General features: G+C 47.3%; 1 protein-coding gene across 3 annotated transcripts; it reads left to right on the forward strand.

Annotated features, from left to right (window-relative positions):
• The first annotated feature begins 9,031 nt into the window (after positions 1-9,031).
• LOC140455142 (uncharacterized) lies at positions 9,032-57,456 on the forward strand. 3 transcript variants are annotated; one of them, XM_072549817.1, is made up of 10 exons: positions 9,032-9,401; positions 16,581-16,886; positions 23,968-24,237; positions 25,057-25,173; positions 25,337-25,474; positions 29,796-29,891; positions 35,636-35,731; positions 42,593-42,693; positions 53,714-53,830; positions 54,431-57,456. In XM_072549817.1, the coding sequence occupies exons 1-10, from the start codon at positions 9,311-9,313 to the stop codon at positions 54,461-54,463; spliced, it is 1,365 nt and encodes a 454-aa protein (XP_072405918.1). In that variant the 5' UTR covers positions 9,032-9,310; the 3' UTR covers positions 54,464-57,456. The 3 variants fall into 3 exon arrangements, with proteins under 3 accessions (XP_072405918.1, XP_072405919.1, XP_072405917.1); XM_072549816.1 differs by having other exon boundaries at positions 9,034-9,401; positions 54,425-57,456; XM_072549818.1 differs by lacking the exon at positions 16,581-16,886 and having other exon boundaries at positions 9,033-9,401; positions 54,425-57,456.
• The last annotated feature ends 12,107 nt before the right edge of the window (positions 57,457-69,563 follow it).

Raw genomic sequence — 69,563 nt, forward strand, 5'->3', positions numbered from 1 at the left:
TACCTCACTGTACCACTCAGTTAGATCATCACTGATCACCTGTGTCAGTGCCACTTGGCTGCATTATCTTTATATCCTTGATGCTATTAGCCTCCAGAGGTTCATCAGCTTCTGTCCTGAGCACGCTCAATGATCAATCTTCCACAGGGGTTAGACAATTGCAAAGATTCTCCAGCCTTAGAATGAAGAGGTTTCTCCTCATCTAAGTCTCAAACAGATTATCCCATTGTTATGATCTCCTTTGCTATTGTGATGACCAGTCAGGGAAAACATCTGTCGAGTACGATGAGAATTCTGTAAGTTTTATTGAGATTGCCTTTTATTGTCTGAAACCCGATGGAATACCAAGTCCAATTTCTTGTCTCAAAAGACAATCCCATTTTCTCGGGATTGGTTTGGTCAGCCTCCGTTGCGCCCCTGTTCCTCTTTGACTTTAATATCCTTCCTTCGATAAGGAGACCCATACTGTAAGGAATAGTCCAGATGCATTCTCATTAAGGCTATCCTTTATTCTGAGGGGAATGAAACTTAAAGGTAAGGATGAGGGTAGAGAGGAAGAGCGAGTGGAACAGAGATGGTAAAGATATGCAAAACCTTTAGAACATAGAACAGTACAGCACAGAACAGGCCCTTCAGCCCACGATGTTGTGCTGACCACTGATCCTCATGTATGCACCCTCCAATTTCTGTGACCATATGCATGTTGAGGAGTCTCTTAAATGTCCCCAATGACCCTGCCTCCACCACTGCTGCTGGCAACGCATTCCATGCTCTCACAGCTCTCTGTGTAAAGAACCTGCCTCTGACATCCCCTCTATACTTTCCTCCAACCAGCTTAAAACTATGACCCCTTGTGTTAGTCATTTCTGCCCTGGGAAATAGTCTCTGGCTATCGACTCTATCTATGCCTCTCATTATCTTGTATACCTCAATTAGGTCCCCTCTTCTCCGGATAGTTGGTCACTGCCTGTCAGGTAGTCACCAGTCAAGAAGGAGTGGCTATGTTACCAATCTCACACCTACACCACGTGGCAAACACATGTCGCATAATTCCACCAAATGCTCACCGGGGCTCAAAGTCAGATGGGAGTGGCCCTCAGTGATGTCAAGGGAGACATCCTTTAGTCAGAGGGCCCCAAAACATCAAGCAAGTCAAGGGTGGCCTGTGATATCAATCCAGAGGATTGGGGATGGTCAGACACCTGTTCTGGTGGTCAGAGCAACAATCCTCTCCATTCCAGTCTCAAGGAGGCAAATCTCAGTGTGGAAGAATTGACCAACATGGACACAAAACTGCCATTTTGTCACAAAGCGATTTTTGCAGTAAGATGTCTAGCCTGTTGGTCATAGTGCCGTCTGAGACCTGGCTGAGGCATTCTGCTTTGATCAGCCTGACCCTGCAGCTGCAGGCTGTCTTGGCTCCTCAGTGCTATTAAGTTGTTGCTGTCTGTCCCTTATTGGTTATTCGAGCCCAGCTAAACCTGGAGTGTAAGGTAACGTTCAGTTTTGAAGACGTTAAGACACGTAGGTCTGGACAATGTATGGGAACCTTATAAGTGTCCCGAGGTTGCGTGGGCTTATATTGTACTATATAACTTGTGAATGCTCTGTATTTCATTGGAATTGTGTTATTCTTTGCTCTGAACGAAGATGGCCATGGAATAAAAGCTCAAGGTCTCCTCTCCTGACTATTTTGTTTTAAAGGATTCGGCACAAGATTTATTTTTCCCCAAAGTTCAGGCAGCTCACCATGCGTCTCAACTGTTTCTAACCTGTTCTGGGCTGCTTTCTCTTGGAATGAGAGAAAGGGAGGGAACGAGTTAAGTAAGTGTGGGAGGCACAGGTGTTGGTGCTGGTGCGGGTTGGGGAAAGGTGGTGAGTGTCTGGGTGGACCGCATTCAGGGTCAGTGGTGGAGCAGGGTCGGGGTGAGTGAGGGAAGATCCTCTGTGTAATGGTGAGAGGGGTACAGCATGGGGCAAGGTGGAAGGCTTGTGCAGTGGTAGGTACAGAGTGAGTGAGGGGTAGCAGAGAGAATATGGGGACACTTAGCCTGGCAGAGTGGGGATAGTAACCTCAGAGCAGACAGCAAATGTCTGATGTTGTGGCCTTCACAAGTGCCCCGGGGGTGGAGGAAATCCCTCCCGTGCACATTCCATCTCCCAGCACCTCCAGGTCACTGCCTGCAAAGTGGAACAGTAAACCCCCACCCCCTTAACCAGTCTTGTCCAGGGCAAATATTACAAGTACAGTTCTAGACTGACTGTGCTTGACCTGGGTGCACAATGGCCCTTTTTATTTGCACGCGTGCCAGGGATCCCAGGGTATTCAGAGATATCCCAGAGACGCTGAGTAGTTCCAGTTATGTGGAGTGGAAGAATCAGGCTACATTGGACAAGAGAGAGTTGCCTAAGCTGTGGGATCGGTTGTTCATGAGGTGAGTTCGGGATGAAAATAAACCCTGTCAGGCGAAAATGAGGACACAGATGCTGGAGTTTAGAGTGGTGCTGGAAATGCACAGCATCCAAGAGGCAGGAAAATCGATGTTTCGGGCAGGAGTCCTACATCAGGAATGAGGCTGGAAGCCTCAGGGGTGCAGAGATAAATCGGAGGGTGTGTGGGAGAAGGGAGCTGGGAGTGCAGTAGATGGATGGAGGTGGGGGGGTGAAGGTGATAGGTCAGAGAGGAGGGTGGAGTAGATCGGTGGGAAGGGAGATTGGCAGGTCGGACAGGTCATGAGGACAGTGCTGAGCTGGAAGGTTGGAACTGGGGTAAGGCGGGGGGAGGGGAAATGAAGAAACTGGTGAAGTCCACATTGATGCCCTGGGGCTGAAGGGTTCCGAGGCGGAAGATGAGGCGTTCTCCCTCCAGGCGTCAGGTGGTGAGGTAATATCTCCAGGACACCCGCACCAATCAACACCACCACACCGTGGCTGAAAATTTCAACTCCCCCTCCCACTCTGCCGAGGACATGCAGGTCCTTGGCCTCCTCCATCGCCACTCCCTCACCACCCTACGCCACTCTGAAAAAGAATCTTTTATCCCAACTCTCTGCCTTCTGTTAGACAGCCAATCCTCAATCCATGCCAGTAGCTCACCTCAAACACCATGGGCCCTCACCTTACTCAGCAGCCTCCCGTGAGGCACCTTATCAAAGGCCTTTTGGAAGTCTAGATAGATACCATCCACTGGGTTTCCCTGGTCTGATCTACTTATTACCTCTTCAAAGAATTCCAACAGGTTTGTCAGGCACGACCTCCCTTTACTAAATCCATGCTGACTTGTTCTAATCTGACCCTGCACTTCCAAGAATTTAGAAATCTCATCCTTAATGATGGATTTTAGAACACAACTGAGGTTAGGCTAATTGGCCTATAATTTTCTATGTTTTGTCTTGATCCTTTCTTGAACAAGAGGGTTACAATAGTGATTTTCCAATCATCTGGGACTTTCCCTGACTCCACTGATTTTTGAAAGATCACAAACAACGCCTCCGCTATTTCCTCAGCCCCCTCCCTCAGTACTCTCAGATGTAGCTCATTGGGGCCAGGAGATTTGCCGATTTTTAGACCTTTTAGCTTTTCTAGCACTTTCTCTTTTGTAATGGCTACCATACTCAACTCTGCCCCTTGAATCTCCTTAATTGTTGGGATGTTACTCATGTCTTCCACTGTGAAGATTGACACAAAGTATTTATTAAGTTATTCAGCCATTTCCTTATCTCCCAGCACTAGTCTTCCTGCATTAATTTGGAGCGACCCAATTTCTACTTTTGCCTCTCATTTGTTTTTTACATATTGAAAGCAACTTTTACTATCATTTCTAATATTACTGGCTAGCTTACCTTAATATTTGATCCTCTCCTTCCTTATTTCTCTCTTTGTTATCTTCTGTTTGTTTTTGTAGTCTTCCCAATCTTCTGATTTTCCACTGCTCTTGGCCATTTTGTAGGCTCTCTCTTAGTCTGTGTTACATTTCCTGAGTTCCTTTGTCAGTCATGGTTGTCTAATTCCCCCCCCCCCCCGGATAATCTTTCTTTTCCTTGGGATGAACTTCTGTACTATGTCCTCAATTACATCCAGAAACTCCTATCATTGTTGCTCTACTGTCTTCCCCACTAGGCTCTGCTTCCAGTCGATTTTCGTCAGTTCCTCTCTCATGCCCTCGTTTAACTGTAACACCATTACATCTGATTTTGCCTTCTCTCTTTCAAACTGCAGACTAAACTCTACCATATTATGATCACTACCTCCTCAGTGGTCCCTTACTTTAAGATCCTTTATAAAGTCTGGCTCATTACATAGAACTTAGTCCAGAATAGCCTGCTCCCTTATGGGCTCCAACACAAGCTGTTCCAAAAAGCCATCCTGTAAGCATTCCATTAATTCCCTTTCTTTGGATCCATCGGCACCATTATTCACCCAGTCCACCTGCATATTGAAGTCCCCTATGGTCACCATGACCTTGGCTTTCTGACGTGCCCTATCTATTTCCCGGTACATCTTGCACCCCGGTCCTGACCACTGCCGGGAGGTCTGTACATAACTCCCATGATGGTTTTTTTGCCTTTGTGGTTCCTCGACTCCACCCACAAAGACTCCACATCATTTGACCCTATGTTATTCAGTGCCATAGATTTAATTTCATTCTTAACTAATAAGGCTGCCCCACCCCCTCTGTCCACCTCCCTGTCTTTTCGATAAGTTTTCAATCCTTGGATGTTTAACTGCCAACCCTGAACCCCTACAATTAAGTCTCTGTGATGCCTACCACATTATCATCATTCACGATGGTTTGTGCCGTTAACTCATCTACTTTGTTACGAATACTACGAGCATTCAGGCAAAGCACCTTAATGCTAATGTTTTTATCCTCATGACTTCCATCACCTCTAGTAGTATGTCCTAAGTCACCTGAGGCTGGAATCGAACTCGGCTCCCTGGCACTGTGAGGCAGCAGTACTAACCACTGAGCCACTGTGCCACCGGTGAACTATGAGGAGGCTGTGAGATTTGAGGGAGGATGGAAGATATGGACTTGGTTTGGGGAGGGTTAATGGAAATGAGGCCTGAGATTTGGAGGATATGAAGAAGTATATGCATCCTGCGATGTGGAAATTGTGGCGGGGGTAATGGGATATCCTCAGGGGAGTAGGAGATATGACAGGGACGGGTAGAAACTTTTTAAAAAATAGTCAAATATCATGAATCTGCACTCTGGTTTCCTTGCGGGGGTGGGGTCATGAACCATGACTCATGCAGAACCTTGGCATGCAACAGATTGAGCTAATGCAGAGGCATGTGACTGTTGACTAGAATCAGTGGTGTGTATCAGGAATGAGCTGCTGTCCCCATTCCTAAAACAAAAGGAGCAGAGGCGAGCAGCAAAACTGATTCCAAGAAAATCTATGCTGCGTGACATTTCAGGGACAATGGCTCTTTACTGGAATTGCTGTGCACACTCTGATCTGAGGACTATGCTTATAGAGCTCAGAGCTGCACTGAAATGCAAAGATACCATTCTCAAATAGACACGTGCCTCCTCTGGCCAGAGCTGAGAGCAGATTGTCCCCAAGGGGAAGAAACAATCCAGAGGGCTTCTTAAGCGTGTTGCAAGTAGGATCAGGGATTATAGTCAAACTATGACAGGAAGTGAAAGATCATGTTGCGGTTTTGCAAGATCTTTTAGAATTAGAATCCCTACTGTGAGAAACAAAGCTCACTCACTTCAATAACCTCAGTCCAAGACAAGATCTGAATCAGTAGTGTCATTTATTTCACACTTGCAAGAGGGTGTGATGTTTAGTGCCGATAAGGCAGAGGACATACACAACCCAAATTCAATTCATACACAATATTTAAGTAATTTGATTTCTTTTGTTTTACATTGCTCCTCTCCTGTTTACATTCTCCACTTCCCTAAGACTTGCCCCATTACTCCTGTTTATTTCTTGCCTTATCCAGCCTTGTCTGTGACAAAATGCTTATTTCTGGCCTCACAAGGCCGTTTGACCTCATCCCGCTGTAGGTCAATGTTAGGCATATTCTTTCTTCACCATTATTTACTCCCTCCATCTGTACCTTCCCCTGATCCTTATGACCCTTTTAATTGAGGTTTGTTCCTGTGTCTCTGTAAAAGTGGGAAACAGATGTTTATACCTACTGTTTGGACAGGCATATCGAGCTTAACTTCATCCCCTCACAACATCTTATCTATTCGCCCGTAACATCTACCATTGTTTTGCTGATACGTTTCATTCTGCCATACAATTTTAGCTAATACAAAAAAAATTATGTATTTCCTCCACATCGTTTCCATTCTTGTTGACTCAGCTCTTGGCTAAAGCAACTACACACTGGTGTGAGTTCATTTACTTTGTAAAATGGAAGTGCAGAAGAAACAATATTTCTCCCACATCCCACACTACAGTGTGGAAACTGTAGGCCCTTCGGCCCAACAAGTCCACTTTTGGAATACTGTGTACACCTCTGGGTAATATTAAATTGGAAAGGATGCAGAAAGAATTGACAAAGACGTTGCCAGGGTGGGACTAGATTGGGTTGGGATATCTGGTTGGCATGGATAAGTTGGACCGAAGGGTCTGTTTCCATGCTGTACATCTCTATGACTCTATGACTGTTTGAGTTTGAAAGAGAGGCTGAAAAGCCTGGGTCTTTTTTTCACTGGAGCCTAGGAGGTTAGGGGCTGACCTTACAGAGGTTTATAAAATCGTGAGGGGTGGAGATAAGGTGAATAGCGAAGATCTTTTCCCCAGAGTGGGAGACAGCACAATTTTAAGGTTAGAGAAGAACATTTTCACACAGAGGGTGGATCTCATGTGGAATGAACTGCCAGAGGAAGTGGTAGTTGGAGGTAAAGTTACAATAATTAAAAGACATTTGGACAGGAACATGAATAGGAAAGGTTTAGAAGGATATGGACTAAACACAGGAAAATGGAACTAATTTAGTTTGGGAAACGGTAATTTCCAAAGGGTCTGTGTGACGGTGTAAATAGAAACATTACTCAGCAATAAAAAGCAGGAAATGCTGCAAATTCATCATGTGGGGACAGCAACATTATTAACCTTTTAACCTTTAATTCTCCTTTCTGACCATTTGTGTTTTTAATTTCGGTTTCCAGCACTTGATGTGTTTTGAATTTTATGCTTTACTAAAAAATAATTCAGCTCTCCAGGCTGGGAAAGGAAAATTATGTTACTACTTGCTTTCAAGAGTTCTAAACGTTTCAGAGTTGAAAGAACAGCCTGTGAAGAACAGTCATAACTTTTCAACCCACTGTGCTGTTGATGGCTGTTGGGCATCTCGCCTTTTGCAGAAAGGAAATACCAAGGATTTTCAACTGCCAAGTTTTGCTACAAACCAAGGGATCTCTATTGTATAGTAGTGTGTGTGTGTGTGTGTGAGAGAGAGAGACAGCGTGTGAGAGAGAGTGTATCTTTGTGTGTGTGTGTGCGCAAGCGTGTGTGTCTGTGTGTGTGAGAGACAGAGCACAGAGCGTTTCTGTGTGAGAGAGAGAGAGAGAGTGTGTGTGTGTGTGTGAGAGAGAGAGCATGTTTGTGTGTCTGTCTGTGTCTGTGTGTGCCCGTGTCTGTGTGTGTAGGGGGTTGGAATCAGATATTATTCAGGTGCAGGCAGAGGGTTAGAGTTGGAAGAGGTGAGGGACAGGGGAATTCAGTCTCTTCCAGTGCACCCTAGCATTACAGATGCCAATCTTCAGCCAAATCGCTTGACTCCATGTGATATCAAAACTGGTTGGAAACACGGAATATTGCAAGGGATATGAGCCATGACTTGTCACACCCCTACCCAAGCTGCTCCAGTACATCTTACAGCACTAGCATCTGCCCAACAATTGTAAAAATCCAACTTGGCCAATCATGGCCCCATCAGTCTACTCCAGGAGCATGCATAGCAGGGAGTTAAATGAAACGCTCACACGTGTACACGGATGTCAATGAGAGTGGTCAAAACTGGTACAATTTTAAGGTTTTGCAGATCTCTATAGTTGGGAAATCTACACCCCATCAGCAGGAATATTTTAACAGTTACAAACACAAGACGTCAGGGTGATCTGCTGAGGTATGGGAAGCAATAGCTGCTGTATGTATAAAGCTGGGAGCACAAGACCATAGGGTGACACAGGGCACAGTAGAATGGAGATAAGATCTTACATAGGACTTTCAACGATGAAAGGGGGAGGTTCAATTAGATTAGATTAGATTACCTACAGTGTGGAAACAGGCCCTTCGGCCCAACAAGTCCACACCGACCCGCAATCCACCCATACCCCTACACTTACCCCTTCACCTAACACTACGGGCAATTTAGCATGGCCAATTCACCTCATCTGCACATTTTTGGACTGTGGGAGGAAACCGGAGCACCCGGAGGAAACCCACGCAGACACGGGGAGAATGTGCAAACTCCACACAGGCAGTGCTAAAAGAAAAAGGAGAGTGGAGGTGCAGCATAATAAAGAGGCCACTCAAATCGTTCTCACCCACTGGAATGTCAGACCATGAACACACGAAGCTCACGGCTAAAGCTCCCTGTTTTTCATCCCTTCCCTGGGGGGAGAAATCACAAATCCACTTGTAGGAGTACAGCTCCGCTGAGGAGGAGGCTTGGATAACTTCATGGCGCAGAGATACACAGCATGGAACCAGACCTTTCAGATATCAGGAACCAGATATCCAAACCTACTCTAGTCTCATTTGCCAGCACCTGGCCCATATCCCTCCAAACCCTTCCCCTTCATATACCCATCCGGCTGCCTTTTCACTGTTGCAATTGTACCAGAGTCCATCACTTCCTCGGGCAGCTCATTCCATACATCTCGTACTTTTCAGTCCTTTTACTTTTGAGGTTATGCAATCATAGACAGGGAGAATGTGCAAACTCCACGCAAACAGTCGCCCAAGATTGGGAATCGAACCGGGGTCCCTGGCTCTGTGAGGCAGCAGCGCTAACCACTAGACCACCACAGGCTCCCTCAATCAGACTTCAAGTCAAGCACCAACTATGCCAGTGGGTTACGAGAACTAATGAGGGCAACTCCAGGTTGTGCCCAATTTGACAGACAATATTAGAAAATAAAGCTTTCCCTGACTTCCGCTTTTTGTGCTCGAACGATCCAAAGCGACATCTTCCGCTTTTGCAACAACTTTCAATTGGCCCACAGTCCAAGTTTTGGGAGGGCGGATCTTGAGACTGGCGGAGGGAGGAATCTCCAAATCCAACCTCGCCTTGACATTACAATTGGCCGGCTCTGGGAGCTTTCGGGTGGGGGATGGCGGTGTCCCTCCGGATGAACGCCCGATGGGTGCTGCCGGTTGCTCTCCTCTTCTCGGGATTCCTTCTCCGGCCCCTCGACACGGAAGGTGAGCCGGGGAAAGCGGCTTAAAACCAGGGCAGGGTCCGGGGGGGGAATCTGAGCTGGGTTTCCTACCCCCGCCCCCCGGGAGGGTACGGTAAGGTAAAGGGGTTTGGGTTCGAAGGGCAGGGCTTGTTTTTGTTAGTCCCTGCGGTGTAAGAAGTTTAGATGTGACCTTAAACAGGTTGGCAAAACCATGAGAATAAGGTGAAAGGCAGTTGGCTTTCCCCTGGGGAGACAGATCTTGAAGGAGAGTGGAATAAGATTTTTGACGCTCGGGGCAACTTTGGTTTTGCATTGAGAGTTGTTAGTGAATGGACTTCTCGAGGAAGTGGTGCCGGAATGATTTGGGGCAGCGCTCCGAAAGCTAGTGCTTTCAGTTAAAGCTGTTGGACTATAACCTGGTGTTGTGTGATTTTATTTTCTCTTTTTAACGTGGTACATGCAGTTACAGTTACAGACTCTATAACGCAGACTGGCAGCAGAGAGATCGGGAGATTTCAATCCCCTAACCAACTTTGGAGAATTTGTTGTGCTGTCTTCTCCTTTTATCCCAAATTGGAAATGGCCAATTGAAAGTTGCTGGCTCAGTGTCTGATGTCTGTTCTCCTCCAGTTCTGCCCTCCTGAATGTCCCCAGGTTTAACAGCTTCACTGCTAGTGAATATACCTTCAGGTATGCCCACTCTCCTGGTATGAATTTGCCTCTGTACCTCCCTTTTCAACTTCCAGACCTGCCTCTTGGCACTTTGATGGTTGTTTCCCTCTTCTGAGGGAGTCAAGGATCAGAGGGCATCCGCGCAGAATAAGGGATCGCACATTTAGATTCCCGACAGTGTGGAAACAGGCCCTTCGGCCCAACATGTCCACACCGACCCTCCGAAGAGTAACCACCCAGACCCATTCCCCTGCATTTACCCCTGACCAACACACCTAACACTGGACAACTTAGCATGGCCAGTTCACCCTAACCTATGTATCTTTGGACTGTGGGAGGAAACTGGAGCACCCGGAGGAAACCCACGCAGACACGGGGAGAATGTGCAAACTCCACACAGACAGTCGCCTGAGGCAGGAATTGAACCCGGGTCCCTGGCACTGTGAGGCAGTAGTGCCAACCACTGAGACACTGGGCTGCCCTAAGACAGAGATGAGAATGAATTTCCCCTCTCACTCTGACCGTAGAGAATCTGTGGAATTCTTTACCACAGGGATGTCAGGGCTGGATTGCAAAATATATTCAAGGCTGAGACGGACAGATTTTCAATCTGCAAGAGAATCCAGACAGGACAGTGGGTATAAGGGTTACCAGATTAGCGTGACCTTATTGAATGGCGGAACAGACTCGATGGGCTGAATGGCCTACCTCTACTCCTGTGTTGGATGGTCTTATTCTCAGGATGAGCAGGATTTAGGGAGATAAGTTGCAAATTTTCTCTACATTCAATGTACGTAATTTTGTTTTATTCTGTGTGAATTTTCTTGGTCTGTACGTGGCGTTCCAAAACCAAATTCCGTGCTGGGAATGGTGTCAGCGTGCCCGCTGAAGTGGGCGGAAGCTCCGATCCGACACGTGGCGTTTATGGGATGGGCATGTGTATAGTTTCATAGTAATAGAAGCAGGAGTTGGCTACTTGACCCATTGAGCCTGCTCCACCTTTAATTGAGATCATCCATTGTCTCAGCTCCTCCTACCTGCATTATCCCTTAACTCCCCCTACTGTGCAAAAACCCATCCAACTCTCTCTTGAATATATTTAATGAAGCTGTCTTCCCTGCTTCCTTGGGCAGAGAATTCCATAGATCCACTCCTCTCTGGGAAAAGCAGTTCCTCCTCACCTCTGTCCTATATATATTCCCCTTAATCTTGAGGCCATGTCCCTCGTCCTAGTCTCACCCACCAGTAGAAACAACTTGCCTGCTTTATCTTGTCTGTCCCTTTCATAATTTTATAGGTTTCTATAAGATCCCCTCTCATTCTTCTAAATTCTAGCGAGTACAATCCCCAGTGACTCAACCTTCCCTCATGGGGTAACCCCCTCATCTCCAGAATCAACCTGGGACATCTCCTCTGCACCACCTCCAAGGCCAGTATATCCTTCCTCCAGTAAGGAGACCAGAACTGTGCACAATACTCTAGGTGTGGCCTCACCAACACCTTGTACAATTGCAGCAGTACCTTCCTGCTCTTAAATTCAATCCCTGTAGCAATGAAAGTTAATATTCCGTTTGCCTTCCTGATTGCCTGTTGCACCTGCAAATGAACTTTTAGTGATTCATGTATGAGTGCTCCTAAATCCCTCTGCACAACAGCATACTGCAAGCTTTCCCCATTTAGATAATACACTGACCGACTATTTTTACTTCCAAAGTGGATAACCTCACATTTCCCAACATTGTACTCAGTCTACCAGACCCTTTCCCACTCACTTAACCTATCCAAATCACTCTGCAGACCCTCCAAATCCTCTGCCCAATTTTGCCTTTCTGCTCAATTTAGAGTAATCAGCAAACTTGAATACATTACCCTCTGTCTCCTCGTCCAAATCATTTATGTAGGTCATGAACAGTTGCTAGCCCAGCACTGACCCCTGTGGCACCTTGCTCACCATTGATCTCCAACCAGAGAAACACCCATTTATCCTAACTCTCTGGTTTCTATTGGTTAGCCAGTCCGCTATCCATTGCCAGTACATTCCCCGCAACCGCGTGCATTCTGATCTTATGGGTGAGTCTTTTATGCAGCACCTTATCAAACGCCTTCTGGAGAACCAAGTTTATAACATCCACCTGTTCCCCTCCATCCACTGCGCTTGTTACATCCTGCAAGGGCTCCAGTAAGTTTGCCAAGCATGACCTTCTGTATCAGAAACCATGTTGCGCCTGACCTTTCTGTCCTGGTTTCTCACTCATTCTCCTTTTAATGATCGTCTCCAGCGTTTTCCCAACTGCAGACGGTGAGATAACTGGCTCTCGTCACCTGCCTTTTGTCTGCACCCTTTATTGGAAGGGATGTCGGAGCTTGGGGCCTACAGGCAGGCAGTGTGAAATTGGAACTGTGGGTGCTAAGGGGTGGGAAATCAGGGGTGTGCAAAAACCAGAACTGGAGAAATGCCCTATTCGTAAAGTTATAGATCTAGAAATGGTTAGAGACAGAGTCCGACCGAGGATAGATTTTACACATGGAAGTAATTTTAACGGGTGTAAGTTATATAGCCCATGAGATCGTCCTTGCTATTCAGTTTGATAATGATTCACAGAATCCCTGCAGTGTGGAAACAGGCCCTTCAGCCCAACAAGTCCACACCGACCCTCCGAAGAGTAACCCACCCAGATCCTTTCCCTTATCCTATTACTCGACATTCCCTATGATCAGTCATGATCATATTGAATGGCGGTGCAGGCTTGAAGGGCTGAATGGCCTACTCCTGCACCTATTGTCTATTGTCTATGGCCAATCCACCCTGACCTGCACATCTTCGGACTGTGGGAGGAAACCGGAGCACCCGGAGCAAAGCCACGCAGACCCGGGGAGAATGTGCAAACTCCACACAGACAGTTGCCCGAGGCTGGAATCGAACTCGGGTCCCCGGCGCTGTGACGCAGCAACGCCAATCACTGAGCCACCATGCCACCTCGGCATAAAGGCATTGCGGGGGTACTTGGGTATGTACCAGGGACCTCTCATTGTTCTGTACTGTAACAGCACCCTAACCCTTAATGCTGTCTAGCAAAATTCATCAATCACAGTTTGGAAATTTTCAATTGATTTCCAGTTTTTGAACAGATTTTGTGTGAGTGTGAGAGTGTGGAGAAAACTGTGACCAGGTTCCCAAAAGCTTTGTTTCAGTTTACTAGTTTGCCTTCTTGAACTTTGCTCTCTGACCAGAGGACACAGTACCTACCCCATCAATTTCTTTCATTTTTTTTCTTATTTGTTCTTATTTTCTTATATTTTCTTTGTGTTCAGGAGAGGTGAGAAACTTGGGTCAGAAACAATTGTGTTAAATTCAAAAATGGCTAATTCAGAAGTGAGGGCAGTGTCGGATGGAGTGTACGGGGAAAGGAATTTAGCAGAAAAGATAGGTAAGGGAACAATGGCAGCTGTTTTAGAAAATAAATCATGCCTTGCAACTAAGAAATATCCCAGTGAGGACGAGGGATTCTCGAAAGGGCATAGACTAATCGTGATTAACCAGGTGAAGTTAAGGAAAATACAGTATCATATTGAAAGGAAATGAAAAATGCATGCGATGGGGTAAAACCTAGTGGTAAGTGAAAGGATTGGGAATAATTTCTAAGGAAACAATAAATGACCAAAAAAAAGGCAGAGAAAATAAAAGATAAGGGCAAACCAGAAAAAATGGATGATAAGAGCTTCTTTAAATATTTTCAACAAAAAGAAAGAGATAGGCATAGAGAACACATTCCTTGGTGAATGAGGCTAGGGAAGTAGTAATAGTGAACCAAAATTAGACCATAAGACATATGAGCAGAAATTAGGCCATTCAGCCCATTGAGTGTGTTCCACCATTCAAACATGGCTGATAGGTTTCTCAACCCCATTCTCTGGCCTTCCCATTGATACTCACAAACCTATCTATCTCCGTCTTCAATATGCTCCATGACCTGACCTCCACAGCCTTCTAAGACAATGAATTCCACAGATTCCCCACTCTCTGACTGAGGAAGTTTCTCCTTCTCTCCATTCTAAAACGTCTTCCCTTTACTCAAAGGTTCTGCCCTCAGGTCCTAGTCTCTCCTATCAATGGAAACACCTTCCCAACATCTACTGTGCCCAGGCCATTCAGTATTCTGTATGTTTCAATTAACTTTTTACCCCCCCCCCCCAAATCCTTCTAAATTCCATCAAGTATTGACCCAGCGCCCTCAAACGTTCCTCATATGTTAAGCTTTTCATTCCTGGTACCATTCTCATGAACCTCCTCTGATCACATTCCAGGGCCAATACATTCTTGCTGAGATATGGGGCCCAAAACTGCACACAATACTCCAAATGTGGTCTGACCAGAGCTTTATAGAGCCTCCAAAGTACATCTCTGCTTTTATATTCAAGTCCTCTCAAAATAAATGCCATCATTGCATTTACCTTCCTAACTACTGACTCGACCTGGAAGTTTGCCTTGAGGGAATCCTAGAATTCCCAAGTCTCTTTGCACTTCTTTCTTCTAAATTTTCTCTCCATTTAGAAAATAGTCCATTTCTTCTTCCTATCACTTCTCACTACTGTGTGGGAAAGTGACCTCCCACTTTCCCACGTTGTAATCCATCTGCCAGTGCTTTGCCCGCTCTCCTAACCTGTCCAAATCCTTCTGCAGCCTCCCCGCCTCCTCAGTGCTACCTGTCCCTCCACCCATCTTTGTATCGTCTGCAGACTGAGCCAGAATGCCCTCCATTCCCTTATCGAGATCGTTAATGTTAGATTGTTAATTAGCAGAGGAGTTGGACAAATATGTCGACCTTCTTGGTCAAAGATGCCCAATAGCATTTCAAACCTGCCAACCAATCAAGGCATTTAAAGGGGATAAACATTGAAGCTGTCAATCAGGATGTGGACTCTCCTCATTAATAATGGAAGGTTATGAAATCAGTTCCTTTAATTCTGATTTGGAGATGCCGGTGTTGGACTGGGGTGTACAAAGTTAAAAATTCACACAACACCAGGTTATAGTCCAACAGGTTTAATTGGAAGCACTAGCTTTCGGAGCGACGCTCCTTCATCAGGTGATTGCGGAGGGCTCGATCGTAACACAGAATTTATAGCAAAAATTTGCAGTGTGATGTAACTGAAATTATACATTGAAGAATTGATTGATTGTCTGTTAAGCCTTTCATCTGTTAGAATAAACTATCACTGTACTCTAACAGATGAAAGCCTTAACAGACAATCAATTTTTCAATGTATAATTTCAGTTACATCACACTGCAAATTTTTGCGATAAATTCTGTGTTACGATCGAGCCCTCCACTATCACCTGATGAAGGAGTGTCGCTCCTTGAATTCAGTAGTGATGATCCTCAGGCTTTTCTCCACAGACAGAGTAAAATTGCAAGCACTTTGTTTTAATAAACACAATTTCTTTTCAAGTCATAGAGATGTACAGCACAGAAACAGACTCTTCGGTCCAACCCGTCCATGCCGACCAGGTATCCCAACCCAAACTAGTCCCACCTGCCAGCACCTGGCCCATAACACTCCAAACCCTTCCTATTCATATACCCATCCAGATGCCTTTTAAATGTTGCAATTGTACCAGCCTCCACCACTTCCTCTGGCAGCTCATTCCATACACGTACCACCCTATCTAACTGCGACTCCACTTTCAAGGAGCTATGAACCTGCACTCCAATGTCTGTTTGTTCAGAAATGCTCCCCATGACCTTTAAGTGTATAAGTCCTGCTATGATTTGCTTTACCAAAATGCAGCGCCTCGCATTTATCTGAATTAAACTCCATCTGCAACTTCTCAGCCCATCTGGTCAAGATCCTGTTGTAATCTGAGGTAACCTTCTTCGCTGTCCACTACACCTCCAATTTTGGTGTCATCTGCAAACTTACTAACTGTACCTCTTATGCTCACATCCAAATTATTTGTATAAATGATGAAAAGTAGTGGAGTGATCGGAATTTTAAGTTCCTCGAGCTTTTGATGCTGATGTGATGAGCTTGACCATTCTAATAAGTTTTTGACTTTATTCACACGTTATTGTCTACTTTTGACACCCCCAAAAGACACCTCACTCCTCCCCAAGGGCAGCCCATCTCGCCCAGAGATATCCCAGGAACCTATCCAACTTATAGCTCATACTTCAACAGGATACCCAACCTCTCGAAACAACCCCTGACCCTTTAGTCCTTCACCTTCCAAGCCCATAGTTTAGAAGTCCCATATTTTATATAGCCTGCCTAACACAAAATCACATTTGTCTGCAGAGATCTCAGTTCCCATCCCATTGATATCCTTACCACTGCCCCTTCCCTGCCATTTTAGCTACTGGATAGAAAGTGGAAGAGCCATGTACTCCCTGCCACTTATTTTGGAGGAGGGTTGGAATGTGGGGTCCCCTTTTACTTTTGTGCTAGTTTTCCTTCATGATATTTGATATTATATTTTGTTGTTACCGCAGCTTAAAAGAGGAACTTTGTTGTTTTTCATGTTGTTCAGCTGAAAAGGACCATACGTTTGGTGCTATTGGTTCATCAGTTTTACTGGATCCTGAATATGGAGCTAATCTCAGCAAGAGTGAAGTTTTATGGGTTTACGTTGGCAGCAATGGGCACAGTGTAAATATTCTGGATTACGTGCCAAATCACACTCTAGCTGAACCATATGAACACTTTAGATCTCGCTTGCATTTTAATGCATCAAATGGGTCTCTGATGTTAAAGAATTTAAAACCCAGTGACCAAGGTGTTTTTACCATAAGCGTAGATGGAGAAAAGAAATGGACTACAGACTTGAAAATCATTGGTAAGTGATTTCAATACGTTACTGCTTTGAAACTGATGCCCATTTCAACATATGAACTATTTAGAATATTGCAGATTAAGGACAAGATTATTCAGCCCCTCAAATCTGTTTTGTCAGTCTGTTAAATCATGGTTGGTGTGTACTAGGTCAAACCTTCCTTTACCTGTCCTGGTCCCGTAACTTCCAGATTCATCACCTCTCAGAAATTCCTATTGACCTCTGTCTTGCAAATCCCAATTGACCCAGTAGCCACAGTCACCGACAGTAGAATTTCACTGTTCTTTCTCGATGTAATGGTAAGATGTTTCGCTGACTTCAGCATAAATGGCTTGGATCTAATTTCACAATTATGAGCTTAAATTATGCCTGAGTATTGAACTAGATGTCAGGTAGCTGCTTTTTAAATAGAGAAGAACTATCAAAAAGAACCTGCACTCCCTCTGAGGCCAATATGTCCTTCCTAAGGACATGGTGTTCAGATCTACTCATTGTACTCCGAGTGGGGTCTATCCAAGGTTTTGTATAACTCCAACCTGACTTCTGCATCCTTGTCCTCCTGAGAAAGTGTACAAGGTGTGAGCAGGTAGGGAAAGAGTTTGGGTTGTGTGGGACAAAGGCTCAGCTAGCATGATTTGGATCAGCTAAGAACTTGCAGTAAACAATGAGGTGTTGGAGGCAAGGGTAATGGGTCGACGAGGTGGAAAAGCATTCCTTATGTAAAGCCACTTAACAGGATGAAAAAGCATTCATTATGTGAAGATTAGTGTGGTGCTGGAAATGGACAGCAGGTCAGGCAGCAACGGAGGACCAGGCAAATCGACATTTCGGGTTTGTTGGTCTAGTGGCACAATTCATTATATCGAAAATGGATAAAGTCACGCTTGCACTATGCTCTATCTGCCACAACTGCTCCCATTCCTTTTGCACTGCCAGTATCCTTTTGTAATTTGATGCTATGTTCTTCTTGCTCAATGTCCTTATCTTCCTCCTCAGAAGATTGCTGCCATACTCCCAGCACTTTGGCCTCACATCACATACAGCACCCCCGCCCCCCCACAACCCCACAACCCCACAACCGCCCTCCCTCCATTCCCCCACTCCACCCCTATTTTGACAGCCTACTATACTGCACACAGCTGGGGCAGTGTCCGGAAGGAAATGCAATATTTCTCCCATTAACAGTTCGATCATTCATCGGGCCTATCATCTGCTCCATGGTGGCTCTAATTGAAGGATGGACTGTATTTTGTCCACACTCTGCCTTCATCAATGGGATCCAATAGCGAAGTCATCAGCCACAGTTGCAGGTAACCCTTGTTTGCCAGTAGCCAGCCCTGTTAGATATCCAGCTCCTGTATTGAAACAAAAACCAGGATGTCCTCGAGGATTAAGCATCATGGCAGCTCCCATTCCATCAGGGGCACGGTGGCTCAGTGATTAGCACTGCTGCCTCACAACACCAGGGACCTGGGTTCGATTCAGCCTCGGGTGACTGCTATTGTGGAGTTTGCACATTCTCCCCGTGTCTGCTGGGTACTCAGGTTTCCTCCCACAGTCTAGCAGGTTAGGTGGATTGGCCATGGGAAGTTACCCCATAATATCCAGGGACGTGCAGCTTGGGTGCATGAGCCATGGGAAATGCAAGGTTACGGGGATAGGTGGGTAGATGGGTCTGGGTGGGATGCCCTTTGAAGGGTTGGAGTGGCTTTGTTGGGCCAAATGGCCTGTTTCCACACAGTGGGGATTCTATACAAAAAATGTTCCATCCGCCTGCTCTTGATGGCAGTTGCCGATACTTCCATGCTGCTTCATCTGCAGAATATGCCCTGTACCATCCAAATCTAGGTTACTGATAGTGATCAAGAGAAGGGTGGGTGTGGACATGTTGGGCCAAAGGGCCTGTTTCCACACTGTAGGGATTCTATTAAGTGACGGGTGTCAGAAGAAGGCAGTAAATTGGATGGGTATATGCACTGGAAAGGTTTGGAGGGATATGGGCCGGGTGCTGGCAGGTGGGACGAGATTGGGTTGGGATATCTGGTCGGCATGGACGGGATGGACTGAAGGGTCTGTTTCCATGCTGTACATCTCTATGACACTATACTCCAACAAGCGAACAGGTTACCATTGCTCTTGTTTCCTGTTACTCTGGATCCCAGCAGCCACTGACCTCTGCACACTAATTTGCGAACAAGTCTGTTCTGTGCCCCCTTATCAAACATCTCGTTAAGCTATAGCGGATTCAGAAGAGATTTATCGGGGTGTTGCCCCATATGGAAGCTTTGAACTGTAAAGAGAGGCTGGAACTTGTTTCACTGGAGTGTTGAGAGGTGACCTCACCCAGGTTTATAAAATCATGAGGGGGATAAATGGTCGATGTCTTTACCATAGGGTGGGAGGATTTCAAGACTGGTGGAATTTTATTGGTGAGAGGAGGGAGATTTAGTGAAGACGTGAGGGGCAATGTTTTTTTTTCTACACAGCTGGTGGTTCACATGTGAAATGACCTTCCAGAGAAAGTAATGAAAGTGGGTACAGTTACAACACTTAAAAGAGTTGAAAAACGTGGTGCTGGAAAAACACAGCGGCATCCAAGGAGCAGGAGAATCGACGTTTTGGACATAAGCCCTTCTTCAGGAACACTTAAAAGACACTTGGTACATGAATAGGAAAAGTTTTGGAGGGATATGGGCCAGGAGCAGGCAGGTGGGACTAATGCAGTTTGGGATTATGTTCAACACGGACTGGTCAAACCAAATTAGGGTTAGGATTAAGATTAGGGTAGGGTTGGGATTTGAGTTATTATTATTGAGTTATTATTCAGATTAATGTAGAGTTAGGTTAGGGTTGGAGTTAGGATTGAGTTAATGGTTAGGATTAGGATTCAGAATGTGCTGTATGACTCAGTTTGCAACCTGTCAAATATATTTAGAAATATCAATTAAATTAATTGTACAACGTGTGTTCTTTAATGAACAGATGTCGATTTTCTTTAATTTCCCTTCCCAGGCAATGTTGGCTCACCCACAAAACCCACATCCCACAAGTGAATCAAAAAAAAATTAATCCCCCCTTCTTGAAGTGACTGTCAATTTTATCCTGGGTTATAATTTCTACCTCCTCCCCCACCATTGTGGTTAAACTGGTAAACCTGAGTTAATCGTTGCAGCTTTTCATTTGGAACAGAGCGTAATATTTGAAGTTCTTCAATCCTCGGGAACCAGTCGTGTGTGTAAGAACCGTCGGGCCAGTCTCCCTGTCAGTTCCAGCCCATGTTCCCCCATGTTTACTTGGATACAGCTCCAAAATGTGTTGCTGGAGAAGCGCAGCAGGTCAGGCAGCATCAAAGGAGCAGGAAAATCGACGTTTCGGGCATAAGCCCTTCTTCAGGAATCCTTTTCCTGTTGCTTTTCCAGCAACACATTTTTCAGCTCTGATCTCCAGCATCTGCAGTCCTCACTTTCTCCTTGGATGCAGCTCCACCCAGTCCTGGAGTTCACAACATAGCTTTTACTTTACTCGTTTCTAATACTACTTTCTCAATTCTTAACCCATCCTGAATATCCACTGTTGCTATGACGAGGGGAGTAATCTCTCCCCTGGTAGGGTCAGATGCAAAATATTCCATTTAACAATCCTCCTCCTTGTATAAATGCCTTTGGTTGACCTGAACTCAGCCCCATTCTTCTCTTTAACCCTGTTTTATATTCATGAGATGGTGGAAGACTTGGAAAGTCATTTATATTTGATGCCATTTTCTTCTCTTTTTCTCTTCCCTTTTTAAAAAAAAGTCACTTTCTCCTCTGAGCCAACTATATTCAGCCTATTTCTTAAACTTGTCTGACACATAGAAAGTGGGCTATCTCTTGTGTCTTCCAGAGAGCCAAGAATATGTTTGCCCTACTCTTCCACCCCTGGGAATGTACCCTGACTGTACCTCAACGATCTCCTCTTCACTAACGGAAGAAGGGGCAGTGTGTTTCACTCAGGGCAGATCTAATCTGGAGCCACTGAAATTGGTCATTCCCCAATTGATTATTCTAACTCTAGAATGCTCCCTGTCCTTTTCCTGTACTGTGGGTTCACATCGATTTATTTATCTTTGGGATGTAGGGGTCAGTGGCGTGGTCAACACTTGTTTTCCATCCCTAGTTGACTTGGTTGAATGATTAGCTTACTCTGTCACTTCAGGGGGCAACTTAATCAACTGAGGCAGTATGGGCATTGAAACCATGGATATTGTATGGGTCAACAGAGTTCAGAGGGATGAGTGAACGTTCACTGAAAAGATACGAGATTCTGAAAAGGCTTGATAAGGTAGATGCTGAGAGACTGTTATCACTGGTTCGGGAAGCTGTAACACAGGAACATAGATGCGAGGTAGCGGACATTAATTTCGAATTGAGATAAAGAAAAGTTTCTTTAGTCAAAGCGTTGTGGATCATTGGAATTCTCTGCCCCCAGTAGTTAGTGTGGGCCTTCATCATTGAATACTTTTGAAGGCTGTTTTCTACTCAAAATTTTTTTGTCTCTTGTGGATCAAAGGACTTGGGGAGCTGGTAGGAAAGTGTTCATACCAAAGGTCTGCCATCTTGGTCACAGACAGAAAACCTGCAGATGCTGGAATCTAAAGTAAACAGGCAGGAGGCTGGAAGAACACAGCGAGCCAGGCAGCATCAGGAGATGCAGAAGACAATGTTTCAGATGTCAACTCCTCTTCAGGACTAGTGGTGGGTGTGGAGGGAGCTGCAGATAAAGGGGGAGGCGGGGACAGGGTGGTGAGGTGGGGGATAGGTGAAGACAGGTAGAGGGTACGTCCTGGTTGGTCAATGGGAGGAATTAATCCGGTTGGTGTCAGGGAGCAGTGGAGGAGAAGGGGAGGGGCTGGAAAGGAGTCGGGGGTTCGGGAAGGAGGTTATTTTGTGTTGAGCCCTCTGGGCTGTAGGGTGCCCAGGTGGAAGATAAGGAAGATAACACCTCATTTCATTCCACCTGCCAGCACTGGGCTCTTTAAACCTTTTCCATTTATTTACCCATTCAGATGCTTTTTAAATGCTGTAATTGTACCAGCCTCCACCACTTCCTCTGGCAACTCATTCCATATCCACACAACCTTCCCTGTGAAAAAGCTCCCTCTCAGGTCCCTTCTGAATTTTTCTCCCCTCCATCTTAAACCTATGCCCTCTAGTTCTGGACTCCCCATCCTAGAGAAAACACCTTTTCTATTCACCCTAAACATGCCCCTCATGACTTTATAAACCTCTCGGGTCACCCCTCAGCCTCCGACGCTCCAGGGAAAACAGCCTCAGCCTGTTCAGCCTCTCCCTGTAGCTCAAACCCTCCAACCCTGGCAACATCTTTGTAAATCTTTTCTGTACTCTTTCAAGTTTCACAATATCTTTCCTATAGGAGGGAGACCAGAATTGCATGTAATATTCCAAAAATGGCCTAACCAATGTCCTTACAGCCACAACATGGCCTGTTGAATGGTGGAGGAGATTCAAGTGGACAGATGGGTTTCACAATAAACAGGGTAACTGTCCAAAGGACATTAGTCAATGTATGTCTTGGTGGGACTGGTGTTGTTCTTTTATGTTTTCTGACTGCCCACACTGATTTTCACATCCTTACTGTGATTCACTGTCTAAAGCTACACCGATTACTTAACAGCCTTGTTATTGTTTCTCCTCGCCAGGGCCTCCATGTTCTTGCTATTTTGTTCTGCACTTCTATTAATGTTATCCCAAATATATTTGGTCCATTGTTGAACAGCTTTACATGCTCACACTTGCCTTTCCAGGAAGTGTTGTTTTAATAGCTGGTTATTCACTGGTGACTCATGTCTTTTGCTTTAAATGTACATCCTGACCCACTAAAACAAAACTAAGAACTGAGGATGCTAAAAAGAGAACAGAAATTGCTGAAGGTGAATCCCTGAAGGATTGACTCTGCTTTCTCTCTCCGCAGACGCTGCCAGACCTGCTGAGTTTCTCCAACACTTTTTTGTTTCTAGCTTCCCTCCCACTGTTTATTCTCTCTCCCAGTGAATGACCTTGCATTTTCTTCTCCTTTTTCGATGGCCACCTGTCTGTCCTCCTGTCATATTTAGGGGCCCACCAAGGTTAAGGGAGGGAATTCCCCAACATGTAGCTGAGAGCGTAAACTGGCAATGTGGTTTGGAAACCAGCCCCTTTTCCCACATTCCCACCTATTGGGATTCCAGGTAACTTGGGGAGGTGGTGAGTTGAGACCACTAAATCACTATCGATTGAGTTGCAGAGTGATCCGAACGCCCAGCTCCCCCAGAATTTGATTTAGTTCGAAACTGATGAGGAGCAGTGGTCCGACAGCTAGCGCTTCCAAATACCTTTTACACCTTTCTTAGATTAGATTAGATTAGATTCCCTACAGTGTGGAAACAGGCCCTTCGGCCCAACAAGTCCACACCGACCCTCCGAAGAGTAACTCGCCCAGACCCATTTCCCTCTGACTAATATACCTAACACTGTGGGCAAATTAGCACGGCCAGTTCACCTAACCTGCACATCTTTGGACTGTGGGAGGAAACCGGAGCACCTGGAGGAAACCCATGACACTCCTGTTCAAACTCCACACAGACAGTTGCCCAAGGCTGGAATCGAACCTGGGACCCTGGTGCTATGAGGCAGCAGTGCTAACCACTGTGCCGCCCCTGTTGGGCTACAACATGGGTGTTGTGATTTTTAACTTTGTCCACCCCAGTCCAATACCGGCAGCTTCAAATCGGAATTGAATTGGTCAGGTGGAGAGGTTACATACCTCGCCAGGGCCAGGGCCAGCTCCGCCCCGTTTCTCACGCGGGAGAGACAAGGTGACAGGCTGAGGATTTCAGCAGCAACCAAATTCAGAAGAAGGGCAGTGCCAGCAAAGTTATTCATGGTACGATTTTGATATCACTAGCTCCGCACACGGGCTACGTATTAGGATTGATCTCTGAAGGACAGAGCGCTTTGTAAATTCACCCCTCTCCCCCCCCCTCCCGTATTGCGAAGCTGTTATCACACTCAGGAGCAGTTACCTCTTCATCCATTCACTCCCACAGAACCCCTGTCGAAACCTTTGATCTCCAGTAACTCCTCCTTTGTGGGTGTAACCATCGAACTGACATGCCAAGTGCCTAAGGGGAAAGCCAGTTCCATTGGCTGGTTGTTAGATGACCTCTCAATAACCAGTGGTCAGCGCTTCCTGTTATTGCAAAACAACAGCAAGTTGATTATTTCTGCAGCCAAAAAATCAGACTGTGGGATCTACACTTGTGTCGTGGAAAACCCTGTTAGCAAACAGCATACTACATATCTACTTTCTGTATACGGTGAGTCAAATCAGCCAACCAGTAAGTAAATCCTCTCCCCTATGATCAGCTTCCTCCTGTACAAGGTCCTCTGCCGCACTCCATAGATCTGGGGGTGGAGAAAAGACCTGATGGGGAACAGAGATGTTGGGGGTGGGGAGGATGGGGGGAGGGGACAAGATTTGAGTCGACACTTATTCACATTCCAGGTGGAGACAGCAATTGAACAGGAGTGTCATGGGACCCCTACAGTGTGGAACCAGGCCATTCAGCCCAGTGAGTCCACTCTGACCCTCTGAAGAGCATCCCACCCAGACCCAGACCCAGCCCCATCCCATGTAACCCTGCATGGCTAACCCACCTAGACACTTGGGGGCAATTTAGTATGGCCAGTCCATCTAACCTGTAGGCCTTTGGACTGTGAGAGGAAACCAGAGCATCCAGATTCAAATGCAACACATGCAGTCGCCCTGAGGCCGGGATTGAACCCGGGGTCTCTGGTGCTGTGAGGCAGCAGTGCTAACCCACTGAGCCACTGATTGCTGCTTCTACCTGTTGACAAAGCTTCAATGGGGTCTCTTTAGAATCTGCAGTAGGACCTCTATCAGGAAGCCAGTGAATAGGGAACAGACTTCCTGCACCTTACTCCCATTCTTCTGCTCTCAATGTGTGGTATCTCACCTTGATAAAGGTTGCATGCAGGGTTATTTGAAAGTTCTAGACATGCCTGATCAGAAAGTGTTGTTCTGCTAACCCAACAGATTTGAGAATACGGGAAGGTGAACTTGCAATCTGGTTAAAAAAAGAGTGTCATTTTAAAAGAATACTTTTCTATTTCAGGTCTTTCACTGTGGCATTACTGCACCTTGGGATTTTCCATTGCTACACTGATTACTCTTGTTGCTGTGTCCTCACTCATGAAGACTATTTCTTGCTTGAAGGAAGTCAAAAAAATACGTGAGAGGAGTTTACTGCCTTTACAATTTTTCTGTTGTTAGTTTGAATGAGCTTGAATTTAATAAAAATAGATCCTGAGAAGCGTTTAAAATTGAGATTAAATTCTGATTTTGGGGTCGAGAGTGCAGTGCTGGGAAAGTTTAAATTCTGATGTGTTTGACAGGTCAGGGAGTCGATGAGAGAACAGGCATAAACGTGGATGTGAAGTTAACTGAAGGTGTCCCGACAGTCTTGTGGTTCCTCCTAAAGCTTCCATTTGTCCTTCTAATCACTGCATTCGTGTTTTGGATTTTGAATGAAGGTAATGCTTGTGCTCTTTGGAAACAGCGAAAAAAAAAACCCAGAAAAAGCTGGAGAAACTCAGCAGGTCTTGAATTACCTAACATTTTGTATCTGATATGATTCTTTTGAAATCCAGAACATAACACTGGATGGAAAAATTCCACTTTAACTTGTTTGAACCAGTTAATCATTCAAGGTTATAGAATCAGAGATGTACTGCACAGAAACAGACCCTTCAGTCCAACTTGTCCACACCGACCTGACATCCCAACCCATTTGCCAGCACCCAGCCCATATCCCTCCAAACCCTTCCTATTCATATACCCATCCAAATGCCTTTTAAATGTTGCAATTGTACCAGCCTCCACCACTTCCTCTGGTAGCTCATTCCATCCACTCCTTGAAACGCATCCAGTTCCATTTATTACTGCGAGGAGTGATGTTTTGCCTTTATCACCAGTTTGACTTCAAGGAGTGTCACTTGTCACTGAATGTGTAATGTCCTTCCCTCATATAGGCATGAAGTCTGGGTTCAGGTTCCTCTCCAGAACTAGAATTGCACCGAGGTGAATAGAAATGATACAGCACAGAAGGGGCCCGTTGTGTCCCTCCAAACCCAAAGAAAACCAGATGCCCTTTCAAATCCCACCTTTTCTGCACACAGCCCCATAACCTGACAGTTTACAGCACTCGATACTTCTTAAAAAAAGAGGTTAGGCTGTCTGCCTCCACCACCAACTCAGGCAGCGAACTCCAGACACCCCCCCCGACCTCTGCTTATTTTAAAACAAATTCTCCTCACATCCCCCTCTAATCCTTCTGCCACTCAGCTCGAACCTCGGACCTCTAGTTTTTGAAGTCTCTGCCAAGGGAAAAGGGTTCATTTTGAAATATCTTTGTAGCCTTAATGGGAATACAAATAGTTTGTTTGTGATTAGAAAATGCTTTATTTTTAAAAATTGCTCCTGGATTGAAACTGCAGTAAGAAATGTCAAAATGTCACCGTACTAAAGCTTGTACTAACTGTTTTATATGGTCTATTTACTCATGGACAATTCCTGAAAAGTAATTTACTGAAATTTAAAATGACTACATATTATATCCATTGACTGTGTTTGCTGCTAGTATACTGTGGAACGCAGACTGGGTGACCACTTGGTGGGACACCTACATTCAGTCTGTTTAAAAATGACCCGAGTTTCCAGTTGCCTGCCACTTTCACAGCGCCACAGTGATTCCCACTGTCTCCAGTCAGCAGTATGTTCTAGCCAGACCTGGTGCAAGCAGAAGGAACGACAGTCTTTTCTGTTTGGGGATCTGTAGCCTTTAGGACTCCATATCATTCAATCATCTTAGAGCCTGAACACCATCTTCCCCCAAATCTTTTACTCACCCCCACACTCCAGTCACTCACTGACGTGGGCTGTTTTTTTTCAGCAAACTCCCCCCCAGCCCATTCTCTCTCACTCATCATCCAAGTTAGCTTTTCCTTTACCCCTGGCTCACTATCAACAATCCCCCTTTGTCTGCCTACCCTTTCATCTCCTCCTTTTGCATTCCATCTCCACCTCTCCACACACTCCTTTCTCCCACCACCCCCTCCCGTTCCCACATCGCCAGTGTAAGTACCCACCACTTCCCAGTTCCGATGAGATCTGAGGAAGGTTATGAAGGTGTTCCCTGTGGGTGAAAGCAGGAATGGAATGCAATTTGGCTCATTTCTCAACATTGTCTACTCCTCTGATCAGTGAAGGTCGCATGTATTGCCCATTGACTGACTGACTTCATGAAGCTACAAAAACTATCATGAATCATAACATAAATACAACTATTGGAGAAACTCAGCAGGGTTAGCAGCAACCTGGGAGAAAGAAATAGAGTTAATGTTTCAAGTCAGGTCTGACTGTACGTCTCTATGACACTATGACTTTTATCATGGAAACAGACCCTTCTGGCCCAACTCGTCCATGCCAACCAAATGTTCTAAACTAATCTAGTCCCATTTGCCAGCACTTGGCCCATATCCCTCCAAACCCTTCCTATTCATATACCCATCCAGATACCTTTTTAAATGTTGTAATTGTACCAGCCACCACCACTTCCTGTGGCAGCTCATTCCATACACGTACCACCCTCTGTGTGAAATGTTGCCCCTTAGGTCTCCTTTATATCTTTCCCCTCTCACCCTAAACCTATGCCCTCTAGTTCTGGACTCCCCCACTTCAAGAAAAATACCTTGTCTATTTACCCTATCTATGCCCCTCATGACATACCTCTGTAAGGTCACCCCTCAGCCTCCGACACTCCAGGGAAAACAGCCCCAGCTTGTTCAGCCTCTTCCTGTAGCTCAGATCCTCCAACCCTAGCAACATCCTTGTAAATCTTTTCTGAACCCTTTCAAGTTTCACAACATCCTTCCAATAGGAAGGACTCCAGAATTGCACACAATATTCCAACAGTGGCTTACCCAATGTCCTGTACAGCTGCAATATGACCTCCCAACTCCTGTACTCAATACTCTGACAATATCCCTCCAAACCCTTCCGATTCATAGACCCATCCAGATTCCTTTTAAGTGTTATAATTGTACCAGCCTCCACCGGCAGCTCATTCCATACACTTACCACCCTCTGTGTGAAAAAGTTGCCCCTTAGGTCTCTTTTATATCTTTCCCCTCTCACCCTAAACTTACGTCCTCTAGTTCTGGACTCCTCCACCTCAATAGACCTTGCCTGTTTACCTTCTCCATGCCCCTCATGATTTTATAAGGTCACCCCTCAGTCTCCGACGCTCCAGGGAAACAACCCTAGCCTATTCAACCTCTCCCTATAGCTCAAAATCCTCCAACCCTGGCAACATCCTTGTAAATCTTTTCTGAACCCTTTCAACTTTCACAACATCTTTCCGATAGGAAGGAGACCAGAATTGCACGCAATATTCCAACAGTGGCCTAAACAATGTCCTGTACAGCCACAACATGACCTCCCAACTCCTGTGCTCAATACTCTGACCAATAAAGGAAAGCATACCAAACACCTTCTTCACTTTCAGGGAGCTATGAATCTACACTCCAAGGTCTGTTTGTTCAGCAACTTTCCCCAGGACCTTACCATTAAGTGTATAAGTCCTGCTCTGATTTGCCTTTCCAAAATGCAGCACCCCACATTTATCAAAATTAAACTCCTCCTTCAGAACCTTTACAAATAAATGTAATAATATTGTATTGATTTTGTAATGATATGGTAACTATAGAAATGACAGTAATATGTACCCTACATATAAGAACAAAGAAATTTTACAGCCCAGGAACAGGCCCTTCAGCCCTCCAAGCCTGAGCCGATCCAAATGTACTGTCTAAACCTGTCGGTCAATTCCTGAGCATCTGTATCCCTCTACTTCCCACCTACTCCTGCATCTGTCCAGACGCATCTTAAATGAATCTACCGTGCCTGCCTCTACCACCTCTGCTAGCAACGCGTTCCAGGCACCTACCACCCTCTGTGTGAAGTATTTGCCACGTGTTTCCCCCTTAAACTTTCCACCTCTCACCTTGAAAGTGTGACCTCTAGTTATTGAATCCTTCACCCTGGGAAAAAGCTTGTCTCTATCCACCCTGTCTATACCCTGCATGATTTTGTAAACATCACTCAGGTCCCCCCTCAATCTCCTTTTTTTCTAGTGAAAACAAACCTAACCTACTCAACCTCTCTTCATAGCTAGCACCTTCCATAACAGGCAACATCCTCGTAAACCTTCTCTGCACCCTCTCCAAAGCGTCCACATCCTTTTGGTAATGTGGCGCCCAGAACTGTACACAGTATTCTAAATGCGGCCGAACCAAAGTCTTGTGCAATTTTAACATGACCTGTCAGCTCTTATACTCAATACCCCGTCCAATGAAGGCAAGCATACTATATGCCTTCTTGACCATTCGATCCACCTAGGTAAAGACAATGACTGCAGATGCTGGAAACCAGATTCTGGAGTAGAGTGGTGTTGGAAAAGCACAGCAGTTCAGGCAGCATCCAACGAGCAGGAAAATCGACGTTTCAGGCAAAAGCCCTTCATCAGGAAGGGCTTTTGCCCGAAACGTCGATTTTCCCACTCTAACCACCTATGCAGCAACCTTCAGGGTACAGTGGACCTGCACTCCCAGATCTCTCTGCCCATCAACTTTTCCCAAGGCTCTTCCATTCAGTGTATAATTTGCTCTTGAATTATTAGCCTTGCTTAAATGCATCACCTCACATATGATTCTGCTTTTCACAGTGGTGCAGTAAATAGCTTATTTTTCTTTTAATACAGCTTTAATTTGTATTCACTCTCTGTTCCTTTAATAGGAGCTGCTGTAGTTACCGTGCTCACAACAGTGTTTTTGGGTCTTTTTCTAATTCCAAACAAAACACTGACCAGAATTTGCTGGAAAGACTCAGCAGGTATGTGGAGAGAAATCAGAGTTAACGTCTCAGACCCAATGCCCCTTATTCAGAACTGCTGGGAGCTTGGAAAAAGTTGTTCTTTTGTTCTGCAGAAGATGGAGAGGGGTAAGGGGTAAACGAGAGGTGGGAGACACTGCCCGGAGTGAGAGAAGGACATGCACAGGAATGAGGAGTGGTGAAGCCGATGAGAATGGGGCTGCAATTGGGGTCCATAGGGTCGAACAATGGGTTGGGTTGATGTAAAGGAGACAGTGTTGGGGTGGGGTGGATAAAATTGAAAATCACACCACACCAGATTACAAGGGAACCTCAATTATCCGAACGTGATGGGTGGGCACTATTTCGCTCGGATAACCGATTATTCGGTTAATTGATTTAAATGCCTTTCCTCTGGGGCTCGGAGGTTCAGGAAGCAGCACATGGCACATAGGGCCCCCCGCCCCCAACACTGTCCAACACCGCACCCCCCCCCCCTTACCCCTAACACCGCCCTCTGACCCTGTGCAACACCTCAACCACTCCCCCAGCTGCCAACACCGTGCGACACCTCAGCCCCCACCCCAAACCACATCCCCCGACCCCAACCCCGTGCGACACCCTCCCCCCCCCCGACCACCCCAAACCACTTCCCCATCCCCAATGCCGTACGACACCTCCTTCCCCACCCCCCACCCCCGCCCCCAACCCCTTCGACACCTCCATGTCTCCTCCCCCCCCCACCCCCCGTCCCCAACCCCGTGGGACACCACCCCCTCCGCCCGTACCCAACCCTGTGACGCACCTCCCCCTGCCCCCAACCCCGTGACACACCGCCCCCACAACCCTGTGCCATACCTCCCCCCCCCCCCCCACTCACCCCCCCAACCCCATGTGACACCTCTCCCCCCGCCCCCAACCCCGTGCGACACCTACTCCCCAAACCTGTGTGACACCTCCCCCAGCGCCCCACAGCCCCATGCCACACCTCATCCTTCCCCCGCCCCCCCCCGCCAACCCCAACCCCAACCCCATGTGACACCTCCCCACCTGGCCCCCAAACCTGTGGCACAACTCTTTTTTCCCCCCTCCACCTCCCTAGCCCCCAGCCCTGTGCGACACCTGCCTCCCCAGCCCCGTGGGACACCTTCCCCCATCCCCAACCCCGTGCCACACCTCCCCCACTCCCAACCCCATGCCACACCGCCCCCAGCCCTGTGGGACACCTTCCCCCCAACCCCGTGCAACACCTCGCCCCTCTGCCCCCAACCCCGTGCCACTCCTCTTTTCCCCCGCCCCCCCCCCCCGCCCCCAACCCCATGGGACAACTCACCCTGCCACTCCCGCCCCCAGCCCTGTGGGACAGCTCGCCCCACCCACCCCTCTCCGGGGCAGCCCGACTGTACACCAACAACAAAACTGCTGCAGTTGCCTTTTGTGGGATAAGTCTCCAAATAGCGCGCGCGAGCACACACACACCCACGCAGCCAGTGCCCCCCCCCACACACACACACACACACACACACACACACACACACACATCCCCACGCAGTCACTGCCCCCACACACACCCACACAGCCACTGCCCCCCCACGCACACAGCCACTGCCCCCACACACACACACCCCCACGCAGCCACAGCCCCGCGTGCGCACGCACACACACACACACACACACACACCCATGCATTCACTGCGCCCCCCCCCACACACACACACACACACAGCCACTGCTCCCCACACACATACACACGCACCCCCACCCACACAGCTACACACACACACCCACGCAGCCACTGCCCCACACGCAAACACACACACACACACACAGCCACTGACCCCCCCCACACACACACACACACACACACGCACCCACACAGCCACTGCCACACACACACACACCCACCCACGCAGCCACTGACCCCCATGCGCACACCCACGCAGCTGCCCACGCAGCCGCACACACACACACAGCCACAGCCCCAGACACACACACCCACACACACACATGCCCACGCAGCCACTGCGCCCCCCTCCATTCACACACACCCACAGCCCCACCCCCCCCACCCACACATACACACACAGCCCACACACAACTTTGTAATAGGTTCCACCTTTGCCCTGTACAGGGCAGTATGGGGGGCAATTTATCTGGATAAGGGGAGGGTTTCGGGTACATCCCTGTGTAGAACTCCAGGGAAAGTGTGGGGGGAGAGAGGGTGGGAGGTCAGTCATTTGGAGACGGTGCCTGTTTAATCACTGTAAACGAAAGACGCCATCATTGTTGGAAACGTCTTTGACGCAATGTTTGCATTGGCTTTTCAAATTCGGTCTTGCCCTGATTTCTGCTAAAACCCCGGATGTGGTCAGAGAAACCTGTAGGAGTGTGGGTTGGTAGCACTTGTACGTTAGAGAAATGAGAGACCACACTGTTCCTAAGTTTCTTCAGCAGGCCCCTGTACTTTAAAATAAACTCAGGAGGTTCCAGAACAACTCCTTTATCTCCTTTCATCTTGGGTTTGCCTTTTGGTTATGTTACACTAGAGATCCGAAACATAGCGTAGATGCTTCCTTCTACATTGAAATCGATCTAACAATGATTATAAACGTTTCCAAGAATCCCCAGAAGTGGCAAGGTGCTATACAATTGCAGCTACGTGCCATCAAACATTGATTGGATCTAGGACCAGATGCCCAGAAATCAGCATATAATGCAGCCAATGTAATAAGGAAAACCTTATGATGATTTGATTCCGGGACGTTATCGCTTTTTTTTTTCATAATCTAAGTGACAGAAAAAACTGGGATTACAGGCCGGCTCAAAAAAAAAGGATTTTGTCCGAATATTGTATCCTGTTTGTAACTAAAGTGGATTTTTATTGTGTTCTCGAGCTCAGTTTGTGAATGGTGGGGATGTATTACTGATTACTTCCACAGGCCAAGGAGACAGATTGAGAATTCTATGCACATATGGACTAACTAGCATTTTAATAGCCCGTTTCACAGCCTCAGACAGTTCACATCCAATGAATTACTGTTCTTCCTGGAGTTTAGTACCTGTTTCAGGCAACACATGCGTTAAACAGAACACAGTAAGGCACTATGCATATCAGTGAGATAAGTGGTCAAGTGATCCTCTTTAAAGTTTGGAGGATAAGAAATGAGAGGTACAGAGAGAGTTAATGGTAGTTGCCTTTTCCCTAGGATGGGAGGGGGGTGGGGGTGTGGGGGGGTGCGGTTTGAAGACTAGGGGGTACATTGTTAAGGTGAGAGGAGTGAGATTTGAAAAAGACATGAGGAGCAAATCTTTTGTACAGAGGGTGGTTCACGTGTGGAATGAGCTTCCAGAGGAAGTGGTGGATGTGAGTACAATTACAATGTTTAAGGGACGTTTGGACAAGTACGTGAATAGGAAAGGCTTGGAAGGGAATGGGCCAGGAGCAGGCAGGTGGGACTGGTTTAGGTTGGGATTATGTTCAACAGGGACTGGTCGGAACGAAGGGTCTGTTTCTGAGCTGCATGTCTATACGATAGTGTGTAAATGTTGGGCGGGTTACCAGGAAAATCTCTCAAATACCATAGGATCCTTTTACAGAACAGCCTCGATTATCCAGACGAGACAGGCAGGGAGTGTTTTGTTCGGATAACCGGAAACCAGTGCCAGTTCATAGAGTCATCGAGATATACAGCATGGAAACAGACCCTTCAGTCCAACCCATCCATGCCGACCAGATATCCCAATCCAATCTAGTCCCACTTGCCAGCACCTGGCCCATATCCCTCCAAACCCTTCCTATTCATATACCCATGTTCCAATTGTACCAGCCTCCACCACATCCTCTGGCAGCTCATTCCATACACGTATCACCTCTGCGTGAAAAGGTTGCCCCTTAGGTCTCTTTTATATCTTTCCCCGCTCATACTAAACCTATGCCCTCTAGTTCTGGACTCCCCAACCGCAGGGAAAAGACTTTGTCTATTTATCCTATCCATGCCCCTCATAATTTTGTAAACCTCTATAAGGTCACTCCTCAGCCTCCGACGCTCCAGGGAAAACAGCCCCAGCCTGTTCAGCCTCTCCCTGTAGCTCAGATCCTCCAACCCTGGCAACATCCTTGTAAATCTTTTCTGAACCCTTTCAAGTTTCACAACATCTTTCCAATAGGAAGGAGACCAGAATTGCACGCAATATTCCAACAGTGGCCTAACCAATGTCCTGTACAGCCGCAACATAACCTCCCAACTCCTGTACTCAATACTCTGACCAATAAAGGAAAGCATACCAAATGCCTTGTTCACTATCCTATCTGCCTGCGACTCCACTTTCAAGGAGCTATGAACCTGCATTCCAAGGTCTCTCTGTTCAGCAACACTCCCTAGGACCTTACCATTAAGTAAGTCCTGTTAAGATTTGCTTTCCCAAAATACAACACCTCGCATTTATCTAAATTAAACTCTATCTGCCACTTCTCAGCCCATTGGCCCATCTGGTCAAGATCCTGTTGTAACCTGAGGTAACCCTCTTCGCTGTCCACTACACCTCCAATTTTGGTGTCATCTGCAAACTTACTAACTGTACATTTTATGCTCGCATCCAAATCATTTATGTAAATGACAAAAAGTAGAAGGCCCAGCACCGATCTTTGTGGCACTCCACTGGTCACAGGCCTCCAGTCTGAAAAACAACCCTCCACCACCACCCTCTGTCTTCTACCTTTGAGCCAGTTCTGTATCCAAATGGCTAGTTCTCCCTGTATTCCATGAGATCTAACCTTGCTAATCAGTCTCCCATGGGGAACCTTGTCAAATGCCTTACTGAAGTCCATATAGATCACGTCTACTGCTCTGCCCTCATCAGTCTTCTTTGTTACTTCCTCAAAAAACTCAATCAAGTTTGTGAGACAGGATTTCCCACGCACAAAGCCATGTTGACTATCCTGAATCAGTCCTTGCCTTTCCAAATACATGTACATCCTGTCCCTCAGGATTCCCTCCAACAACTTGCCCACCACCGAGGTCAGGCTCACTGGTCTATAGTTCCCTGGCTTGTCTTTACCGCCCTTCTTAAACAGTGGCACCACGTTTGCCAACCTCCAGTCTTCCGGCACCTCAACTGGGACTATCTCAACATTTCTCGGTTATCTGGCAATGCACGCCATAATGCTGTTTAACTGATGGTGAGTCGCCTAATGCCGTTTTATGAGACCTTGAGGTCTTGTTTGGATAATCTGAAATTCGGATAATTGATGTTCGGATAATTGAGGTTGTGTTGTACATCTTCTTCAAAAGGAATCAGGGACCTCGGTTTGAAATGTCCTCTAAAACACGGCACCTCTGACAGTGCTGCATTCCTTCCTCACTGGGCCAGGGTACTTGCCAGCTTTATCTGCTGACCTTTCCATGCCCTGCTGAATCTGGGTTGAGCCGACACTCCCTACGTGATGGTGTAAGTGTCAGGGAAGGAAGATAGTGGGGCAAAGGGATTTGCTTCTGGGTCTTACTGGACTGTCTGAGGGAAGCTGGGTAGCGAGGGCACACCGATGCGTGAGGCAATTTCATTTTCTCCCTGTTACTTTTGAATTGGTGGCGCAACCGACAGCCTGACAGGAATTTGTACTGCTCTCGTCCCAACTCTCTCTGGTATTTGTTGCATCTGGGTTGATCCAAAGATCTTAAGTGCAGGAACAGGGAAACCTTCCCTGTACTTCTCTCGACCTAGTCTGTGTGTGTTTAATACATGTGAGCATTCTGTTTTGCTTCCAGTTTGGAGTCTAGTTCTGAGCACAATCGATCTGTACAGTGAAGTACTTGCCCTGTGTATGTCGGGAATCCTGATTTTTGGAACACTTAGTCAATCCGGTGAGTCTTAATGATGAAATTATCGACAACAAATCAGTTCTGAACATGAGATCCTGTCAGCGTGATTAGGCAGCAGATTACCATGTTTTCATTGGAAGTCAGCAATTTATTGCAGCTTAGAGTAAAATCAGGCCCATTTCACCCATTTGTTTCCCTGCCATCTCCTTGCTGTATCAGTCCCAGAGTGTAAGAACTAGGAGCAGGAGTAGGCCATTCAGCCCCTCCAGCCTGCTGCACCATTCAATATGATCATGGCTGATTTCATCCCAACTCCACTCTGCTCCCCCATGACGCGAAAACCCATTGCTAATTAAAACGATCTCCCAACTCTTAAACCTATTGAGTGTCTTGCACTATCTGGGATAGTGAATTCCAGAGATTCACAATCCTTTTGAGAGAAGTAATCCCTCTTTCTTCTCCTCCTCGTTAACTCTGCTAACCCTTTTCCGAAAAGTATGACCTGTCATTCTTGCTTGTCCCATGGGAGGTAACATCAGCTCTGCATCGACTTTGTCAGTCATCAAGAGCGTCTGATGCAGCTCCAATTAGATCACCTCCCATTCTTCTCAACTCTAGCAGGTGTAAGCCGACAACTGCTTAATCTCTCTTCTTAAACCAAGCCTGGTGTCTCTGGAATTAATCCAGTGAACTTTCTCTGAACATGCCTCAAGTATGTTTACATCCCTCCTCAAGTAGGAGAACTAAAATTGTACTCCGAACTCCAGATGCAGCCTTGTACAGTTACAGCAACACTTCCCTACTTTTATACACAGTCCCTTCAGCATTTGACTTCCTTGTTGGGCTGGCACGGTGGCTCAGTGGTTAGCACTGCTGCCTCACAGCACCAGGGTCCCAGGTTTGATTCCAGCCTCTGGTGACTGTCTGTGTGGAGTTTGCACATTCTCCCCGTGTCTGCGTGGGTTTCCTCCAGGTGCTCCGGTTTCCTCCCACAGTCCAAAGATGTGCAGGTCAGGTGAATTAGCCATGCTAAAGTGTCCGTAGTGTTAGGTATGGGGTAAATGTAGGGGAATGGGTGGGTTGCGCTTCGGCGGGTCGGTGTGGACTTGTTGGGCCGAAGGGCCTGTTTCCACACTATAATGTAAAAGTAAAGTTTAAAAAAAAAGTTATGCACCTAACACTATTGGCAATTCACCTGACTTGTGGACTGTGGGAGGAAACCAGAGCACCCGGAGGAAACCCACGCAGTCACGGGGAGAATGTGTGGAGTTTGCACAGTCAGTCGCCTGAGGTGGGAATTGAACCCGGGTCTCTGGCACTGTGCGGCAGCAGTGCTAACCACTGTGCCACCGTGCCACCCGCATTAGTCCAGAGGGGAAATGGGTCTGGGTGGGTTACTCTTTGGAGGGTCGGTGTGGACTGGTTGGGTCGAAGGGCCTGTTTCCACACTGTAGGGAATCTAATCTAATCTAAAAAAATTATTACCTGCTGTCCCTGTTTCAGTTTTCTGTAACAGTCATGAGGAAACCCAAATCCTCATTTTAAAGTTTCTCTCCATTTAGATAATAAATTGCCTTTTTATTCCAATCCACTTAGTTTAGACTGGAACTAAATTGCTCTGCATTTCCTTCTTTTTCAAATATTTATCTACTGCTTACTTGGATGATGCAGTGGTTCCCATCACAGACTGTGGTAGATCTGTGTGGAAGGTACTCCCATGTCAAATAAATGTCTGGCGAGCTAGTGAGGGCAGGAATTGGAGAATAGAGCAGATGAATGCATGGCTGAGGAGCTGGTATATGGGAGAAGGATTCACATTTGTAAACTGTCTTGGGGTAGAAGTGACCTGTCCAAGAAGATTGCACCTGAATTGGAAGGGGACGAATATACTGGCACGGAGATTTGCTCGAGCTGCTCAGGAGGATTTTAAACTAGTAAGGTGAGGGGATTAGGACCCAGGGAGATAGTGAGGAAAGAGATCAATCTGAGACGGGTATAGTTGGGAAAGGGAGCAAGTCAAACAGTCAGGGCAGGCAGAGACAAAACAGAAAACAAAGTAGGACTGATAAATTAAACTGCATTTATTTCACTGCAAGAGGCCTAACAGGGAAGGCAGATGAACTCAGGGCATGGTTAGGAACATGGGACCGGGATATCATAGTAATTACAGAAACATGGCTCAGGGATGGGCAGGACTGGCAGCTTAATGTTCCAGGATACAAATGCTACAGGAAGGATGGAAAGGGAGGCAAGAGAGGAGGGGAGTGGCATTTTTGATAAGGGATAGCATTACAGCTGTGCTGAGGGAAGATATTCCCAGAATTACATCCAGGGAAGCTACTTGGGTGGAACTGAGGAATAAGAAAGGGATGATCACCTTATTGGGATTGTATTATAGACCCCCTAATAGTCAGAGGGAAATTGAGAAACAAACTTGTAAGGAGATCTCAGCTATCTGTAAGAATAATAGGGTGGTTATGGGAGGGGATTTTAACTTTCCAAACATTGACTGGGACTGCCATAGTGTTAAGGGTTTAGATGGAGAGGAATTTGTTAAATGTGTACGAGACAATTTTCTTGTCTTGCAGGGCAGGTGACTGAGGTGTCAGTGGGGGAGCACTTTGGGGCCAGCGACCATAATTCTATTAGATTTAAAATAATGATGGAAGATGATTGACCAGATCTAAAAGTTGAAGTTCTAAGTTGGAGAAAGGCCAATTTTGACAGTATCAGGCAAGAACTTTCAAAAGCTGTTTGGGTGCAGGTAAAGGGGTGACTGGAAAATGGGAAGCCTTCAGAAATGAGATAAGGAGAGTCCAGAGAAAGTATTCCTGTTAGGATGAAAGGAATGGCTGGTAGATATAGGGAGTGATGGATGACTAAAGAAACTGAGGGTTTGGTTAAGAAAAGATGGAAGCATATGTTAGATGAATCCTTAGCGTATAAAGGAAGTAGGACTCTACTTAAGAGAGAAATCATGAGGGCAAAAAGGGGACATGAGATAGCTTTGGCAAATAGAGTTAAGGAGAATCCAAAGGGTTTTTACAAATGCAAAAAGGATAAAAGGGTAACTAGGAAGAGAATAGGGCCCCTCCAACGATCAGCAAGGTGGCCTTTGTGTGGAGCCTCAGGAGATGGGGCAGATACTAAATGAGTATTTTGTATCAGTGTTTACTGTGGATATGGAAGATAGAGAATGTAGGGAAATAGATGGTGACATCTTGAAAAATATCCATGTTACAGAGGAGGAAGTGAAATGCATGTCTTGAAATGCATAAAAGAGGATAAATCCCCAGGACCTGTTCAGGTGTAACCTAGAACTCTATGGGAAGCTAGGGAAGTGATTGCTGGGCCTCTTGCTGAGATATTTGTATCATCGATAGTCACAGGTGAAGTGCCAGAAGACTGGAGGTTGGAAAACGTGGTGCCACAGTTTAAGAAGGGTGGTAAGGCAAGCCAAGGAACTATAGACCAGTGAGACTGACCTCAGTGGTGGGCAAGTTGTTGGAGGGGATCCTGAGGGACAGGATGTACATGTATTTGGAAAGGCAAGGACTGATTCAGGATAGTCAACATGGCTTTGTATGTGGGAAATCATGTCTCACAAACTTGACTGAGCTTTTTGAAGAAGTAGCCAAGAGGATTGATCAGGGCAGAGTGGTAGATGTGACCTATATAGACTTCAGTAAGGTATTCAAAAAGGTTCCCCATGGGAGACTGGTTAGCAAGGTTCGATCTCATGGAATACAGGGAGAACTAGCCATTTGGATACAGAACTGGCGGAAAGGTAGAAGACAGAGGGTGGTGGTGGAGGGTTGTTTTTCAGACTGGAGGTCTGTGACAAGTGGAGTGCCACAAGGATCGGTGCTGGGCCCTCTCCTTTTTATCATTTTTATAAATGATTTGGATGCGAGCATAAGAGATACAGTTAGTAAGTTTGCAGATGACACCAAAATTGGAGGTGTAGTGGACAGCGAAGAGGGTTACCTCAGGTTACAACAGGATCTTGACCAGATGGACCAATGGGCTGAGAAGTGGCAGATAGAGTTTAATTTAGATAAATGCGAGGTGTTGTATTTTGGGAAAGCAAATCTTAACAGGACTTATACACTTAATGTAAGGTCCTAGGGAGTGTTGCTGAACAGAGAGACCTTGGAGTGCAGGTTCATAGCTCCTTGAAAGTGGAGGCGCAAGTAGATAGGATAATGAAGAAGGCATTTGGTATGCTTTCCTTTATTGGTCAGAGTATTGAGTGCAGGAGTTGGGAGGTCATGTTGCGGCTGTACAGGGCATTGGTTAGGCTACTGTTGCGTGCAATTCTGGTCTCCTTCCTATTGGAAAGATGTTGTGAAACTTGAAAGAGTTCAGAAAAGATTTATAAGGATGTTGCCAGGGTTGGAGGATTTGAGCTATAGGGAGAGGTTGAGTAGGCTAGGGTTGTTTCCCTGGAGCATAGGAGGCTGGGAGGTAACCTTATAAAATCATGAGGGGCATGGAGAAGGTAAACAGGCAAGGTCTATTGAGGTGGAGGAGTCCAGAACTAGAGGGTGTAAGTTCAGGGTGAGAGGAGAAAGATATAAAAGAGACCTAAGGGGCAACTCTTTCACACAGAAGGTGGTATGAGTATGGAATGTGCTGCCAGAGGAAGTGGTGGAAGCTGGTACAGTTGCAACATTTAAAAGGCACCTGGATGGGTATATGATTAGGAAGGGTTTGGAGGGATATGGGCCAGGTGCTGGCTTGTGGGAATGGATTGGGCTGGGATATCTGGTCGGCATGGACGGGTTGGACCGAAGGGTCTGTTTCCCTGCTGTACATGTCTGTGACTCTATCATCTTTAAACCTTTCCCCTCTCATCTTGAACCCATGACCCTGAGTAATTGAATCCCCCACTCTGGGGGGGGGGAAAGCTTCTTGCTATCCTCCTGTCTATACCTCTCATGATTTTATAGACCTCAGTCAGATGCCCCCCCCAACCTCCCTTCCAATGAAAATAATCCTAATCTACTCAGCCTCTTGTCATAAGTAGCACCCTTCATACCAGACAACATCCTGGTGAACCTCCCTGCACCCTATCCAAAGCATCCACATCCTGTTGGTAATGTGGCAATCAGAACTGTACACAGTATTCCAAATGTGGCCGAACGATGGGAGCATGACCTACCAACTCTTGTACTCAATACCCCATCCAATGAAGGAAAGCATGCCATAGGCCTTCTTGACCACTCTACTGACCTGCGTTACCACCTTCAGGGAACAGTGGACCTAAACACCCAGATCTCTCTGTACATCAGTTTTCCCCCAGACTTTTCCATTTACTGTCTAGTTCACTCTTGAATTGGATCTTCCAAAATACATCACCTTGCATTCGCCCGATTGAACTCCCTCTGTCCAACTCTCCAATCTATCTATATTCTGCTGCATTCTCTGACAGTCCCCTTCACTATCTGCTACTCCACTAATCTTCATGTCATCTGCAAATTTGCTAATCCGACCACCTATACCTTCCTTCAGGTCATTTATGTATGGATAGATGGCAGATCTCCTTCCCTAAAGGACACTCATGAAGCCAATTTTTTTATGATTCGGAGATGCCGGTGTTGGACTGGGGTATACAAAGTTAAAAATCACACAACACCAGGTTATAGTCCAACAGGTTTAATTGGAAGCACACTAGCTTTTGGAGCGACGCTCCTTCATTTATAGCAAAGATTTACAGTGTGATGTAACTGAATTTTTCAATGTATAATTTCAGTTACATCACACTGTAGATTTTTGCTATAAATTCTGTGTGTTACGATCGAGTCCTCCACTATCACCTGATGAAGGAGCGTCGCTCCGAAAGCTAGTGTGCTTCCAATTAAACCTGTTGGACTATAACCTGGTGTTGTGGGATTTCCAATTTTTTATGACTCTCAACAATGGTTCTGTGGTCACGATTAGAGTTTTTTAACATTTCTATAATGTATGTATTGAATACAAGTTCCACTCTGTGCTGTGGTGGGGTTCGAACCTGTGTCCCTAGAATGTAACCTGGAGCCTCTGGATTACCAGTCTAGTGACAATATTACTAGGCCAATACCTTCGCAAGTATTAAACAAGATGGCTGCATAGTCTCTCTGCTATAGGAAAAGTGTTGTGAAACTTGAAAGGGTTCAGAAAAGATTCACAAGGATGTTGACAGGACCAGAGGGTTTGAGCTAAAGGGAGAGGCTGCATAGGCTGGGGTTGTTTTTCCCTGCAGCGTCGGAGGCTGAGGGGTGACCTTTATAGAGGTTTATAAAATCAGGAGGGGCATGGATAGGGTAAGTAGACAGGTCTTGTTTCACAGGGGATGGGAGTCCAGAACTAGTTTTAATGTGAGAGGGGATAGATATAAAAGGGGCAACTTTTTCCATGCAGAGGAAGTGTTGCAGGCTGCTGCAATTATAACACTTAAAGGGCACTTGGATGGGTATAGGAAGAAATGTTGGCAAATGGGATGAGATTAATTTTGGATATATCTGGTCAGCGTGAGGATGGAAGAGTTGGACCTCTTTCCATACTGTGTCCAATCAAATATAGTGCAGAAAATAACATGGGCAGCAGATGTGGAGCCATGGATTTCTAAGTATTGATATAAGCAAAATCCCTCTAATGAGGGTGTAATGAGGTCTGTGTCTGTGTCTGTGTCTGTGTGTCTCTGTGTCTGTGTGTCTCTGTGTCTGTGTGTCTCTGTGTCTGTGTCTGTGTCTGTGTGTGTGTCTGTGTCTGTGTGTGTGTGTCTGTCTGTGTGTGTGTGTCTGTCTGTGTCAAAAAGAATATGTTACATCATAACCGTCCTCAATGCATTCTAGTGAGTGTGTCACCTCACGTACTGATTAGATCTGTTATTAATGTTTTTAATTCTGTTATTGATTGCAGGTAATGGGTGTGAGCCAGCTCCCAATCTCCAAACGAGTCTAATTCTTGCTATGGTGGTGCCATTAGTTGTCTTATTGATCCCCTTTTGCTCAGTATTTCATGTAAGTAATGTTGGATGGAGTAACAGGTTGTACCAAACTATTGGAACAGACACAGCAACTGTGGCTGACTGGGATGTTCCATTTGGGACTGTGGGATGATGGGATATCTGTCTCTAGCGGGAGAGTTTACCTGATGTGGCAGTGCTTATATCATCCCTTGGAACGTGAGGAACTGGGGTGGGGGGGGGTGGTGGTTGATGTTGTGATATTGAAGGATGGAGCAGATGTGTATTGCAGCTAAACTGTATTATGCACAAAATTTAGATGAAAGCTCAACAGTGTTGAGTCGCCTCTGCTTCCCAAAGCATTCAAGTAATTCTGGGCTAAGGTGGAGTATGAGACCTTTGTACCCTCCGGTCATATACTAGGATGTAGTAATGATCTTCTGACCATGTACCTTTAAAGGTACACTAACATGTGTACACTTGACACTGGGGCTATGTGTTGGGAGATTCTACACAGTCCGCTATACTGTCTAAACCACAAGTTTTAACTGAGTCTAAGAAAATACAGTCAAAATGGAAACGGGAGTAGACCATTCGGTCCTTTAGAGCCTGCGCTGTCATTCAATATGATCATGGCTGACCATCCAACTAAGTATCTTGTTCCTGCTTTTTCCCCGTACGCTTTGGTCTCTTTAGCCCCAAGTACGAGATCAAACTCCTCCTCGAAGGCATTGGATGTTTTTTTTGGGTCTCAGTTGCTCCCTGTGGCAATGAACTTCATAGGCTCACATGTCTGGGTGAAGGCGTTCCTCCTTATCTTAGTCCTCAATGGGCTACCCTGTGTCCTTCAACTTTTAAACTTGAGGAACCTAAACTAAGCCGCTCAAAAATCACCTGATAGGTGTAGCCAGCCATTCCTCTGAACCTGCTGACTGGGAAAATGGTCCGACTGCAGCATCTTCTGAGGTCAGCGTCTCTGACCAGCATTGAGGCACCAGTCACTGAAATCCATTTCTGCTGGGTAGACATCTCCTTGAAAGATTAGAATATTTTAGATTAGAATCCCTACAGTGTGGAAACAGGCTATTTGGCCCAACCAGTCCACACTGACCCTCCGAAGAGTAACCCACTCAGACCCATTTCCCTCTTGACTATTGCACCCAACACTATGGACAATTTAGCACAGCCAGTTCACCTGACCTGCACGTCTTTGTGTGTTTTGGGGGAGGAAACCGGAGCAAACCCCCACAGACATGGGGAGAATGTGCAAACTCCACACAGACACTTGCCTGAGGCTGGGATCGAACCTGGGATCCTGGCACTGTGAGGCAGCAGAGCTAACCACTGAGCCACCCTCACACCACACTCCAGAAGTAGTTGTCCTATCCAGAACCCTGTAGCACTGGGTGACTCCCAGCAGACAAGTCCTTTAAAGCAGCCTGAACAGGTCAAAAGTCCGCACCCATCCCGAGTGACTCACGGGGGTGGGGGGTCCCCTCGCCTGTAACCGGGAAAAGTAGAGAAACCTCCGAGTCTGTCGAAACAGAGGTGAAAGCGAGGGCTCAGGGAGAGTGCACGAACCTCCAAACGTATCGTCTGCCTGACTCTTTGGCCCTGACCTGGTTGGGTGTCATGGAAGCATCTGCGGTTTGTGTGCCGGACTTGTCAGTAATCACAGAATAGGCTGAATCGCCGTGGCAACGGGTCTCCCTCAGTTCAGAGGGACCGCCCAAGGAGAAAGGGACACAGCGTGGTCATAGAGTCATACAGCACAGGAACAGACCCTTCAGTCCAACTAGTCCATGCAGACCATAATCCAGAACTGAGCTAGTCCCACCTGCCTGCTCCTGACCCATATCCCTCCCAACCTCTCCCATTCACGGAGGAGTCTTTTCAACATTGTAACTGTACCCCCTCATTCACCACTTCCTCTGGAAGCTCATTCCACACAGGAACCAATCTCTGTAAAAGAAATTGCCCCTCGTGTCTTTTTTTTAAAATCTTTATCCTCTCACTTTTTAAAAATGTCTCCCCTAGTTTTGAAATTCCCCACCCCAGGGCGAAGACGCCTGTCATTCACTTTTATCTGTACTCCTCCTGAGTTTTATAAACCTCTCGGAGCCCACCTCCTGTACTCCAGGGAAGAAAATGTCCCTATCCGGCCTCTCCTTCATAGCTCAAATCCTCCATTCCTGGCAACATCCTGGTCAATCTTTTTTGAACCCTCTCCAGTTCACTGACCTCCCTGCTGTAACAGGGAAGATTGAACTGCACGCAGAATTCCAGAACGTCCAGAACAGTCTCCGCGTAATGTCCCCACTCCTGTTCTCAAAGGTGTATAAGTACATGCATGCACAAGCGTGTATGTACACACACAGACACTGACATGCATACGCATCTGCACACGCACACACACACAACACACCAGGTGGAGCGGGAATAGTGCTTTTTTTTTATGCTCTAATCGTTTCTTAAATAGCTTTAACATGGGGGCTGGGGGAAAGACAGGTGACACGGTGGCTCAGTGGTTAGCACTGCTGCCTCACACTGCCAGGGACCTGGGTTCGATTCCAGCCTCTGGTAACTGTGTGGAGTTTGCACATTCTCCTCCATGTCTGCTCTGGTTTCCTTCCACAATCCAAAGATTTGCAGGTCATTTGGATTGGCCATGCTAAATTGCCCGATAGTGTTCAGGGATGTGTAGGTTAGGTTCATTATTCAGGAGAGCCGTAGAGCAATAAGATAGGGGAATGGGTCTGGGTGGGGTTACTCTTTGGGTCAGTGTGGACCCGTTAGGCCAAGTGTCCTGATTTCACGCTGTAGGGATTCTGAGAGATTTTCAGTCCGGCCCAGCTCCAATGTCCACAGCCTCCACCTCCCTCATTTTGAGGTTTCCCAGTCTGACTCCAGGGGAACCCTGCTACCCCAGAACGAAAGTCCAACCTCTCAGGCCGAAGCGTTTCCCCAGGAAAGGTTTGTCCAACTTGCGTTTCACAAGGAGTTGGATCAAGATGGTGTAAGGGAAAAGCGGGGACTGCTTGTTGAGTGGGATGCTCAGCCATTGGTCACAGTGAAGAGCAGATGGGGCTCACTGGCCTACTCCTGCACCAGGGCATTACCTGGAGCCTCGGGATTGCCACTCCAGTGACAATATTACTAGGCTAATGCTGCCTTAAGCATTAAACAAGATGGCTGCATGGTCTCCCTGCTGTAGGAAAGGTGCTGTGAAACTTGAAAGGGTTCAGAAAAGACTTAGAAGGAAGTGGCCCGGGTTGGAGGGTTTGAGTTGTAGACAGAGGCCGAATAGGCAGGGGCTGTTTTCCCTGGAGCGTCGGAGGCCAAGGGGTGACCTTTATAGAGGTTTAGAAGATCCTGAGGGGCTTAGATAGGGTGAATAGTCAAGGTCTTTTTTAGACAATAGACAATAGGTGCAGGAGCAGGTGCAGGTGTCCTTCGAGCCAGCACCACCATTCAATATGATCATGGCTGATTATCCTTAATCAGTATCCTGTTCCAGCCTTATCCACATAACCCTTGATTCCACTATCCTTGAGAGCTCTATCCAACTCTTTCTTAAATGAATCCAGAGACTGGGCCTCCACTGCCCTCTGGGGCAGAGCATTCCACACACCCACCAATCTCTGGGTGAAAAAGTTTCTCCTCAACTCTGTTCTAAATGGCCTACCCCTTATTTTTAAACTGTGTCGTCTGGTTCGGGACTCACCCATCAGCGGAAACATGCTTCCTGCCTCCAGAGTGTCCAATCCTTTAATAATCTTATATGTCTCAATCAGATCCCCTCTCAGTCTTCTAAACTCAAGGGTATACAAGCCCAGTCGCTCCAGTCTTTCAGTGTAAGGTAATCCCGCCATTCCAGGAATTGACCTCGTGAACCTATGCTGCACTCCCTCAATAGCCAGAATGTCTTTACTCAAATTTGATGACCAAAACTGCGCACAATATTCCAGGTGTGGTCTCACCAGGGCCCTGTACAGCTGCAGAAGGACCTCTTTGCTTCTATACTTCATTCCTCTTGTTATGAAGGCCAGCATGCTATTAGCCTTCTTCACTACCTGCTGTACCTGCATGCTTACCTTCATTGACTGATGTACAAGAACACCTAGATCTTGTTGTACTGCCCCTTTCCCTAACTTGAGTCCATTTAGGTAGGAATCTGCCTTCCTGTTCTTGCCACCAAAGTGGATAACCACACATTTATCCACATTAAACTGCATCTGCCATGCATCTGTCCACTCACCTGTCCAGTCACCCTGTAATCTCCTAACATCCTCCTCACATTTCACCCTGCCACCTGGCTTTGTATCATTAGCAAATTTGCTAATATTACTTTCAATACCATCATCTATATCATTAATGTATATTACAAAAAGCTGCGGTCCCAGCACTGATCCCTGCAGTACCCCACTGGCCACTGCCTGCCATTTCCAGGGGAGGGGAGTCCAGAACTAGGTGAGAGGGGAAAGATATAAAGGATGTCATTAGTGGTCTTTCTCTGATGCTTCTTGTAGTTTGCAAGAGGCAGAGGGTGGCTGTTTCCCCGTGAAAAGGTCTCTGACTTGACAATTAAAAGTCAGCGCGAACAGCAATGGCTACAGGAAAGATAAACTGGTTCTTCTGGTGTAAAGTTTTAGTTTTGACTGTAGAAAAGAGGAAACCACTCCTGACCTCTTCAAGATTAGATCTTGAAGTAGGGGTGAGGTGGGGGATAGGTGAAGACAGGTAGAGGGTACAAACTCCTTCATCAGGTGATTGTGGAGGGCTCGATCGTAACACAGAATTTATAGCAAAAATTTACAGTGTGATGTAACTGAAATTATACATTGAAGAATTGATTGTCTGTTAAGCCTTTCATCTGTTAGAATACAGTGATAGTTTCACTTCTTCCATGTGTAAATGGGAGGAATGAATCCAGTTGGTGGCAGGGAACAGTGGAAGGAAGGAGGAGGCAGAGGGGGGATGGGGGAAACTCCATGATGAGTCACCAGTCAACGTTTTGCTCTAAATCAGAGCTGCACCTAAATATAGAACTCCCCACTCGCTCTCTCTCTCTTGTGTCTGCTTGTTCAAACAACGATTCGGAGATGCCGGTTTTGGACTGGGGTGTACAAAGTTAAAAAATCACACAACACCAGGTTATAGTCCAACAGGTTTAATTGGAAGCACACTAGCTTTCGGAGCAACACTCCTTCATCAGGTGATAGTGGAGGGCTCGATCGTAACACAGAACTTATAGCAAAAATTTGCAGTGTGACGTAACTGAAATTATACATTGAAAAATTGATTGTCTGTTAAGCCTTTCATCTGTTAGAATACAATGATAGTTTCACTTCTTTCATGTGTAAATCACACAACCTTTTTTTAAAAGTTGCATTCTCGGGTTAGCTGTTAACAATGGTGATAGCTAGACAATATGTTGAAGGTAAAAACAGTGACTGCAGATGCTGGAAACCAGATTCTGGATTAGATTTGATTAGATTAGATTACTTACAGTGTGGAAACAGGCCCTTCGGCCCAACAAGTCCACACCGCCCCGCCGAAGCGCAACCCACCCATACCCCTACATCAACCCCTTACCTAACACTACGGGCAATTTAGCATGGCCAATTCACCTAACCTGCACATCTTTGGACTGTGGGAGGAAACCGGAGCACCCGGAGGAAACCCACGCAGACACTGGGAGAATGTGCAAACTCCACACAGTCAGTCGCCTGAGGCGGGAACTGAACCCGGATCTCTTGCGCTGTGAGGCAGCAGTGCTAACCACTGTGCCACCGTGCCGCTGGAAGAGCACAGCAGTGGTGCTGGAAGAGCACAGCAGTTCAGGCAGCATCCAAGTAGCTTCGAAATTGACATTTTGGGCAAAAGCCCTTCATCAGGAATAAAGGCAGTGAGCCTGAAGCGTGGAGAGATAAGCTAGAGGAGGGTGGGGGTAGGGAGAAAGTAGCATAGAGTACAATGGGTGAGTGGGGGAGGGGATGAAGGTGATAGGTCAAGGAGGAGAGGTTGAAGTGGATAGGTGGAAAAGAAGATAGGCAGGTAGGACAAGTCCGGGCAAGTCAAGGGGACAGTTACTGAGCTGGAAGTTTAGAACTAGGGTGAGGTGGGAGAAGGGGAAATGAGGAAACTGTTGAAGTCCACATTGATGCCCTGGGGTTGAAGTGTTCCGAGGCGGAAGATGAGGCGTTCTTCCTCCAGGCGTCTGGTGGTGAGGGAGCAGCGGTGAAGGAGGCCCAGGACCTCCATGTCCTCGGCAGAGTGGGAGGGGGAGTTGAAATGTTGGGCCACAGGGCAGTGTGGTTGATTGGTGCGGGTGTCCCGGAGATGTTCGCTAAAGCGCTCTTCTAGGAGGCGCCCAGTCTCCCCAATGTAGGGGAGACCGCATCGGGAGCAACGGATACAATAAATGATATTAGTGGATGTGCAAGTAAAACTTTGATGGATGTGGAAGGCTCCTTTAGGGCCTTGGATAGAGGTGAGGGAGGAGGTGTGGGCGCAGGTTTTACAGTTCCTGCGGTGGCAGGGGAAAGTGCCAGGATTGGAGGGTGGGTTGTTTGGGGCCGTGGACTTGACCAGGTAGTTGCGGAGGGAACGGTCTTTGCGGAAGGCGGAAAGGGGTGGAGAGGGAAATATATCCCTGGTAGTGGGGTCTGTTTGGAGGTGGCGGAAATATCGGTGGATGATTTGGTTTATGCGAAGGTTGGTAGAGTGGAAGGTGAGCACCAGGGGCGTTCTGTCCTTGTTACAGTTGGAGGGGTGGGGTCTGAGGGCGGAGGTGCGGGATGTAGACGAGATGCGTTGGAGGGCATCTTTAACCACGTGGGAAGGGAAATTGCTCTCTCTAAAGAAGGAGGCCATCTGGTGTGTTCTGTGGTGGAACTGGTCCTCCTGGGAGCAGATCCGGCGGAGGCAGAGGAATTGGGAATACGGGATGGCATTTTTGCCAGAGGTAGGGTGGGAAGAGGTGTAATCCAGGTAGCTGTGGGAGTCGGTGGGTTTGTAAAAAATGTCAGTGTCAAGTCGGTCGTCATTAGTGGAGATGGAGAGGTCCAGGAAGGGGAGGGAGGTGTCAGAGATAGTCCAGGTAAATTTAAGGTCAGGGTGGAATGTGTTGGTGAAGTTGATGAATTGCTCAACCTCCTCGCGGGAGCACGAGGTGGCGCCAATGCAGTCATCAATGTAGTGGAGGAAGAGGTGGGGAGTGGTGCCGTGTAATTATGGAAGATCAACTGCTCTACGTAGCCAACAAAGAGACAGGCATAGCTGGGGCCCATACGTGTGCCCATGGCTACCCCTTTGGTCTGGAGGAAGTGGGAGGATTCAAAGGAGAAATTGTTAAGGGTGAGGACCAGTTCGGCCAAACGAATGAGAGTGTCGGTGGAAGGGTACTGTTGGGGACGTCTGGAGAGGAAAAAACGGAGGGCTTGGAGGCCCTGGTCATGGTGAATGGAGGTGTAGAGGGATTGGATATCCATGGTGAAGATGAGGCGTTGGGGGCCGGGGAAACGGAAGTCTTGGAGGAGGTGGAGGGTGTGGGTGGTGTCTCAAACATATGTGGGGAGTTCCTGGACTAGGGGGGATAGGACAGTGTCGAGGTAGGTAGAGATGAGTTCAGTGGGGCAGGAGCATGCTGAGACAATGGGTCGGCCAGGGTGGTCAGGCTTGTGGATCTTGGGAAGGAGGTAGAACCGGGCAGTGCGGGGTTCCCGGACTATGAGGTTGGAAGCTGTGGCTCGGAGATCTCCTGAGGTGATGAGGTTCTGTATGGTCTGGGAGATGATGGTTTGGTGATGGGGGATTGGGTCATAGTCGAGGGGGCAGTAGGAAGAGGTGTCCTCGAGTTGGCGTTTGGCTTCAGCGGTGTAGAGGTCAGTGCGCCAGACTACCACTGCGCCCCCTTTATCCGCTGGCTTGATGGTGAGGTTGGGATTAGAACAGAGGGATTGGAGGGCTGCGTGTTGTGAGGGTGAGAGGTTGGAGTGGGGGAGGGGGGACGACAGGTTGAGGTGGTTAATGTCCCGGCGGCAGTTGGAAATGAAAAGGTCGAGGGCAGATAATAGGCCAGCGCGGGGTGTCCAGGTGGATGCAGTGTGTTGGAGGTGGGCGAAGGGGTCCTCGGAAGGTGGGCGGGAGTCCTGATTGTGAAAGTAAGCTCGGAGGCGGAGGCGACGGAAGAATTGTTCGACATCATGACGTGTATTTGTTAGCCCCCCGTGTTCTCTGTCTATGACCTGATGTTTAGATAGATTCTAATCTAAAAAGTGAGATAACAGAGTTTAACATAAATTCATGCAGTTTCTGAGCAAAGTGCAATGTAACTCTGCAAGTACAAATTCACCCCACAAAATATATGTGTGCATGCAGGTCTTTGTCTGTCTGTGTGTGTGTCTGTCTGGGGTGGGGGTTGAGAGTGTGAGTGTGAGTGTGAGTGAGTTGCAATGGTGATCACCTGTAATGTGACATGAACCCAAGGTCCCGACTGAGACCCTCCCTATGGGTACCAAACTTAGCTATCAGCCTCTGCTCGGCCACTTTCCTCTGTTGCCTGTCCTGAAGTCCACCTTGGAGGATGGTCACCCGAAGGTCCGAGGCTGAATGACCCCGAACCACTGGGAGGGAACCCTCCTGTCTGTTGATTGTTGTGCGGTGCCCATTCATCCGTTGTCGTAGCCTTTGCTCGGTTTCCCCAATGTACCATGCCTCCGGGCATCCTTGCCTGCAACGTATAAGATAGACAACGTTGGCTGAGTCACATGATAGTTGGGGAACACTTCAGTGGTCCAGGACATTCAGCCTCGGACCTTCGGGTGACCATCCTCCAAGATGGACTTCGGGACAGGCAGCAGAGGAAAGTGGCCGAGCAGAGGCTGATAGCTAAGTTCGGGACCCATAGGGAGGGCCTCAACCGGGACCTTGGGTTCATGTCACACTACAGGTGATCACCATTGCACTATACACACACACACACACACACACACACACACACACACACACACACACACACACACACACACACACACACTTTGTGGGGTGAATTTGTACTTGCAGGGTTACATTGCACTTTGCTCAGAATTTATGTAAAACTCCATTATCTCACTTTTAGATTAGAATCAATCTAAACATCATGGCATAGACTGAGAACACAGGGGGCCAACACCTTCAACATATTGTCTAGCTATCACCATTGTTAACAGCTAACCCGAGAATGCAACTTTTTAAAAAAAGGTTTTGTGATTTACACATTAAAGGAGTGAAACTTTGTGGGCGGCACAGTGGCACAGTGGTTAGCACTGCTGCCTCACAGCGCCAGAGACCCGGGTTCAATTCCCAACTCAGGCAATTGACTGTGTGGAGTTTGCACATTCTCCCCGTGTCTGCGTTGGTTTCCTCCGGGTGCTCCGGTTTCCTCCCACAGTCCAAAGATGTGCAGGTCAGGTGAATTGGCAATGCTAAATTGCCCGTAGTGTTAGGTAAAGGGGTAAATGTATGGGTGGGTTGTGCTTCGGTGGGTCGGTGTGGACTTGTTGGGCCGAAGGGCCTGTTTCCACACTGTAAGTAATCTAATCTAAACTAACACTGTATTCTAACAGATGAAAGGCTTAACAGACAATCAATTTTTCAATGTATAATTTCAGTTACATCACACTGCAAATTTTTGCTATAAGTTCTGTGTTACGATCGAGCCCTCCACTATCACCTGATGAAGGAGTGTTGCTCCGAAAGCTAGTGCTTCCAATTAAACCTGTTGGACTATAACCTGGTGTTGTGTGGTTTTTAAACTTTGTACACCCCAGTCCAAAACCGGCATCTCCGAATCGTTGTTTGAACAAGCAGACACAAGAGAGAGAGAGCGAGTGGGGAGTTCTATATTTAGGTGCAGCTCTGATTTAGAGCAAAACGTGGACTGGTGACTCATCATGGAGTTTCCCCCATCCCCCCTCTGCCTCCTCCTTCCTTCCACTGTTCCCTGCCACCAACTGGATTCATTCCTCCCATTTACACATGGAAGAAGTGAAACTACTACTGTATTCTAACAGATGAAAGGCTTAACAGACAATCAATTCTTCAATGTATAATTTCAGTTACATCACACTGTAAATTTTTGTTATAAATTCTGTGTTACGATCGAGTCCTCCACTATCACCTGATGAAGGAGTGTCGCTCCGAAAGCTAGTGTGCTTCCAATTAAACCTGTTGGACTATAACCTGGTGTTGTGTGGTTTTTAACTTTGTTCTAACAATGCTTGACTTGGGTGTCAGGTTACTTGGTTTTAAGAGATGTAGCCTCCCTTTCAAACATTGGTTATAAAACGGTTCTTTCCCATTTCCGTCCACTGCATTTAAAAAGCACAAATATGAAATGATGCAACCTTAAAGGTACAAGTTAGGAGTGTGACGGAATCCTCCCCTCTTGCCTGACTATGTGCAGCTCCAGCAACTTTTTTATTTACTTTAAAAACACACTTTACTCATTAAAAATCAGAGTTACTTAAGGAGTTTGGCTCTGTATAGTAGCACATGAAGAAATAAACAATATTAGAGTTGACTTTATCCAGCAAAGAAACAAAAGGCACTCCTTTCTTGTACATAACAAAAGCTCCACACCATCCACAGTGGCTCAGTGGTTAGCCTCACAGCACCAGGGTCCCAGATTCAATTCCAGCCTCAGGTGACTGACTGTGTGGCGTTTGCATGTTCTCCCCGTGTCTGCGTGGGTTTCCTCCAGGTGCTCCGGTTTCCTCCCACAGTCCAAAGATGTGCAGGTCAGGTGAATTGGCCATGTTAAGTTTTCCATATTGTCTGGTGCATTAATCAGAGAGGGGGGGTATGGTGGGTTCCTCTTCAGAGGGTCGGTGTGGACTTGTTGGGCCAAAGGGCCTGTTTCCACACTGTAGGGAAGCTAATCTAAATCTAAATCCAGGACAAAGCAGCCCACTTGATTGGCACCACATATTCACTCCCTGTCACTACCCCCCCCCCCCCACACAGTGATCGTTGTGTTGACCATCTACAAGATGCACTCACCAAGGTTTCTTTTTTGACATGTGATCTCCCAGGGAACACCATCTCGTGGAAGCTGCCACCAAACCATACACTATTCTGATGTGGGACAACATCGTCGGTTCTTCAGCAACGATGGGTCAAAATCCTGCAACTCCCTCCCTGAAAGCATCGTGAGTGTTCCCACTATCAAATAAACCGTAGTGGTTCAAAACAAATGCAGCTTGCCACCACCTTCTCAAGGGTGGCACAGTGGTTAGCACTGCTGCCTCACAGCGCCAGAGATCCGGGTTCAATTCCCACCTCAGGCGACTGTCTGTGTGGAGTTTGCACGTTCTCCCCGCGTCTGTGTGGGTTTTCTCCGGGTGCTCCGGTTTCCTCCCACAGTCCAAAGATGTGCAGGTCAGGTGAATTGGCCACGCTAAATTGCCCGTAGTGTTAGCTGAAGGGGTAAATGTAGGGGAATGGGTCTGGGTGGGTTGCTCTTCGGAGGGTCGGTGTGGGTTTGTTGGGCTGTTTCCACACTGTAAGTAATTTAATCTAATCTTGGGATGGGTAATAATACTTGCCCAGGCCGTGACATCCACATCTGCCTGTCCTGTAAGCGACTGCCTAAAATGAAAAAGAAGCCTTGATTGAAAGTTTCAAAAAATTGGCTTTTTCTTATATATATTGCGAGTTTAAGAAACCTTCTTGGATATTTTGTGGAAAGTCAGCGTTTTCTGTTGCCTGATGTCATAATTCATGATTTTCCTTTCTTTTGTCAGTTGCAGGAGAACAAGCAACCTTTTGAACTTGCTGATTAATCTTCATATTGAAGAAGAGCCAGTCACAGCCAATGACAGCCAGTCACACTGCAGCTATATTCAGAAAGGATGCTCCCAGAGTTGAATTGCCTTTAGTATGGGGCTGCTGTTGCCACCATTTGGAGGAAGCATTTTAAATTCAATGTTTGAAAACATGTGAGAAATGACACTTGCACTTGTGAGACAGAATGGTTTGAGAGGTCTTGTGATCTGTGCGATCGCACACAACGGAGGCTTCTCAGAAAATTACAGTTGCATTGAGTTATGTTTTTCTCACTTTTTTGCCCACTGGTTTCCAGCATCTGCAGTCCTCACTTTTGCCTCGTTGAATTTTAATCTTACTGTGAATCCTCTTGCAAGAATGCCTACCTTGAAGAGGTTCTCCTCCTCTCCCCATAAGAATCTCAGTGAGTCTCTCTCTCTCTCTCTCTCTCTCTCTCTCTCTCTCACTGCAACTCGCAGGTACTCTTTGCTACCTTCTTCCCAGCACCCCCCCCCCTCCCATTTATCTCTCCAACCTGGAGGCTCCCTGCCTCCATTCCTGATGAAGGGCTTTTGCCCGAAACATCGATTTTTCCTGCTCCTCGGATGTTGCCTAACCTGCTGTGCTTTACCATCACCATTCTGATCTAGCCTCTGGTTTCCAGCATCTGCAGTCCTCACTTTTGCATCCGTCAGTGTTTCTACTTTCCTCCTCTTTAATCTGTGCTTCCTGCCTGTCTCTCAGTCCAACAGATTGCTATTTCTCTGCCTTTTCCCTGCTCCACCAGACTTGAGTCTATTCTGTTAGTTAACGTTGTGTCACTAACGAGAACTCCAAAACATTCTCACAATATCTGCTTGGGTTTCCTCCTACAATCCAAAGATGTGCAGGCTAGGTGAATTTACCAATTGTCTCTTAGTGCCCAGGAAAGCAATGTCAATCCTTTAACTATGTCTTATTTCTAACCTATCCTTTAAACACTAATGTAATTCAGTTACTTTTCTTAGTATTCCTCTTTTGTGTCTAAGATTTGTACTGTGTACTTGTACCTAAAGATGGTTCCATAAGAGATTAGATTACATTACAGTGTGGAAACAGGCCCCTTGGCCCAACAAGTCCACACGGCCCTGCCAAAGCGCAACCCACCCATACCCCTACATTTACCCCTTACCTAACACTACGGGCAATTTAAGCATGGCCAATTCACCTGACCTGCACATCTGTGGACTGTGGGAGGAAACCGGAACAAACCCACGCAGACACTGGGAGAACATGCAAACTCCACACAGTCAGTCACCTGAGGCGGGAATTGAACCCAGGTCTCTAGCGCTGTGAGGCAGCAGTGCTAACCACTGTGCCACCGCACCACCCACTAAGACAACTGTGATCATCTGAAAATAGCACCATTGGAAGCCGTTGATGACAGCGACGAGAGTGGGAACATTGTAGAACTTTTCACTGTACTCCTGTACTTGAGCACGTGACATTAAGGCATATTCTATCCGATGTGCAGGTTAGGTGGATCAGCCATGGGAAATGCAGGGTTAGTGGGTCAGGGTTCTGTCTGAAAGAGGTTTTCTCCGAACGTTCAGTGCAGAATCAAAGGGCCTCTTTCTTCATGGTTGGGATCTTATGAAAACTGGCCTATATTTCCTGGCCAAGTGTTCTACTAGACCCTCAGTCTCCTTCCACGCCGTTACTCTCACTCCCATCAAACTTTCAGCTTCTAATTGTGCAGCAGCAATACCCAATTCTCTCTGCATTTCCCTTCCTAATGTTACTACACTGCCTCAGGCCGTTCCCATCCAGGAGGCTTTTTGCAGTTAATTTGTATTGACGTTTAGTCTGAAAGTTAGCATGCAGGTACGGGAATCAGTTCGACGAAGTGAACGACGTCTTGGCCTCTATTGCAAGGGAATTGGAAGAAATGAGTCTTGCTACAGTTGTGTGTGGCTTCAGTGAGACCACCACTGGAACACTGTCTCATTTAGGTCTCCATATTTAAGAAGGATACAGAGCTAATGGAGGCAGTAAAGCAGAGGTTCACCAGATTGATCCTGAGATGAAGAGATTATCTGAAGACAAAAGGCTGATATACATTAGATGGATACCCTCTGAAGGTGAAATGGATAAGAGGTGATCTCTTTGAAACATTCCCCATACTCTCAGGGTTTTATGGGATGCTGTTTCTCCTGGTTTGGAAATCCAAGAGCTGGAACCTTGGACAATAGTGTCCTCGGTGGGGAGTCATCAATTGTTTAGTGCTAAGACTGACAGAAAGTACTTTCTCCAAGTGCATCTCTATCCCAGAAGGTCATAGATCGTGTTTGTTTTTGTTAAGTTATTGCATTTAAATATTATTTGTCTGAAAAATGTTAACAAGGCACTTACTGGCTACAACTAGCTGAGCAAGAGTCAGCGATTTGCTTATTAGATTAGATTACTTACAGTGTGGAAACAGGCCCTTTGGCCCAACAAGTCCACACCGATCCACCGAAGAGCAACCCACCCAGACCCATTCCTCTACGTTCACCTAACACTATGGGCAATTTAGCTTGCACTAACCTGCATTATTATTGTTCATTCTTGACATGTGAGATCTGGTGTCCACACTAACAGTTGTACATTAACACTTGATGCGTGTGAGATTTTCTTGAACTTCTGTAACTTGCCAGGTGAGGATGCACCTACACTGATGTGGAAACAGTGATAGTTCAGGAAGTCAGCTAGACCTTCAGAAGCAAAGCACCTTTGTCATTTGTAAATTTGTTGGACAGTACAAAACCAGCGACAGATTCTTATTCAAAGATCTGTTTGGGAGAATGGCGATTGTATGTAGCAGGAATGACACATTGAGGTCGTGGAAAAACATTCCAACACTCATTTCACCCAAAGGGAAGGCACTAATTAGATGTAAGTTTTACATGCACTTTTTTGCAAATAAAAGTTTTGTATTGCAATTTTAAAGTCATACAGTTCATGTAAGCTGGGTGTAATATATTGTATGATGTAAATAAATATAAAATTTCCTGTGGAGTTTTATTTTACTTTACATTTGAACTTGTGTCTTGTTACTAAAAGGAGAAATTAGAGTGACGCGGTGGGTAGCACTTTTACCTCTGAACCAGATAATGCCAAGTTCAAGTCTCAATCTAGGACCTGCTGATTAAATACTGCCTGTGTACACGTGGTTAAGGACAACTCCACCAACAAACAAGAATCTTGACACCGTTCAGGACGGAGCAAGGAGGAATTACCACATTCACTAACCCTCTGATACCTATGCTCAGTAGCAGCGGTGCATACCATAAAATATAGGAGTAGAATTTGGCCGTTTGGTGCACTGGGTCTCATCTGTCATTTAATCATGGCCAACATGCTTCCTAACCCTATTGTCCTGCCTTCTCCTGAAATAACATTTGATTCCTTTACGAAACGAAAAGCCATTTCTCTCTGTCTTAAAGGCAGTCAATGATCTGCCTCCCACAGCCTGCTGCAGCAATGAGTTCCACAGGTTCATCACCCTCCGACTGAAGAAATCCCTCCACAATTCAGATCGAAGCAAAGAGGATTGATGAGGGCAGAGCAGTAGATGTGATCTATATGGGACTTCAGTAAGGCGTTCGACAAGGTTCCCCTTGGGAGACTGATTAGCAAGGTTAGATCTCATGGAATACAGGGAGAACTAGCCATTTGGATACAGAACTGGCTCAAAGGTAGAAGACCTTTGGTGGTGGAGGGTTGTTTTTCAGACTGGAGGCCTGTACCCAGTGGAGTGCCACAAGGATTGGTGCTGGGCCCTCTACTTTTTGTCATTTACATAAATGATTTGGATGCGAGCATAAGAGATACAGTTAGTAAGTTTGCAGCTGACACCAAAATTGGAGGTGAAGTGGACAGTGAAGAGGGTTACCTCAGATTACAACAGGACCTTGACCAAAGCCCCCTCTTACACCTACAATGCTAGATTTACACACAATGATAATCCTGAGGAAGTGGTGGACGTGGAAACAATTTACCAAATTTCAGGCCCACTATATGAAGAGTGTTCAAATGGATAAAAGACGATTGGCCGATGGAGAGAAAGGACCAAACCATTGAGGTTGGGAAACAACAGTGTTCCCTGAGATTTAATGTGAGGAGAACAGCTTTTTCACAGTATGTAAGTGACTTGGATCTTGGAATACACATGAATTAGGAACAAAATTGTAACATTTAAAAGGCATCTGGATGGGTATATGAATAGGAAGGGTTTGGAGGGATATGGGATGGGTGCTGGCAGGTGGGACTAGATTGGGTTCGGATATCTCAGCATGGACATGTTGGACCGAAGGGTCTATTTCCATGTTGTACATCTCTATCACTCTATGACTCTTCACTACACTCTGGGGGAGAGAGAGTTCCAAAGACTCACTGCCTTCTGAGAAAACAGAATCCTCCTCGTCCATGATGACAAACTTGGAAGTTAGTAAAGAGTGATGATGTATGTCAACTACAACAGGAAGTAGGCCAGTGGCAAATGTAATTGATCACAGAGAAGTGTGAGGTGATGCATTTGGCAGAGGGAACAGGGAGAAACAACAGAAGCCAAGGAATTGTGACCTGGAGCTGTATGCACATTGAGTTTTCACACTGGCAGTCAATATTAAGAGAGCAGTAGAAAAAGCATTTGAGATCTTGAATTAACTCAGTCAAGGCATTGAGTAAAAATCGGGAAAATTATGTTGACGTTTTCAATGAATCTCTTGTTCGGCTCCAACTAGAGTATGAGGACCTTTTCAAGTCATGGAGTCATAGAGCTGTACAGCATGGAAGCAGACCCTCAGGTCCAACTTGTCCATGCTGACCAGATAGCCGAAATTAATCTAGTTCCACTTGCCAGCACTTGGCCCATATCCCTTTTAAGGTGTGGCACGGTGGTTCAGGGGTTAGCACTGCTGCTTCAGAGCACCAGGGACCCTGGTTCAATTCCTGCCTTGGGCGACTGTCTGTGTGGAGTTTGTACATTCTCCCCATGTCTGTGTGGGTTTCGTCATGGTGTTCCAGTTTCCTCCCACAATCCAATTATGTACAGGTCAGGCTGGATTGGCCATGCTAAATTGCCTATAGTGTTAGATGCATTACTCTGAGCTAAATATAGGATAGGGGGAAATAAGTCTGGGTAGTTTACTCTTTGGAGGATTGGGGTAGACTTGTTGGGCCGAGAGGCCTGTTTTCATATTTTAGGGAATCTAAACCTTTCCTGTTCATATACCCATTCAGATACCTCTTAAATGTTGTAATTGTACCAGCCTCCACCACTTTCTCCGGCAGCTCATTCCATACTCCTACCACCCTCTGCGTGAAAATGTTGCCTCTTAGGTCCTTTTTAAATCTTTTCCCCCTCACCCTAAACCTATGCCCTCTAGTTCTGGGCTCCCCCACCCCAGGGAAAAGACCTTGTCTAGTTACCTTATCCACGCCCCTTGTGCTTTTATAAACTTCTATAAGGTCACCCCTCAGCCTCCGACGTTCCAGGAAAAACAGCCCGAGCCAATAGCTTTAACCATGGCAACATCCTAGTAAATCTTTTCCGAACCCTTTCAAGTTCCACAACATCCTTCCCGGAGGAGGGAGACCAGAATGGCACACGGTATTCCAACAGTGCCCTAACCAATGCTCTGTACAGCCTCAACATGACCTCCCAACTCCTGTACTCAATGTTCTGACCAGTAAAGGAAAGCATACCAAACGCCTCCTTCACTATCCTATCTACCTGTGACTCCACTTTCAATGAGCTACGAACCTGCACTCCAAGGTCTCTTTGTTCAGCAACACTCCCTAGGATCTTACCATTGAGTCCTGCCCTGATTTGCTTTCCCAAAATGCAGCACCTCGCCTTTATCTAAATTCATCTCCATTAGCCCATCTGATCAAGTCCCATTGTGCCCTGAGGTAACCTTCTTCGCTGTCCAGTACACCTCCAATTTTGGGGTCACTTGCAAACATACTAACTATCCCTCACATCTGAATCACTTTAAGAACAATGTGAGAATTCTTGAGAAGGTGCTGAGGAGATTCCCCAGAATGGTCCTGGGGACAAGGGATTTTTATTGGCAAGGGTAGGTTAGAAAGACTAGGCGTCATGTTTTTCAGGGTAGAAGAGATTGAGGGTAAATTTTATACTATGGGTTTGAGGTTGTGACAGACTTAGATAAAGAGGCCCAGGATGATCTCTTCCCACGACCTCATGCTAAAAGGATTAGAGGACACAGATTTTAAGATTTTGGACAAAGGCTTTTTAAAAAAAGTGTAGCAAGTGGAACACACTGCCTACTGAAGAGGCAGAGGATTTCAAAGGGAAATTGGATGGGCCAGTAAAGGAAGCAAACTCAGGGGTAAAAAGGATTGGAAAGGGGGAAGGGACCAGACTAGATTGCTGTGCGCCACCTCGTGTCGGCTGGGGCTGTAATTGACTCCATGACTATGGCTTTTTGTGTTACGTATTCAAGATCTTCTGTCACTGGCAAGGTTAGCATTTAATTCCGATTTCATTTTGCCCTTCGGAAGGTGACAATGTGTCACTTTCTTGGAATACGGTAATCCTTCTGCCAAGAATGCACCCATAGCGCTTTTTTAAAATTGATTTTTAGGATTTGGCCATTGTGGACGAGGGCAGCATTTATTGTGGAGGTGGCAGCTCAGAGCCAACCAGATGGCTGTGGGTCTGGAGTCAAGTGCAAGCTCATTGTAGCAATTTCCTTTTCTAATGGGCATCAGTGAAATAGGTGGCCCAGGTCATCATCCGCCTTTTAATTTTAAACCTTAGGTTTTTATTGAATTCAAATTCCACCACCTGGCATGGTTCGGGAGGTGACTCTGAAAGGTGTTTTAGTAAGTTATTTCAGGCATTTCCTATGTACAGTGCACACTGCAGTCACTGAGTACTTGGTGATGAGTGGGATGAAAAGCAAACATTTCAAGATGGCTTCACAAACCGAGAAAGCTGTTTAACACGAACAGTATGCTTGCTGCTTCCTTCCAGAGGCAAAAGCACAAGAATATTCCAGAGGCTTGTAAGAAAGTTGTGCTAAACTTTATTAAATATTTGGGCAGCAACTAAAATATTCTGACCAACTCCAGACCCTGCACTTTAAGCAGGAGAATTGACGTTTCGGGCAACTTTAAGAAGGGTGTCCTGAGTTAATATGGGTCTATATACAAAGTTTCCGTTCTTTTGTTTGGCAGCTTTGCACCGAGCATTGCTATTTTGTGCTTTTTTGTGTGTGTTTTCCTTTGCTTTTCTTTTTTTTTAAGATCTATTCGTAACTTATTTATTTGTGTTGTTTTAGATTAGATTACATTACATTACAGTGTGGAAACAGGCCCTTCGGCCCAACAAGTCCACACCGACCCGCCAAAGCGCAACCCACTCATTCCCCTACATCTACCCCTTTACCTAACACTACGGGCAATTTGGCATGGCCAATTCACCTAACCTGCACATCTTTTTGCACAGTGTTAGGATTTGTTTTGTATTATCCGGTAGGTTAGTAGTTAATAGACAGTGGTTGTATTGTAATATGTGTTTTTTTATTATACTGGTATATGTTAATGGTTGTATTTTCAGTAATTTTATATTTTTGGTAAAGTTAATTTTTTTTTGCTTTTTTTAATAAAAAGGGTGTCACACTCATGGCGAAACGCAGAAGACAAGTGATTGATGTTGCACCAGACATGAGGGGCTTTATTTACAGGGACAAGAGTAGAGAAGCTGGCAGCAGAAGAAGGTCGTGCAATTTGATAGCGGTATTTCAAACCCTGAATAGTTTTTTTTTGAAACACAGTGAAAGACACAAAGTGCACGAATCTTTATTCAATTGCCTGAATAGTTTTATTGGGTAAGCACACATCACCAGATTTTATGAACAGAGGATTAGCCAGCCTCTCAGCTCGAATTCAGATTGGGAAGTCCCTGTTTGTAACAGTGTTGATGAGTTTGGCAAAAGTAACTCGGAAATCCCCTACCCCGCCCTCCCCCAACAAACAGAACAAACTCACTGATTCTCAGTAATTCTGTGTTTGCAGGAAATACAGAGGGTACAGTAAATATTCAGTGACGTGGGAACTTCTCTTTGCGGTTCAACTCCAATGTCTGGTTTATTTACTTAATTTGCTATTGTGCAGAATGATATATATGTTTAAGAACGAAGTATATATTTTGAAGTGCTGTGCATTAATCAACATTAACCTCACACAAATACAGATTTTTATAAAAAATGAAATTGCTTCCGATCTTTGGAGAAAGCAGAGAGGCTGGTTCTGAATGGGAGAGAAGAATTAATTTCCATCCATTCAGAGAGGAGTTCCCGGTTAGAGTAGAGAACTCCCGCTGGTTCTCATTGGTGGGCTCTCTCCCTCTCCTGGAACAGGCTTGCTTTCCCCCCCTGGGGTGGGAGTTGGGGGTAAAGACAGTGCCTACACTGGGAGGTAGGCAATAGACACGTGTGTTTCTGTGGTAAAAACAATGACTGCAGATGCTGGAAACCAGATTCTGGATTAGTGGTGCTGGAAAAGCACAGCAGTTCAGGCAGCATCCAAGGAGCTTCGAAATCGACGTTTCGGGCAAAAGCCCTTCCTCAGGAATAAAGGCAGTGAGCCTGAAGCATGGAGAGATAAGCTAGAGGAGGGTGGGGGTGGGGAGAGAGTAGCATAGAGTACAATGGGTGAGTGGGGGAGGGGATGAAGGTGATAGGTCAGGGAGGAGAGGGTGGAGTGGATAGGTGGAAAAGAAGATAGGCAGGTAGGACAAGTCTGGACAAGTCAAGGGGACAGTTACTGAGCTGAAAGTTTAGAACTAGGGTGAGGTGGGGGAAAGGGAAATGAGGAAACTGTTGAAGTCTACATTGATGCCCTGGGGTTGAAGTGTTCCGAGGTGGAAGATGAGGCGTTCTTCCTCCAGGCGTCTGGTGGTGAGGGAGTGGCTGTATTTTCTGGGGCACCGTGTGTGGAGGGCGGAGGATTTCCCTGAATCCTGTGACAGGAGTAGCCTTTCTCCACCCACCCAACCCCCCCACATCCACACACACACAACCCTCCCCACACACGCACAACCCTCCCCACACACACACAACCCTCTCCACACACACACACACACACCCCTCCCCACACACACACACAACCCTCCCCACACACACACACAACCCTCCCCACACACACACAACCCTCCCCACACACACACACAACCCTCCCACACACACAACCCTCCCAACACACACACACAACCCTCCCAACACACACAACCCCCCCCACACACACACAAGCCTCCTACACACACACACAACCACCCCACACACAACCCTCCCCACACACACACAACCACCCCCCACACACACAACCCCCCCACACACACACACACAGCCCCACACACACACAACCCCCCACACACACACACACACACACAAAACCCCTCCACACACCCCCACACTCACAACCCACCACACACAGCCCCACCCACACACACACAAACCCCCCCTACACACGCACAACCCCCCCACACACGCACAAACCGCACACACGCACAACCCCCACACACACGCACAAACCGCACACACACACACAACCACCCCCACACACACACACAACACCCCCCCACACACACACAACACCCCCCCACACACACACAACACCCCCCCACACACACACAACCCCCCAAACACACACACAACCCACACACACACGTACAACCCTCCACACACACATACAACCCCACACACACAACCCCCCACACACACAACCTCCCCTACACACACAACCCTCCCCCACACACACAACCCTCTCCCACACACACAACCCTCTCCCACACACACACAACCCTCCCACACACACAGCCACCCACACACACACACAACCCCACCCCCACACACAATCCCCCACACACACACACAATCCCCCCCACACACACACAACCCTCCCACACACACACACACACACACACAACCTACCCCTCACACACACAACCCTCCCCCTCACACACACAACCCTCCCCCGACACACTCACAACCCCCACACACACTCACAACCCCCCCACACACACAACCCCTCCCCAAACACACACCCACACTCACAAACACCCACACACACACACACAATCCCCCCTACACACGCACACAATCCCCCCTCCCACGCACAACCCCCCCACACACGCACAACCCCCTCCACACACAACCCCCCCCACACACACAACCCCTCCCCACACACACAGGCCCCCACACACACAACCCCCCTCACATACACACAACCCCCCACACACAATCCCCCCCAAACACACACCCACCCCACCCACACACACGCAACCCCCCACACACACACAAAACCCCACACACACACAACCCTCCCACACACACAACTCTCCCACTCTCACAACCCCTCCACGCACACAACCCCCGTCACACACATACATACAACACCTACACATACACACACAACCCCCCCCCACACACAACCCCCCCCACACACACCCCCACACACTCACAACCCCCCCACACACACAACCCCTCCCCAAACACACACACACACACCCACACACCCACAAACACCCACACACACACACACACACACACAATCCCCCCTACACACACACACATCCCCCCTCCCACACACAACCCCTCCCCACACACACACAACCCCCCCACACACACACAACCCCCCCCCACATACACACAAACCCCACACACAATCCCCCCCAAACACACAACCCCACCCACACACACGCAACCCCCCACACACACACAAAACCCCCCACACACACACACACAACCCTCCCACACACACAACTCTCCCACTCTCACAACCCCTCCACGCACACAACCCCCGTCACACACATACATACAACACCTACACATACACACACAACCCCCCCACACACACAACCCCCCCCACACACACAACCCCCCCCACACACAACCCCCCCCCACACACACAGAACCCAACACACACACATCACCCCCACACACACAACCCCCCCACACACACAACCCCCGTCACACACATACATACAACACCTACACATACACACACAACCCCCCCACACACACAACCCCCCCCACACACAACCCCCCCCACACACAACCCCCCCACACACACACAGAACCCAACACACACACATCACCCCCCACACACACAACCGCACCACACACACAACCTCCCCACACACACCCCCACACACACACACAACCCCCTCACCCCCACACACGCACAACCCCCCCACACACACACACACAACCCCCCATACACACACAACCGCCCCACACACACACAACCCCCCCACACACACACAACCCCCCCATACACACACAACCGCCCCACACACACACAACCCTCCCCACACACACACAACCCCCCACACACACACACAACCCCCCCCCACACACACAAGCCCCCCCCACACACACAACCCCCCCGACACACACAACCCCCCCCACACACACACAACCCCCCCACACACACACAACCCCACACACACACACAACCCCCCCCACGCACACAGCCCCCCCACACACACAGCCCCCCCCACACACACAACCCCCCCCACACATGCACAACCCCCCCCACACACACACAACCCCCCCCACACGCACAACACCCACACATACACACACACACACACACAGCCCCCCACACACAACCCCCCCACACACACACAACCCCCCCCACACACAACTCCCCCCCACACACACAATCCCCCACACACACACACAATCCCCCCCACACACACACACAACCCTCCCACACACACACACACAACCCTCCCCCTCACACACACAACCCTCCCCCTCACACACACCCCTCCCCCCACACACTCACAACCCCCCCACACACACAACCCCTCCCCAAACACACACACCCACACACCCACACTCACAAACACCCACACACACACACACAATCCCCCCTACACACACACACAATCCCCCCTCCCACGCACAACCCCCCCACACACGCACAACACCTCCCCACACACACAGGCCCCCACACACACAACCCCCCCCCCCACATACACACAACCCCCACACACAATCCCCCCCAAACACACAACCCCACCCACACACACGCAACCCCCCACACACACAAAACCCCACACACACACACACACAACCCTCCCACACACACAACTCTCCCACTCTCACAACCCCTCCACGCACACAACCCCCGTCACACACATACATACAACACCTACACATACACACACAACCCCCCCACACACACAACCCCCCCCCCCCCCACACAACCCCCCCACACACACAGAACCCAACACACACACATCACCCCCACACACACAACCCCCCCACACACACAACCCCCCCCACACATGCACAACCCCCCCCACACACACAACCCCCCACACACGCACAACCCCCTCACCCCCACACACGCACAACACCCACACATACACACACACACACACACAGCCCCCCCACACACACAACCCACCCCACACACACAACCCCCCCACACACACACACAACCCCCCCCACACACAACCCCCCACACACACATACAACCCCCCCCCACACACAAAACCCCCCACACACAAAACCCCCCCCCACACAAAACCCCACACACACTCACACACCCTCCCCCCCCCACACACACACAACCCACACACACACACACACAACCCTCCCCCACACACACAGCCCCCCCCACACACAACCCCCCACACACACATACAACCCCCCACACACACATACAACCCCCCCCCACACACAAAACCCCCCCACACACAAAACCCCCCACACACAAAACCCCCCCCCACACAAAACCCCCCACACACTCACACACCCTCCCCCCCCCACACACACACAACCCACACACACACACACACAACCCCCCCACACACACAACCCCCCCCCACACACAACCCCCCCACACACACATACAACCCCCCCACACACACACACAACCCTCCCCCACACACACACAACCCCCTACGCACACACAACCCCCCCCCACAAACCCCTCCCCTACACACACCCACACCCCCCCACACACACACATACATACAACCACCCCACCCACACAACCCCCCCCACACACACACAACACCCCCACCCACACACAACACCCCACCCATACACAACCTCCCCACACACACAACCCCCCACCCACACACAACACCCCACCCACACACACCCCACCCCCACCCATACACACACACAACCCCCCCCACCCCCACACACACCCACACAACACCCCCACACACACACACAACCCCCCCCCCACACACACACACAGAGGGATGACAGCATTTGTTGGGGGAGCAGCAACTCCCGGAACGTTCTCAAACTGTGTCGAGTATATTCCCCTTACACTCCCTCCACATCCCCCTGCCCTCAGGAAACTCGTGCCAGCCCGGAGTATCCGTCACTTTCTCTGCCAGTCCAGTCTGAAGGCTGCTCTGAGCAGTGTTGAAGTCCTGCACAGTCTAGAAACTGCAGGGTCTACTTTCCCCCCCACCCCCCCCCCCCCGTGACCACCGAGGTGGCAGAGACACTGGAATTCAACAGGAACAAACAGGGTGAGTTTGGACTGATCACATGGGTGTGTTTTAATTTGGTGAAGCCCGTTTAGAAAGAATCCACTTACGGGAGAATTACCAGTACCACGTGGTAATCAGGTATTTGTATCCTTAAACAGAACAAAGTTAAAAATCACACAACACCAGGTTATAGTCCAACAGGTTTAATTGGAAGCACACTAGCTTTCGGAGCGACGCTCCTTCATCAGGTGATAGTGGAGGACACAATTCTAAGGCACAGAATTTATAGCAAAAATTCACAATGTGATGTAAATAAATTATACATTGAAAAATACCTTGATTATCTGTTGAGTCTTTCATCTATTCGAATACCATGGTAGTTTCACTTCTTTCATGTGTAAATCACAAAAACCTTTTTTAAAAAAGTTGCATTCTCAGGTTAGCTGTAACAGTGGGTGTTAGCCTCCTATGTTCACTGTCTATGACCTGATGTTTAGATTGATTCTAATCTAAAAAGTGAGATAACAGAGTTTTACATGAATTCATGCAGTTTTTGAGCAAAGTAACTCTGCAATTACAATTCATTCCACAAAATATATGTATGTATGTGGGTCTTTGTGTCTGTGTGTGCCTGTCTGGGTTGGGGGAGTGAGTGAGTGAGAGAGAGTGTATATGTGTGTGTAGTGAGTGTAGAGTGTTTTAAGTCTGTGAGGGGGTGCATGTGTGAGTGTGGCTGTCTGTAAGGGTGTGTGCTTGTCTGCGTCTATGTGTGTGTATAGGAGTGCCTGTGTGCGTGTATAGTGGTCACCTGTAATGTGACATGAACCCAAGGTCTCGACTGAGACTCTCCCTATGGGTACTAAACTTAGCTATCAGCCTCTGCTCGGCCACTTTTCTCTGCTGCCTGTCCCGAAGTCCACCTTGGAGGGTGGTCACCCGAAGGTCCGAGGCTGAATGTCCTGGACCACTGAAGTGTTCCCCATCTGGGAGGGAACCCTCCTGTCTGTTGATTGTTGTGCGGTGCCCATTCATCCGTTGTCGTAGCCTTTGCTCGGTTTCCCCAATGTACCATGCCTCCGGGCATCCTTGCCTGCAACGTATAAGACAGACAACGTTGGCTGAGTCACATGAGTACCTGCCACGTACAAGGTGGGAGGTGTTCCCACACGTAATAGTGGTATCTATGTCCACAATCTGACACGTCTTGCAGCGTCCACCGTGACATGTTTTTAGGGAGTTGTCCTGAGAGCCGGCCAGTTTGCTACGAACAACGAACTGTTTGAGGTTTGGCGATTGTTTAAAGGCAAGTAGTGGAGGTAATGGGGAAAACAGAACAAGCTTTCTCAGAATGACAATTCTTAGAATCGCCGCCGTGGCATTGTGACAAAACACAGACAGGGAGATCACTTTGTGAAACGTCTGTGTTCTGCCTGTAACAATGATCCTGAGTTCCAGTTGGGTAAAAACAATGACTGCAGATGCTGAAGACCAAATACTGGATTAGTGGTGCTGGAAGAGCACAGCAGTTCAGGCAGATTTCGCTGCTCGTTGGATGCTGCCTGAACTGCTGTGCTCTTCCAGCACCACGAATCCAGTAT

Source organism: Chiloscyllium punctatum, chromosome 30, assembly GCF_047496795.1.
Source record: "Chiloscyllium punctatum isolate Juve2018m chromosome 30, sChiPun1.3, whole genome shotgun sequence".
Classification (NCBI taxonomy): Eukaryota; Metazoa; Chordata; class Chondrichthyes; order Orectolobiformes; family Hemiscylliidae; genus Chiloscyllium; species Chiloscyllium punctatum.

Bases quoted from the DNA above. Each gene is read 5' to 3' on its own strand.
- LOC140455142 (XM_072549816.1), top strand. From the start codon at position 9,311: ATGGCGGTGTCCCTCCGGATGAACGCCCGATGGGTGCTGCCGGTTGCT. The intron at 25,475-29,795 runs GTAATGCTTGTG...TTCCTTTAATAG, and splicing joins GTTTTGGATTTTGAATGAAG to GAGCTGCTGTAGTTACCGTG. The intron at 29,892-35,635 runs GTATGTGGAGAG...TTTTGCTTCCAG, and splicing joins TTGCTGGAAAGACTCAGCAG to TTTGGAGTCTAGTTCTGAGC.